The 53,618-nt window shown below is 38.7% G+C and overlaps 1 long non-coding RNA gene across 1 annotated transcript; it reads right to left on the bottom strand.

Moving 5' to 3' along the window:
* Positions 1-16,076: 16,076 nt before the first annotated feature.
* LOC138752567 (uncharacterized) lies at positions 16,077-52,981 on the bottom strand. The gene is made up of 3 exons (XR_011350740.1): positions 52,694-52,981; positions 25,916-26,004; positions 16,077-18,367 (listed from the first exon to the last, which is right to left on the bottom strand). It is a non-coding gene; the product is annotated as an uncharacterized lncRNA (long non-coding RNA).
* Positions 52,982-53,618: the final 637 nt, after the last annotated feature.

Genomic DNA, 53,618 nt, shown 5'->3' with positions numbered 1-53,618 from the left:
ATGAACTTAAAACATCACAAATCTTTGAGCATCAGAGATTAAAAACAAAGAATATTTACATTTTATGATAGGTAGGGCAGATGAATTCTTGGTTAGAAATGTAACCTGTTTTACTCTTTCATATTCTAACTTATTATTTCCAGCACTTTCTATTTTTATTTCTTTTACTAATGTTGTAAGGATTTTACTGTTTTAACATGAGCATTCTTTTTCATAATGGATCTAAAGTGTTTGTTATGTGCTTTTGGCTGGATCAGGAACATCTTGTACTTCAATGTCAAATGTAAATGAGTTTGAAAAAAGTTGCTCAACTGAGCAATTAGATCTGGTTCTGCTTTTCCATCTCTTCCAGCTACACAAGTTGCATTGACTTCCTTATCTAGTCTTTTCCATGTGTTCTTTTTGCTTGCATCCTGATTTTATTTTACTTCTGCTTCTCCTTTTTTGACTGATTGTTACCAAGGAACAGTTTCAATCATTTTAAAGCTTAATGTTTCCCTTCTGTTTCTTTAGCGCCTTTATTATCAAATATTAATTACGTCTTCCTTTTTTAAACATTCCTTTGCTCTCTTTTAGTGAATTTTCCTGTTTTTTTTTTAAATTATGCCTTTAAAAAAGCCACCTAATACCTTAAATTGTTTAAAATTCATAAGCTTAGTTTGTTGAAACTTTCATAACAGAGAACATATCAACACTAATTCTACTTGCTTCCTCAAGAAAGCTAATCTTTACCTTCTCATACTTGATTCATATTTGTCCAACCCTATTGTGAAACTTTAAACATTTACATGAATTATTTTATTCAACAAAGGGTTTGTGCTATTGTTTGAACCCAAGAAATCAAGTTGCATATTGTGCATTTTCTCAACTTTCTATGTGTGTAGGACAGTTAATTATTCTTATAAGGCGCAGAAGAGGTCTTTGATGCGAAGTGTTAACTTGACTTCTCTTTTTATAGCTGCTGCTTGAATTGTTGAGTGTTTCCTGCAATTTCTATTTTTATTTCAAGCTTCTAGCATCTGCAGATTTTTTACTTTTAGTTTTCAATTAAACTGCTAAATATATTTTTATTTTGTGTGTTTTATATTAATATAGCAATTTCTCAAACTACAGAAGGAAAACAGAAGTTTTAGTATTAATTGCAATGAACAAATGCTAATGTAATTTTTCTTTGCTGTTTGCTGCAGGGACAACTAAATTACCAATATTTAAGGTACTGCTAATGTAGACTTGCATGGGCTATCTATTAAAATTGTGCATTAATATGGGACATAATGTCACTAAATGTTTTTCAAATTAGGAACGAGGTTGGAATACAAATAAAATACTTCCCAATGATCTTTGAAACCATATTGCCTTGAAATTTATTATAATATATAATGTTAGAGTAAATTAAATTTTCACTTACACATTAATGCATCAATTTTCATATGGTAATTATGTGCAGGATGTGATATGCGACTAGTAGAGAAGGATGCATTCCTGCCATTGAGCCTCTATCTTACTAAAATTATTAGAAAATTAAGACGAATGAGTAAAATCAAAGGTTCTTCTGGTTAGCTAATGGAAAGCAATCATAGATAAGTTGCTGATAATATTGGAAGATGTAATAAGCATTTAATGACTAGTCATATAATCGGAAGCAGTCAATTACAGAGCACAAGAGGGCACAGATGAGTTTGATTCAAATGGGAAATAGAGCCTAATTCAAAGAAAGTTATTTTAAATACACAAAGGAGCTTAATAAATGCATAAAGTAGCTCAAAATGTCTACTCCAGTTATCTCTTAAATACGCATTTGGCTATTACTTATGTGAAAGTTATTAGCTTTAATGCTTTCACTGGGTTATACCTTTCAGAAAAAAAATAATGTGCAATATGATTGATAATGCCTGTTGTCTGGGTATTTTGGGTCTCCTCTGAAAACCAAAATGCCTTTGGATCTATGTGTGAACACTTCTCCCATGAATCAATTTGGATGCCAACATTGCAGGGAGTATGACAAGCAATGTTGGTGCCTGCTGTTAGTTGGCAGAATAGGCACATTATTACTTCAGTCACTTTGAAACGCTCGTTTGACACCATTTGTACATTTTGGAACCATGTTCCTGCAGATGCCCTCCTTAATATCATAGCTGATAGTTGCGTCAGGGTCCCTTCTGTCATTTAAGAGAAGGTTGGATGTGTACATGGAGGTGAGGGGGTTGGAGGGTTATTGGCAGTGAGTGGGAGGTTTGAGCTAGTGGAGTTGTTCAAGTGAACCGGTGGGGACTCGAAAGGCCGACATGGCCTGTTTCCGCTCCATAAATGGTTATATGGTTATAAGCTGGACATTATATAATAGGGAGAAGGATCCACCCCAATGAAGGTGCACAAGAAGCTGCAGATGCTGGAATCTGGAGCAACAATCTGCTGGTGAGTTGTTTGGGCCCAATTGTTCTGACCTGAAACATTGACAATTTTTTCTTTCACTGCTGCTGCTGCTCAATCCACTGAGTTCCTCCAGCAGATTTAGCAAACAATGAGCTGCTGAAGGAACTCAACGGGTCATTGGAAGAAATGGTCATTCAATGCTTTGGGTCAGGACTCTTCATTGCCAGCAGCTCACAGTTTACTCAAGCTGCCAACATCTGTTATCTTTGTGGTTAATATCTCCACTATTTCCATCTTGGGCATAATGTGCTCACTGGATTTAAGGTGGGAAGGGAAAGATTTAAAAAGTACCTGACGGACACCTTCACACAGGGTTATTTGGAATGAACTGCTGGACCAACTGGTAGGTGCTGGCACAGTTATAATATTGGAAGGGAATTTAGAAGATACATGGATAGGGAAGGTTTAGTGGAATATGGGCCAACTGCAGGCAAATGGAACCATCTTTGTTGGCATGGACAAATTGGGCAGAAGGGCCCATTGTTGGTGCTGTAAAACCTTGACTAATTCTGTTTCAAAGTATTCCATAAGTCACTCAAGTTATTTTAAAGGTGTATTTTCTATCATTTAGAAAACATAAGAGACTGCAAATGTTAGAATCTAGAGTTAATAACAAACTGCTGGAGGTCAGGTGGTATCCATGGAGGGAAATGGATGATCGCCGTTTTGGACCAAAACCCCGATTTAGGGCTGATGTTTTGTGAAGAATAAGATCAAAGCTAACAGAACCAGGAGTAGGCCATTCAGCTCCTTGTGCCTGTTCAGCCACACAACAAGGTCAACACTATTCTTTTATCTCAGTGCCAATGTCAGCAATACCAAAATAATCACATCCATATTAAATTTACTATATGGTCAAAAATAGGTTTCTTTGGCTTGGCTTCGCGGACGAAGATTTATGGAGGGGGTAAAAAGTCCACGTCAGCTGCAGGCTCGTTTGTGGCTGACAAGTCTGATGCGGGACAGGCAGACACGGTTGCAGCGGTTGCAGGGGAAAATTGGTTGGTTGGGGTTGGGTGTTGGGTTTTTCCTCCTTTGCCTTTTGTTAGTGAGGTGGGCTCTGCGGTCTTCTTCAAAGGAGGTTGCTGCCCGCCAAACTGTGAGGCGCCAAGATGCACGGTTTGAGGCGTTATCAGCCCACTGGCGGTGGTCAATGTGGCAGGCACCAAGAGATTTCTTTAGGCAGTCCTTGTACCTTTTCTTTGGTGCACCTCTGTCACGGTGGCCAGTGGAGAGCTCGCCATATAACACGATCTTGGGAAGGCGATGGTCCTCCATTCTGGAGACGTGACCCATCCAGCGCAGCTGGATCTTCAGCAGCGTGGACTCGATGCTGTCGACCTCTGCCATCTCGAGTACTTCGACGTTAGGGATGAAAGCGCTCCAATGGATGTTGAGGATGGAGCGGAGACAACGCTGGTGGAAGCGTTCTAGGAGCCGTAGGTGGTGCCGGTAGAGGACCCATGATTCGGAGCCGAACAGGAGTGTGGGTATGACAACGGCTCTGTATACGCTTATCTTTGTGAGGTTTTTCAGTTGGTTGTTTTTCCAGACTCTTTTGTGTAGTCTTCCAAAGGCGCTATTTGCCTTGGCGAGTCTGTTGTCTATCTCATTGTCGATCCTTGCATCTGATGAAATGGTGCAGCCGAGATAGGTAAACTGGTTGACCGTTTTGAGTTTTGTGTGCCCGATGGAGATGTGGGGGGGCTGGTAGTCATGGTGGGGAGCTGGCTGATGGAGGACCTCAGTTTTCTTCAGGCCAAAATAGGTTTACAACAATTAAAAATATACATGTTTAAGCAATTAACAGGCTTTCATTTTCTCTCATCCATCATAACTGTTCTAGTGTTGCTTATGTTGATCTCAGAGATTCCACAGATGGTGTTGGTTTATTCTTTGATTCAGTTATTCTTGAAACTACAATCTGTCCATGATCTCTTTGATATTCCATTTTCTCATCTCCAGGCCACCTGGTGGTATCAATGCATGAAGCTAATCTGAAATGCCACCCGTTATAGCATGTGTGGCGATATTGGCTTTGTTTCAACATTCTCTTCAACCTTCTACTCCAAATTCAGGTGATCGAGACTCAGATTGATTATCAATGTTCTCTGCATCATTTGTTTAATAGGTGGATGCCCTGTAATTAAGTGATGTGTTGATCTATAGTTCAGAAACAAAATCTGTGAATTGATGCTTCATGTTGAAACATGGTCTGCCTTGCATGACTCCCTTCTTTCATTGCTCTTTCACTAATTAACCAGATTCTCTTTTTGAGACTGGATGCTAAGGGGATAATTGATCCCAATTTGTTTCACTGGTTGGAATGAACTGTGTAAAGAGCATTGTTCTCCATCCACACCTCACATGAGGACCACTTTACAATCCCCACAAAGCAAAAAAATGTTTATTTTGGACCTCATAACAATGCATAATCACTCTGTTCAGTCCTGACTAGATCACCAGGAAACTCAAAGTGTCTTTAGTATCAGTTTTGATCTTCATTTCAGTGCTTTGGCATTGTAGTTAAACATGAATGTGGGTTTTGTGTGTGTGAATGCCAGTAAGTGAATTGTTCAACAAATTTGCATATCGCTCTAAAAGCTCAGCTCAACATAGTTGGAAAGTTCTCACACTAATTACATCCTTTTAGCCCACTTACAATTATGCACAATTCTGGGCACCCAGCTACAGAAGTACAGTGCCCTCCATAATGCTTGGGATAAAGACACTTTTTCCTTAATCTGCCCCTGTGCTCCAGTTTTAAATTTGTAATCAATCAATTCACATGTGATTAAGGTGTACATTCCAAATTTTATTCAAGGTTATTTATATACATTTTGGTTTGACCATGTGGAAATTACAGCATGTTTTATACATGATCCCTACATTTCAGGTCACCATCATTTGGGGACATAACAATGGTCTATGTATTAAAGTCGTCATGTTTAGGACTTTGTTGCATATCCCTTGCATGCAACCACTGATTGAAGTCTGTGATTCGTATAGGCCATTTCAGATAGGCCAGAAGTCAGGTTGTAAAGGCAGAGAACCTCCACCAAAATGCATAATCACCTACCTTTTTGAATGTGTGAAGGCCATCTCCGAGCCGCATATTTCATCCCCTCTCCAAGAGGGATTATCTCTGCAGCGAAGCCCTCCACTGATTGATTTGAATGGGCAGCTGTGCTAGGTGGCGGTTTGGGGGGAGGCTCTTGATGTCGCAGTGACGTCCTCAGCCTGAGATGCAGGAGCACGAATTTTAAAACCCCGACAGGGTGCACGGCAGCGAGGCACTCCAGGCGCGTTCAGATTTAGGAAGAGCATTCATGGATAATGACTCGTAATTGGGCAGATGGAGAAATCAAACTGCTTCTTGATCTCTCATTTGAGGAAGGCCAGTAAAAGGAGCTCACAGGGATAGTGAGGGATGGTCCTATCTTTCAACGACTGGCCAGTGCACTTTCAGCTTGTGGTCACAGCTGTAGTGAAGGCCAAGTAGTCACAAACCTTAAGAACCTCAGGAAGAAGTTCCACTCTGTGCTGGATCATAACAGGAGTGGCAGCAGACGTTTGGACTGGCCGTATTTTGAGCAATGCCACAACCTCTGGTGGACAAGATGCTCAGCAACACCACTGAATGTGATTAGTGCATTGGAAAGCCATGATTCCCCAGTGCTCATCCCTGAGTCATCTCAGGCAGCAACTAGCAGCGCTGATGGTGGAGAGCCACTGGGCGAGAAGTGGCCGGTCACCTCTGACATATCTACAGGTGCTGATATGGACGTCTCTGAACATGACGAGGTGGTGGACCAAATCAATGGCACTGAAAGGGCTGAGGCAGGAAGGACACCCGATAAGACAGGTATAGTATCAATAATGTTTCATGTGTGGAAAAGCACGTAATTTCCCTATTGTGATAGTACAGACCTATCACCAATGTAAATAGTTACAGTATCTAGAGTATGTAATGACTGTGCTTACAGCGATTGGCTGAGAGCTTAGCCACACCTACTGTCTGGGGCTTAAAGGGTTGTGTCCCTAGCCAGGTCGGATCATTCCAGACTGGTCGGCCACCTGTGGAGAGCTCCTGTCTTTTGCTAATAAAACCCTTGGTTTGGATCAACAAGTCTTTGGTTCTTTCGACGAGCTCTAGACCTATTGATCCCTTTTCCTGATATGATTCACAGTACCCTGTCCAAGACACAAGTGTAAGAGGTTGATGAAGGCACAGGTTCTCTCAAAGGAGTTGGAGGCCATGATGACATCACTGGACAAGATAGACAGAGAGGGTGATCACCTGCATGATGAGATGCAGCTGGAACAGGAGAGAACTATGCTTGCCAATCTTAGGGAGGAGGAGGATACAGCTTGCCAGGCTGAAGTTGACAGGCAGGCCCCAATGGCTTGGTCCTTTGAAAAGGCACCACTTTCACCCATGAGGTCGTCAGCTCCTAGTTGGGCCTGTTCGAGCGCTTTCGCCACCTCCAGGGTGCTGGCCAAGTCTTTCTTCCCCAACTCCAGCAGTCACAGTTTCATATACCTTGATCTCACTCCTGCCATGAGGGTGTCCCAGATTTGTTCCTCCTCTCTCACCCAGGCCATAACCGCTTCATAGTGGCATTTTCTGGTCAGGGCCCACAATTCAAGAACATAGTCATTCAGAGACTCATCTGGACACTGCCGACATTGAGAGAGCCAGTGCCTCGCCAGCACATCATTGTGAGGCCTCCTGTAGTGGGCCTTCAAGCCTTCTATGGCTGACTTCTAGGTAGCACAGACTCTGATGACAGCGTACCCTTTGTGGCCTAATCGAGAGAAAAATGCTGATCTCTGGAGACTATCCGAGTTGAAGACGTCTTTTGTGGCCATCAGGTAGGACTGGAAGCACTCCAGCCAGTAGGCGAATTCCTCCGGGGCCTCCAGGGACAGAGGGTCGACTTCGAGCATGCCTGGTTTCAACAGGGATTCCGTCCTGTTTCAAAGTTAAGCTATTAAAATTTTAAGGTGACTGATTACACTCTGAGTCAAGTTATGAGTTCAAATGCTTTTAATGGTTTACAATCAATGGCCAGTAGACACAATAGTTCTCAGGTGAAGCTGAGGTAAGGCAGGAAAACCAGGGTTTATATTGGGGTAGGTGAGGGTGGAGTCCAGAGAGGAGCCAACCATCTGAACAATACATAGACAGTGAATTCCAGTTCACTGAAGGTAGTAAAATCTAAAAATAGAGTAAAAAGATTTAAGGTGAGAAGGGAAAGATTGAAAAGTAACCTGTGGAGCTTATTTTTCACTCAGAGGATGGTGGATTTGTGGAAGAAACTGCTAGAGGAAGTGGTGAGGTCAAGATTCTTGTCATCTGATTGTAGAAGTACAACCTGGTGAAACAGCGTTCGCCAGTCCTCAGTGCAAAAACATGCAGACAAACAACCAGACATAACACACCTACAGACAAATAAAATACTTGTCCTGCATATGTATTTTCTATAAAAATAAATAAATATAAAGAATTGTTCTGTACAAATGAGAATCTTGGATGGTCAGTGTGAGCAGTTCAGCAGTCTAACTGCCCTCTTCAGAGTATGATCCTGGTCAATCACATCGATTGGTGAGGCGGGGGGGGGGGATGTGGGGAGGGAGCTTCAGTCTTCCTCTCTGCTACATTTCTGGTCCTGTGGATTGACCTCCAATCCATTTCTCTGCAGCAACCATACCACACTGTGATGCAGTGGCCAAGTAGGTACAACTGTAACATTTAGAGGACATTTAGACAGGTATACGGAAAGGAAAAGGTTTAGAATTGGTAATTGGGACTAATTTGGATAGACAAGTTTGGCCAAAGGGCCTGCTACAGAGTTGTAAAACATCTATGACTTAAAAACTCCAAATCTTGGTGTTAAGCATTTATAACAGAGGGAGAATTTTTGTGTGCTATATTTTGCCAAGATTAAATTTAAATTAAATTTTGACATACACCACAGTAACAGGGCCTTTTGGCCCTCAAGCCTTTGCAGTCCAATTACAACCAATTGAGTGACAACCCAGAAGGTTTTAAACGGTGGGAGGAAAGTTGAACACCCTGAGGAAACCCATGCAGACACAGGAAGCACATGCAAACTCCATACAGACAGCATTAAATTCAAACTGTAATAGTGTTGCGCTGTCTGCTGCTCCAATGAGAAACTACATTTTGCTAATAGCACTTATAAAAATTTTGATACATATATGTCTGTACAATTATCATCTGTCACATCAGTACATTGAAATTAATTTTTATCTTGTTTGAAATTTCTATGTTTAACATTGTTGCCACAAGTAACAAAATTACTGTTTCATTTTGGGCTTCTCAGCATTTTCAAAGTTACTGGAGCCTTTCTTTCTGACTCAGTTATCAGTGAAATTTCCTTACAGTGAAATTACTAAGCTGACATTATTCTAATCTTCCATCTTTACAGTAAAGAATTTTGCATTGTCTTTACCGTCAATCAACTTTACTGCTCCAAACTGGAGTACCTTTGATGGTGTTGTTTAGTATATTGGTAGTAGTTTTCCCAACTTTCACTCTTTTCATGCTGAACTTGTTAATATTACTTGGGCTTAACAATGAAGGTAGAAGGACTCAGTGGGGGAGGCAGCACCATTGGGTAGAAGTGGTTGGTCAATGTTCTGGGTTGGGATTTTTTTCTTTTCTCTGCATGATTGAATTAGTTTTTTTATTGGCATCTGTACATAAATCGATCAAAGCTGTACCTCTATTACAAGTCATGTATTTCAAATGCACACTAACCTGACTCTAAAGAATTAAAACAACAACATTTCAAAACTTTTGGAAATAAATGCAACAAGCACAGAGAGAAATAAACAATATTGCAAATGAAGACAGTACATTAATGAAATACACCTATTACTCTTTTAATGGAGTTTCAAGCAAAGAGAGTTCAAAATTTCAGTGCGATCATTACAGGGAGAGAATGGTTAAGAGGCAGGAGTAGTTAGGGTGGTGATGTAAATCATAATATAAGCAGCATTTTTGACTAATAAGATCATAGATAACCTAGCTTGGAATTGCAGCATAACTCATGGCTTGGACTTTCTAAAAATCAAAACTGATACAGTTTTGGTGTTTTTCTTTCATGTTGGAACTGTTCAGAACTCATGAATTTGGTGTTTTGTGGCAGCGTCAGTGCAAAAATTCATATTATGTTGGCTGTGTTGTTATTTGTATAATCACATTTCATTCACATGGATATTATGTTCTGGACAACATCTCATCATTTTTGAGAGGCATCTCCATGGAGGTAGCTGTTTTATGCAAATGCTTAAGTATTAAATATTAAATGTTGTACATTCAATCATTTAGATTGAATTAAACAATTCATGAACTTGCAGCATTCCGTTGAAGAAGGTGCCAAAATTGCAATATTGCAACATTTTTAACACCATATTAGCCACTTATCACTTTATATAGCTTTTAATGCCTAATCTGTATATTTCTATGTTCTCAGAGGGTCCGAAATTAAAGATATTTTGTTGCCATCATCTTGTGAGCCAAGACTTCTTTTGAGTAAATCTCTGGTAAGACCACACTTAGAGTATTGTATTCAGTTGTGGTCACCTCATTATAGGAAGGATGTGAAAGCTATGGAGAAGGTGCAGAGGAAATTTACCAGGATGTTGCCTGGAATGGAAAACAAGTCTTATGAGGCACAGTTAGCAGAACTGGGACTTTTCTCTTTGGAGTGTAGAAGGATGAGAGGAGACAAGAGAGGTCTATAAGAATGTGAGAGGCCTAGATAGGGTGGACAGCTAGCACCTGTTTTCCAGGACAGGATCAGCAAACACCAGAGGACACATGTACAAACTTAAGGGAGGGAAGTTTAGGGGAGACATAGAGAATTGTGGGTGCCTGGAATGCCTTGCCAGGGACAGTGGTGGAGGCTGAAACATTGGAGGTATTTAAAAGACTCTTAGACAGACACATGGATGAAAGAAAAATAGAGGGTTATGGGGTATAGAGGTTTTAGTACTTTTCTTAGGAAGAAATATATGGGTCAACACAACGTCAAGGGCCAAAGGACCTGTTCTGTGCTGTATTGTTCTATGTTCTTGGTGGACTCTACTGAAATTGAATTTATATTTTGAGGGAGAGTGGGCTTTTAGAGTGGGAAGGCTTTGGCTCAACAAGCTATGGCAAGGGAGATCTGAGAATGGCAATGATTTTGGATGCTAAAAAGGCATTTAATAAATTAGAATAGGATTTCCATTGTAAAGTTATAGAGAAATGTCGATTGGGTTCAATATTTATAGATTGGGTTAAAATGTTTTTTTTTAATTGCAAAAGTGGTGATTAATGGACAGATTTGAACATCTTTTGAATTAATTAGATCAAGTAGACAAGGTTGCCGATTGTCACCACCTTTATTTGTTTTAGCAATGGAACAATTAGCTAGATTAATAAGACAAAGATTCAAAGACTGTGGGTATTAAGGTGAAGCAAGAAGAACATAAATTTATTTGCAGTTGATGTTTTGATTTATTTAACAGATGCGTTAAATTCTTTGCAAAAACTTAAAATTAGAATAAAAGAATATGGAGACATATTGGGTTATAAAAATAATTGGGATAAAAGTTAAATTATGTCCTTAGTTAATAGGGATGATGAGAAATGTAAGAAAGTAATTGAATCTAGATTGCCAGATCTTGGAATTAAATATTTAGGTATTTGCATGCAAACAGACTTGACAAAATCATTTAAATTAAATTATTTATCTTTGTTAAAGAAAATTAAAGAGGATTTGAAAAGATGGAATATGTTATCTTTTACTCTGATGGGTAGAGTAAATAATATTAAGATGAATGTTTTTCCACGAAGACAATTTTTATTTCAATTGCTTCCAATTTCAATTCACAAATTTTTTTAAGGAATTAGTTGTCTGTGTTAGAAATTTTTTATGGAAAGGGAAAATGGCTAGGGTTTCTTTGGAAAAATTGATGTGGAAATAAGATTTAGGAAGTTTACTGCTCTCCAATTTTATGAACTATTTGAAGCAGCACAGTTGAGATTTATTAATGTAATGTAATGTAATGTATGGGTAAATATAGAACTTGATAAAATAGGAGAAATAGATTCACAGCTTTTTCTTTATAAATGGAATGCAAGATTGTTAACAGCAATTAGAGAAACACCCATACTGAAACATTTAATTGAACTTTGGAATAAATTTGATAAGAGAGTGGAGGAAGAGGCTTAATGTCTGGAAGAACACATTTATTTCAAAATAGACTTATTCCATTTCTATGGCAAATAATTTTTTAAAAATTCGGCAAAATTATGGTATTAAGAAAATTAGAGATTGTTTTGAAGCCAGAACATTTATTACTTCTAGCAGAATGAAGGAAATGTTAAAGATTTTGGAAAATATAAAATATTGTTGCTATCAAATTAAGAGATTTTTCTGTGAAATGTTTGGTCAAAATTTAGTATTACCACCTGAGACAGAAGTAGAATTATTATTATGTACTAGAGATGTAAAGACATTTATTTCAGAGATGTATAAATTATTACAAAAGAAGGCTCAAAAAGAAGGAATTCATAAATCAAGACATATATGGGAGGTAGATTTAAATAAGCAAAAAGATGAACATAAATGGATTCAGATATGTAGAGTATGAAAAGTACAATAAATGTGAGATGTCGGTTAGTCAATATAATTTTATTCATCAGTTATATTGAACACCACAAAAGTTACATTATATGAACTATACTTATTTTTTTTGCATTTAACTTGGCAGTGTTCCACAATTAAACCTTTTTGGCTTGAAATAGGTAATTTATTAGAACGAATAACTGGAGTAAGGTTCCCATAGGATCCAATGCTATTTTTACAGGGAGATGTTAGAGGAATTAAACCTAAATTAAAATTGAATATGTATCAAGTAAAATGTATTCAAAATGCTTTGGCAATAGCTAGAAAATGTATTGCTATAACTTGGAAGTCAGATATTGATTTGGGAATGGATAGATGGGATGCAGAAGTTCAGAGTTGTATTCTACTGTAGAAAATTATTTATAATTTATGAGATAAATATCATACATTTTGGAAAATATGGAGCCCATATTTTCTTGGTGTTAAAATTTAAATGAATATTGAACATTCCCTTTCTCTTATAGGTCTCTCTATATATTTATATGTTTAAAAGTATCAAAAGTGAAGTAGTCCTGTTGTGGTTTTCTTGTCCCTTTCCTTTTTCTTTTTCTTCTCTTTTTCTTTTGTTTTTACAGTTTGTAGGGCATTAGAGGGAGGGGTGGGGGATTAATAGGAGGGTCTTCTTTTTTAATTTCTTTAATCTCTTTTTTAATAAAATACCACATGTATTTTGATTAATTTTGAAATATTGTAATATGTTTGCTAAGTGGTTTTATTTTAAGTAAAGTTAGAAAAAAAAACAAGCTTTGGTGAGAATAGGTAAGAGGTGAGGATAGTTTAAGTTGAAGTTAGAAAGGGTCACCTTATTCAAGGAACACAAAAGATTCAGCAGGTAGGCACAAGTAAGGGCAGATTTTAGATTTCAGATTTTTTGTTCCTCATCATAAACAGTGGGATTGGCAGCCCAAGCAGTGTAATGCTCCATTTGCAGAATGCAGGTCATCAGGGAAGCCAGCAATATCCCTGAGGACTTTTTCTGTGAGAAGTGCATCCAGCTGCAGTTCCTGACAAGCCAAGTTAAGGAATTGGAACTGGAGTTGGATGAACTCCGGATCATTTGGGAGGCAGAGGAGGTGATAGACAGGAGTTACAGGGACACTGTCACACCTAGGAGGCAAGAGGAGAATAGATGGGTGGCAGTCAAGAGAGGAAAAGGAAAAAGACAGACAATGCAGGGTACCCTTGTGGCCATTCCCTCAATAACAAGTATATCATTTTTGATACTTTGTTGGGGGGGGGGTGGAAATGACCTACCAGGGACAAGCCACATTGATCAGGTCTCTGGTCCTGTGGTTAAGGAAAGAGAGAAGAAGTTAGCTGTAGTTTAGGGGATTCTGTAGTTAGGGGGACAGACAAGAGGTTCTGTGGAAGAGATCGAGTATCCCGAATGGAATGTTGCCTCCCTGGTGCCAGGGTCCAAGATATCTCAAATCAAGTTTGCAGCACTCTCAGGAGGGAGGGTCAGCAGCCAGAGGTCGTGGTCCATATGGGGACCAATGACATAGGTAGGAAGGGTGAGTAGGTCCTTCAGAGAGAGTTCAAGGAGTTAAGCGCTAGGGTGAAGGACAGAGTTGGGATCTCAGGATTGCTACCTGTGCCATATGCTAGTGAGGTTAGAAAGAGGAGAATAATGCAGCTTAATATGAGTTTAAAGAGATGGTGCAGGAGGAAGGGCTTCAGCTTTCAGGATCATGGAAGGTAGGACTTAGTTCTGATGGGATAGTTTGCATCTGAACTGAAAGGGAACTAATATTCTTGAAGGAAGGTTCACTAGTACAGCTCTGGTGGGTTTGTAGAGGGATGGGAACCAGAGTGCCAGAGAAAATAGAGGAGTAGAAGAGGGAAAAGATGATGTGAAAATTGCATGCACCATTAAGTTGGGTTGTACGTGGTGGACATGTTTTCAGGTGCATCTATTTCAATGCAAGGAGTATTATGGTAAAGGCAGACGAGCTTGGTTTGGCACATGGAATTATAACATTGTGGCCATTAGTGAAACTTGGTTACAGGAGGGGCAGAAATAGCAGGTCAATGCTCCAGGCTTCCATTACTTTAAAATTGTTGCTTTATATTCATGTGTTGATCTTAAATGTTACTATTTTATCTGCTTCCACCATTATTCCAGGCAGCCCATTCCAGGAACCCACCACTTTGTGTGCAAAATATTTGCCCACACATCTCTCTTAAACTTAATCTCCTTGAACCTTAAATATTTGCCCTACATGGCATGATACTTTGCTCCTGGGGAAAATATTCTGACTATCCATCCTATCAATGATGCTTATGACCTTATACACCTCAATCAGATCTCCCCTCAGATTCAATGCTGCATAGAAAACACCCCATATTTGCCCAATCTCTCTGTACCCAAGTGCACTGAATCAGTGCACTGAATACAGTTGGTCTATGATTTCCTGGGTTATCCTTTTTCCTCTTCTTGAACAAAATACAATGTGAGACATTCTCCAGACCTCTGGGATCTCACCATAGTGAAGATACAAGACTTCAGCAGTTTCTTCACTTGCCTCTTCCAGTTATCAGGGATATATCCCATTAGACCCAGGAAGGTTGTTCACCTTAATGTTCCACCAAAGACTGAATGCCCACCTCTATCTTGATCTCAAAGTACATCTCCACATTATATTCCTCCTTATATTCATACTCAATGCCCTGTTGTAGAGCTCGTCGAAAGAATCAAAGACTTGTTGATCCAAACCAAGGCTTTTATTAGCAAAAGACAGGAGCTCTTCACAGGTGGCCGACCAGTCCGGAATGATCTGACCTGGCTAGGGACACAACCCTTTAAGGCCCAGACAGTAGGCGTGGCTAAGCTCTATGCCAATCGCTGTAAGCACAGTCTAGATACTGTAACTATATACACTATATACATTGGTGATAGATCTGTACTATCACACCTGTCTAACGAAGCCAGGCATCCTGTACACCATTTTAACCACCCTGTCTACTGTCAACAAGCTGTGGATATGGATCACACAGATCAAGCTGCACATTAATACTTTTAAGCTCTGTACCATTAACCGTATGTATTCTCCTTACATTGGACCTCCCAAAGTATAACACCTCACTATCAACTCACCATGCATTGGATAGAGGATTATAATCCAGTGATAATTGTGGGATCAGAGGAGGAGAGGGTGAGCAAATTTAAGTTCTTGGGAGTCACTATCTCGGATGAACTTTCCTGGACCTATCACACCAATGGCATTGTGAGGAAAGCACGTCAGTGCCTCTACTTCCTCAGGAGTTTGCGGAGGTTTGGTATAACACCACAAACCCTGGCAAAGGAGTGGTGAAAAGTGTGCTGACTGGCGGCATCATGGTCTGGTATGGAAACACCAATACAACTGATCATAAAGCCCTCCAAATGGTAGTGGACACAGCCCAGGATATCACAGGCAAGACTCTCCCCCCTATTTCATACATCTATAGGGAATGCTGCTGTTGGAGGGCAGCAGCGATCATCAAAGACCCACATCACCAAGCTTCTGCCATCAGGAAAGAGATATAAGTACCACAAGACTCACACCACCAGGTTCAAGAACAGCTGCTTTCCACCATCAGACACCTCAATGACAAAGTCAATCAGGGACTCATTTAACGACTCTTAATTGTGCATTTTATTGATTTTCTTTGTTATCTCTTCTGCACAGTCAGTTTGTTTACATTTGTTATCTGTTTACAGTTTTTTATTTTTTTACATGTTTACGCTGTGTACAGTTTATTTTTTACACTACCATATAGTGGTAATTCTGCCTCGCCAGCAGGAGAAAGGGATCTCAGGGATGCATGTGATGTCATGTATGTATTCTGACAATAAATCTAAATCATCTGCACCTTCTGAATAAATCTACCATGAATTAGTTTATTAAATACCCAATCAAAGTCCATGTAGACAACATCCACTGTCTTACCCTCACCAACCAGTTGCAATCTCTAAAAACTCAATCAAAGTGGTAAGACATGACCTGCCGCTCACGAATCCATGTTGACTGTTCCTAAACTGAACATGATTTTCAAAATGTGCATACATGCCATCTATTAGCACCCTTTCCAGAAGTTTCTCTAACATTGATATGAGGCTCACTGATAGTAGTAAAAGCACAAAATGCTGGAAAAACTAATCAGGTTAAGCGATTACCTTTATGTAGCAAAGGCAGAGATACATAACTGACGTTTGGGCTTCAGCCAGGACACTCTTGACAGAGCTCCTATAGGAGGTTGGCATAATAGTGGTCGGTAGTCTTGCCCACTTCTGTCTTCTTGCACCTTCCTGAGAAGTGAGGAAATGTTGAATGCCCACAATAGGTCACTAGTTAAGTGAACTCCAAGGAATATGTACTCGCCGCTCTCTCTACTATACAGTTGTTGATGTGCAATCAAGCATGGTTGTTCCTGGTCCTCCTGAATCTATGATCATCTCCTTCATCCTGTCCACTTTGAGACTCAGGTTGTTACTCTCACACCATTTCACAAGGTTTTCCTCTTCTTTTCTGTAACTCATCATTGTTGCTCATGAGGCCAACTACTGTTGGGTCTTCTGCAAACTTGATGCTGCTGCTGGAGCTGGATCTGGTGGTGCAGTCATTCATCAGTAGTGTGAACAGGAGAGGGCTGAGCCCATAGCCCTGTGATGCTACCGACCAAGATAGACTGTGTTCTTTCTATTAGGAAGTCCAAGATACAGTTGTAGAGAGGGGTGTTGAGTCTCAGCTTCTCCAACAGCCTCTGTGAAATGCTGAGTTGAAATCAATGAACAGCAGCCTGGCATATGAGGTGAAATGATGAACTGCTGCAGTGAGGTGTTGAAAATTTCTGTGAAGACCTTCGTCAATTGGTCTATGCAATCCTTTAGTACTTGACCAGGTATATTGTCTGGTCCTGCTGCCTTGTGTGGATTCACCTTGAATAGGGTTCTCCTCACCTCAGCTGCAGCTATGCAGGAGGCCCGTTCATCGGGGAACACGGAGCTTTCTTTGGTGTCATCCTGTTCTTCTCATAAAACCATGCATAGAAGATGTTCAGGCTGTCTGGAAGAGAGGCATTGTTGTCCTTAACTCAAAAGACTGACTTGTGATCTGCTATAATCTTGATCCCTTGTCATATGTTCCTCATGTCACTGGTATCACACAGGTGTCTGTGGATCATCAGTGCGTATCCCCCGCTTTGCCTTCCAGAATGCACAGGAGAGTTCAGCCTGGCTGGTCTTAGTGCTATCCTACATCCTGTCCCAAAGGCAGCATCATGAGCGCTGAGAAGGTCCTGGATCTCTGGATCGAAGCATGATTTCTATCAGCCCTGGTTGTGAAGCAGCATTTGATCTTGGTGACACTTTAATGCATTTGCTGATGTTTACATGACCGTTGTAGGTGGTTGCATCCCCGAAGCAGCTCCAGTCCATGGGCTCAAAGTAGTCTTGCCATGGTGCTGTGGTCCCTCTTGGCCATGCCCTGATCTCCCTAGAAACTGACCTCGTTGCTTTGCCAATGGTCTATATTTGGGGTTAGGATATGTGATCTGAGTAACCAAGGTTGGGTGCCTTGTACGCACGAGGGACTTTGGTGTACACCTGATCTAGGGTGTTATCTCCCCTGGTGACAAAGTTCACATGCTATTGAAACGACAGTAAGACTTTTTTTCAGGTTGGCGTGATTGAAGTCGCCAACAACATCATGGCCCCATCATGGTATAAAGTCTGGGCTTCGCAGATGGCACCATTAGCTTCGCCCTCATTAGCTGAAGACAGAACGTAGACTGTGGCAATCAGCGTGGCGAGAATTCCCTGGTAAGGTAGAAGGGCCTGCATTTCATCAGGAGGTACTCTATCTCTGCTGAGCAGAAGGTCTTCACAACAGAGACATTGGTGCACCAGTTCCCCTCCTCAAGTCTTGCCAGAGACAGCAAACATCTCTGTCTGCCCTGAAGAACATAAGGTCATCCAGTAAAATAATAAAACTCAGGTGCATTGAGCTGTCAATCCTGTCCTTCTTTCAGCCACGACTCAGCAATGGCCACAACATTGTAATTCCAAATTCAAATCCAGGCTCTCATCTGCCTTACTCTATATACACTTTGCATTAAAATATGCACAGTTTGTCACATGAGTCTTGCTGTGACCATTCACTTTCCCCTTCTGGTCCTTCCTTTCAGGCTTGCTTATCCTACCATCTTCCTCTACTTGCTGCCCTACTGCTCAGATGCCTTCCACTCTGCAAAAAAAAAAGATCTTATTAATAGAGATTAATGCACTCAGAAATGTATTCAGTGTGTGTGGAGTAGTTTTCTGAGTACATAGAGAGCTCTCAAAAGATGTATGGTGTATTCAGCATATGCACCAGTTACAGCACATTTATCATTAAAATTGTAGTCTCCTCATCACGCTGTTTCATACCCAATCTGGATTTTCCCCCATACACGGAACAATCTGGTAACTGAGTTGAAATACCCGACAATCACAAGGGCACTTAACAATCAGATGCTTTTGTTTTATGTCAACTGTCATTTCAATGTGAAAATAAACATTTGATAACTTCAAATATGTTAACTTTTTTGTACTCTTTCATAGCTGTTGGATGGACTTGGCTTCCCTCAGGAATTGGTCCAGTTGCCCACAATAATGAATACAGTTCAAGGAAACCGAGGGCCCCTGGGGATCCAATTCCACAGGGTTCATGCAGACCATACACCTGTTCAGTTACTTACAATTCCATGGGACATTGCCACGAATACATGATTAAAGTATCATCCAGTGTCATATTGCTGTTTCTAAGAGGTTGACATATACAAATTGACTGCTGCATTTACTGTATTACATTAATTACTTCAGAAGTTCTTCTTTGGCTGTAATGTCTGAGATGTTTGAAGTCATGAAAGGCACTATATAAATACAAGTCTTCTCTCCATTGTGCTTTCCCAATGAGACTCTCACTCTGTAAATGAGTTTGAGCAGATGGAGGAGTCAGGACCAACAGGAGGGAGTCTGCACCCTGACAGGATTCTCCATACTCTATTCAGATGGTTGTAAATACTATGCCCTGACAGCTGTTGATGAAGAGAATACTTCTTGGCAGCATCAGCAAATGTTTAATTTATTGGCAGACATTCCAAGCACACTGCATGATTTCAGAGGTTGGAGGAGTTAATCTCAAGTTTGAGTGGTATGATGTTACAGGAGTTTATGGTGACCATTTCAATCAAACAAAATGCACAAATGTTCAGAAAATGAAACATTAACACCACAACAGAAACACCCCTGCTCTTCAGCCCCACTTTCCTTCACTAACCCATAATCACTTGATTTCCTTAATACATAAAGATCTAGTCTTCAATATATTCAGCAAGTGAACTTCCCTTTGTAGACAAATGCAAAATGGGAGAAGGGATTTGTTCTCATTTCTGTCCTGAATGACTCATCTCTTTCTTTCAGACTATGAAGCATATTCTTGGCATGCGAGATGGGAAGCATAATTCCCACATCAACCATGTTAGAAATGTGTGCTTCTCAGTGAGAATTTCTCTCATTCTGCTAAATCTAGAGTATTTGGCTGAGAAGATGTGTTTTCTTCCCTTCCCCCCATCCCCCCCCCCCCCCCCAACAATCCCACACCTCACCATAGGATACATCTACTTATCCCAGGAATCTAGCTGGTAAGTCTTTGTTGTACTTCTTCTTGCCAAGTATATTTTATTTAGATAGGGAGATTAGAAAATTTAGATAGGGAGAGATTTAACTTCATGGATGTGGTGTAATCAGAGACTTGAGGAAATGAAGCTGCATTGTAACACCTATATTCAAATTCTCTTGCAAAAAAGGCTAATATGTGTCCCCAGTTGCTCCTGGTCCTGCATACTGGCTTTCAGTGATTAGTATAAGAAGATATCCAACTTCCTCTGAACACTAGAACATAACATCATTTAAAAATACTCTACTTACATATTTTTTTAACCAAAATGGATGATCACACATTTCTCAAAGTGTAGTGTATATTGACCCCGTGAAAATATACTGCATTTCAAAGTCAACATGTTTGTGACTTGAAAAGACAATGGTGCTGTTCCAAAGCCCCGTCAGTCTTGGCAATAGCGGTCAATGGTTTTAGATTTCCTGCTCAGAAATTTTGTCATGTGGCTCCAGTGGGTGGAATATATTGCAGCCATGAGGGAAGGGAGTGAATGAGTAATATTGAAGATATGGTGCAAATCATCTGCAGCCTTAGTCCAGGCAAGTAAAAAGTATTTCATTACATCTGTATTTGCCTAGAGATGACGAAAGGCTTTGTGGACAATCAAGTTAATTTCCAGAGGCCTTTAATTAATTAAATTACCTTGCAACAATCTCATTCTAACCCTGCTTCCAATATGAGTCCAAGCCTCATTTGAATTCTTGTGTTCATTAATTCTGCACTTTCTGATTAAAGTGTCTTTCCATCCTTCTGCCTGACCTGGGTGTATTTCTATCATTCTCTATTTTTATTTTGGTTTTCTGAGACATTTTGTACCAATGTCATGCTTTAAGTGCTTAGATAAATTTTCAGCTTTTACTTTCAACTTGAAAGAGCTAAGAGAATAAGTTTAAATTCCAGGAATATGAAAATTAATATTATAGTAAAAGATCAGATCAATTCTGAAGTGAGTAATCAAAGAAATAATTTCTTGTCAATTTTAGTAACTTCATTTAACTGATTATTGACTGATAATTCAAAGTTGTTTATTTCAATTAAAAAATCTTAATTACTGAATTAAGTACCAAGGGGAATATGACAAGATATGAATTTAGTTGTAGGTATACCTAAGATCAGGCAATTCAAAGAGCACTTTTGATGAAGGGCTCAAGACCAAAACATTGGTGATGTATCTTTACCTTTGCTACATAAAGGCACTGTTTGACCTGCTGAGTTACTCCAGCATTTGTGTGTTTCTGCACTTTTTTAATGTCATTAGCGCACTATAACTGTAACCACTAAACAAAAGCAAAATTTACAATCATTATTGATAAAATAGAAAAAAAGCTATAAACTTAATATATGGCTGAAAGATTAAAAACATTTTCACAGAGTTGTAGGGCACAGAAACAGTCCCTTCAGCCCTTATGTCTACACTGAACTTTTCGCCCATCTAATATTAACCCCATTTGCCAAATAATGACCATATCCTTCTATGCTTTTGACTATTTAGGAGATAAGATAACTATGAATCAGCCATTCTCAACCTTTTTTCAGCTACGGCCCCTCTTGGACTCTGCTCAAAATTTTATGGGCCCCTTATGTTTTGATTTCTTCTGTACTTCTCTCCTACCAACTATATATAAAAAAAATTACATGAGGTGAAAAAATATAAGGCATTTATTTAAATGTGCTGTGGCCCTTAAGTGGGGGGTGGGTGGGGGGGGGGGAGGGTGTGTTCATATAGCCTGCATTGAGAACGGCTGGTCTAAATCACTATTGAACATGGTAATTTTATCTGATTCTGTTGCCTTCTGTAGCAGCATGTTCCAGCTATCAGCCACTCTTTGTGTAAAATAAACTTTTCCCTCAAATCCCCCAAAAACTCTTTCATTTCATTTTAAACCTACCCTGCCTTGCTTTTTGCATCCCTGTCATAGACATAAAAATAACTCATTCTCTTATAATTTTATATACTGAACTTCTATTAGATTAATATTAAGCCTCATTTGCTCCAAGGAAAACAAGCCCAGCCTATCCATCTCTCGCTATAATTAAAATCCTCCAATCCATGCAACCTACTGGGTAAACAGGGAGATCTTATGATTAACGAGATTTGTTGCCACCAAAAGGAAAATGTGATTGTTTACTGGTGGTGATGATGCTCCACTGATGGCCACACTAGAAAATAAAATTATAAATGGCACCAAGTACCACCTGTGTATAGAGTAATTAATTGAAGATCATAAAAAAAGCATCACTAAAAGTTATTGAGTTGAAAGAACAATTTTCTGGTCAGAAAACAAACAGATGTTATACGTGAGAAAACTACAGGGTTAATGGTGAAGTCAACATTTTTACCTTCACTTCTCTTTGAAGGGGACAATTATGTAATTACAAATGAGCCATTGTGATAATAATAACCAAAACTGCCAACTGTGTGACCCACTCTCACAGTAATAACAAAAACAATTGCTCTAGACAATTTTTCTATTAACTATCAAAACTTATGTATTTTCAAATGTGGGGACTCTAATAATGTAGTAAAAATCAGAATCAGAATTTTTTTGTCATGAACAAGTCATGAAATTCAGTGTTTTGTGGCAGCTTCATCACAGGGCAAACATTCATATTATAAACCATCTTGCAACAATAATATATACAAAATAGTAGGTCTACAAAGGTGTCTTTGGTTCATTGACAGCACCCAATATTTCCAAAGTAACGGTTTGAAAAGTAATGCTTTGACTTTATATTTGAGTCCAAAGAGCAGAAACATTCTGCAGATTGATATAGACAGAGGGTAGAGAAATGAAGGTGTAGCTGAAAAGGTTAGGCAGAGGATAGTACTCCAGAGCTTCAACTGCATTGCCAAGGAGTCAAGTGACCATAAGCAACTTCCTTTTCCTTCTGTCACTTGATTTCCAATGCCAGAGAGAAGTATTGAAAACTCGTTGTCTGGAAGTTGATATTCACTTGAAACATGCACATACTACCAATGGTGCTGGTGCAGGTCATGTAATGCTTGCATGATTCATGGGCTTTTGTACAGTTGTGAGCATTGGCTGCATGCAATTTACACAACCGCTCATGATCTGCAAGCAATTTTGTATCACACTTTGACTTAAAAGAAAGTTCCTCAACATCTAGATATTCTAGATGAAGCATTCTGGCTGTATAAAGATGACTTGGAGAACATGGTAACAGAAATCGGCTTCCGAAGAAAGCAATGGAATGCTTGAATTCTACCACCACTCCCCTATCCCAAGCACAAATCAAGAACTAAAGGGCTCCTCTGCCACAAGCAGAAATCTTATTTGTCAATGCAGTTAAGCTGACCCTTTTAACGTGTTGATGAAAAGCCATAGAGTTAACTCTATTGTTCTATCCCTACAGATGCAATGACATCTGCTAAATATTTTTAACATGTTCTATTTTATTTCAGATTTCAAGAACCTGCAGTATTTTGTTTTCTGCCCTAGTGGACATCTACTTCAATGGAGTAGATCTTATGATTAACGAGATTTGTTGCCACCAAAAGGAAAATGTGATTGTTTACTGGTGGTGATGATGCTCCACTGATGGTCACACTAGAAAATAAAATTATAAATGGCACCAAGTACCACCTGTGTATAGAGTAATTCATTGAAGATCATAAAAAAAAGCATCACTAAACAAAGCATCACTAAGCATAGAACAAAGAAGGAAGCAATGACAGATATATCTAGGGAGCAGGAGAAATGCTGCAACTGTGGCCCTGGGTATACTTTAGTGCTTGGCAGTGGACTTTATGTGGTCAGTTTGCTAATTGCTTTGGTTATTTTGCGTGCTTTATACAATTATGGATCCTGCTTTCCACTGTCAAGCACACACAGAATTTGAACACCACATCCAGTGGCAGTGGTCAATGTGGGCTCAACTTCAACACTGAAGAGAAATTTGGATAGGTATATGGATGGGCAAGGTATGGAGGGCTGTGGTCCGCATTCAGGTCGAAGCAGAATAATAGTTTGAACTTGATGGACAGAAGACCCTATTTCTGTTCTATAGTGTTCTATGACCATTTTGCCCATTTACACTAATCCTATTTGTCTGTAATAGAGGCATGTTTCTCTGCCTTGCCTACTAAAGTGTCTGATTCTATCTGACAGCACATTCCATTCAGCAACCACTCTCTGTGATGACACAGGAAGTCAGGGTGTGGAAGGAAGCAAATTGATGTGCTTGTCTTCATTGCTCAGGGCGCCACGTTTAGGAGCAGGGACATACAGTGTCCCTGTGAGACCACACTTGGAGTAGTACATGCAGTTTTGGTCATCCAGTTATAGGAAGGATATTGATAGGCTGGAGAAGGTTTAAAAAATATTCACTAGAATGTTGCCATGACTGGTTGGTCTGAATTACAAGGAGAGGCTGTATAGGCTGGGACTTTTCTCTCTGGAAGATAGGAGCTATAGGTGGACCTTACAGATGTTGATAAAACCAAAGTAGGTGAATCTAAAACTATGGGTGAGAGAGGAAAAATTTAAAAAGGACCTCTTGGACATCTTATTAAACACAGGGTGGAGGGTATAAGGAAGGAGTTGCCAGAAGAACTGATAGAACCAGGGAAACGATATTGAAAAAACCATTTGACTGAGTGCATAAATAGGAAAGGTTTAGAGGGCTATGGGCTGAAAGCAAGCAAATGGAACTTTCTTGTACAAGTTGGTCCGGATGACTATTTTCATGCTGTAGAACTTTAAAACTCTTTTAAAATACTTTCTCCTCAAATCAACTTCCTCTCACCTTAAACCTATGTTCTCTTGTCTTCACTCCCTCATTGGTGTAAAAATATGACTATTTACTTTCCACTCCTCTCATAATTTTTTTATTTTTCTATTAGTCACCCTTCAGCCTCCTTCACTCCCATGAAAACCAGTCCATTCTTGCACCATAACTAAAGTCCTCCAATCTAGGCCACATCCTGATATATCTCCTGAGGATTCTCTCCAGAACAACCACATCCTTACAGTTTGCCATCCAGAGCTACACACAATATTCCAACTGCAGCCTCACCACAGTTTTTGTAGTTGCAATGTTATGTCACAACTCTTGTATCCTCTGCTCTGACATGTGAAGAGAAGCATGCCATATGCCTTCTTGCTACCTTGTCAATCTATTGCCAATTTCAGGAAACCTTTTATTTATGCCCTTAATTTTCTCTGTTCATCAACATCCTTTCAATGTCTTACTGTCTTTTTGTTTGAATATTTTATTTAAAGTTTTTAATAAACAATCATAGAAAACAATAAAGGTTTAAATTTAAAAGATTTCAATCATTACATGATAGTTATTACCTTTCCCTTTCCCTCCCATTGCCTCCCTCCCTAAATCCCCACCCCAAGAAAATATATATATGAAACAATAAAGATATATAGTTATATAAAATAAAGAAAAGAAAAAGAAGAATAGCTTCATGGATTGCACGGAGGGTCGCTTCAAAACACAAGACTTCATCAAGGTTTAGATGACCAATTTAAGGGAAAAAGATTGATTCAGGCCTCAAGTGTCTGGAAGACCACCACAATATATTTACACCTAAAATTTTCATATATGGACTCCAAATTCACAAAAATATACCAGAATTATTTCTCAAATTGTATGTAATTTTCTCCAAGGGGAAACTGCTTTGAATTTCTGTTTTTCATCTTCCCATACCCAAATGTGAATCTGATTTCCAGGACATTTGAGTACACTTCCTTGCCACCACTAATGCTATTTTAACAAATTTCATTTGGTATTTTGACAGTTTTAATTTAGGTCTTGTTCCTTCTATATTTCCCAATAAAAATAAATCTGGGTTATGTGGAAATACAATACCTGTTACCTGCTCTAAAAATGTTCCTAAATCCACCCAAAAAGGCTTTACTTTGGGACATGACCAAGATGAATGCAAGAAAGTTCCTGTCTCTTCACCACACCTAAAACATTGATCTGATAAATCAGATTTCATTCTATTCAATTTTTGTGGCATCTGCTCCCATTTTTTAAATATATGTTAAGACTCTCTTGTCCATTAATATTCATATTTACAAATTTCATTGTATTACTCACCTTAATAACCATTACTTCCTCCACCTCTTCCTGTGAACCCTCCTCCCTCGATGTTGTTCCTCACTATCCAGTGTTTGCACGTATTTCCTCTAGCAATCCAGATAGAGAAAAGAAAACATATTTACAATTAAAGCATGCATATTACCACACTTACAACTATATATAAACAAAATAACACCTGCCCCCCATAAGTGTTTTTTAACACTACCTTCCTTTATTTTATAGGCTGCGACCAAGTTCACAATTACCAACATGATCCAGTAGGAGTCAGAACCTCATTTCCCCCCCCCCCCCCCACCAATCTCCCTGGTATATTTAATCTTTAATCCTTTAATTTATCCAAAAGAAAATCTAAAAACTAAATAAAAAAATAAGCAAGCAGTATTCTAAATTATTCAGTCCTACAGGAGATGCCAAATAAATTTAGTCCATCTAGGACGTAGTAACAACCACTGATCTTCTAATTCTTCGTTCCACCTGGAAGATTTTGCACAAATTCTTCTGCTTGTACAAAGCTCAAGAAGAACTTACTTCACCTCCAGACAAGAAAATCTTCGAAGTTGCAGAATGTCGCAATACAAATCAATATCCATTTTCCCAACGAATCTATTAACTGGGTTAAATTCTCTTCTTTTTCATAAATCTGCAGTTTTATCAGAGTAAAATAAAACTTTATCCCCTTCATACTCAAGCAGGCCTTTTCTTGCTCTTTCTCCTTCTGCCACCAGAGTCAAAATATTCTCTCTATCTTGGTATCCAAGAAACTTAATTAGGACAGAGTGTGAGTTGAAGTGGCTTTGCTCTAAGGGCTCCATGTGCTCTCCAATCTTAATAGGATGATCAAAATGCTCACCTCCCAATACTTCAGGAATCCATTTCATAAAAAAAGCTATTTGGATCTTGTTCCTCCACGCCTTTTTTAAGACCCATTATTTTACTATTATTTCTTCTGCTAAAATTTTCCAATATATACACTTTCTGCTGAAGTTTCTGATTTTCCATAGTTCAAACAGTGGTGGTGTCTTCCACTCTTGTTACCCTCTCATCCACATGTTACATTTCTTCCCGCATTTTATTTCATTTTCCCATGTAATTTATCAAATTTTCTCTGCATTTTATTAACTGAATCCAAGACTTTATTTATTTCTCCCTTCACTTCCCTTTTCATTCCATGAAATTATCTTATTAATAAATCAATATTGGTTATGACTTCTACTTTGCCTTTAATTTTTTTAAGTTTTAACTTCTTCTTCTAATTGCTGGTCTTCTTCAGCTCCTTCTTCCTCTTCACTGCTGATCTCTTGTGAGCCTGACTCTTCTTCTTCTTCTGACATTGTCTCTGAAGGCCTTGGCATTTTGTGCATGCACGATTCACTTCCGGGTTCTTCCCCGACGCCATCTCTCCATCACTGCGGGAGAGCAATGTCAGTAGAAGCTCACTCGACAGGTTCACTCACCCAAGGAACAGCTCGAATGCTAGCTCCATGTTTCAAGCTTGCTGAAGGCCTCAGGTCTCTTTTGGCCTTCTCTTCACGTTGGGCTCTAGGTAAGACTGCAGCAGTTGGTTTTTTTTTGGAGGCATTCTTGAAATTAATTGTGTTTAAATTTACCTCAAAAATTTTTATCAGTCTAAAACATTGCTTATTCAGAAATTTATTTCTAGTTTACCAGAAGGGTCAGGTTTCTATGTTCTAACTCTATGGCATTACATGATGGCCCTCCCCCCTCCCCATTTACTGTCCATTTGTTAGATATCTCTGGTGAGCATTGGCTGTATACATTTCCCAGAGTATCATTGTTAATATACTAGGCATCAGATGATGTACTCAAAGTTTGCATAACTGACCAACACAATTGTTTCAGTTTCTTACTCCAATGAGGCTATATTAGTGAGCTAGAAATAAACAAGTAAAAAATAAGAAATTGGTGACCTTGTCCCTAGATCTAAATTTATTGGGCCTCCTTTGCTGTGTTGCCTGTAGTTGCTGCATAGTTATACTCCTGGATGAGATGCATTAGCACTTTGAACAAGCATTCATACAAGGGGTCAAATCTCATGAGTATATTCAAACAGCACACAAGCAGATCTGCTTCCATCTGTTCTGAACTGTTTTCCTGTGTGTGGCCCACACAGTTTTTTTGTACCATATGTATGTGTCTGTGTCAGCTCCACGTCAAACATGTGCTACATGGTAAGTGATGCCAAATTAGTGATTATATTCAGCAGTGTTAAATTTTTATTGCTGTTTAAACCTATGAAAATGAACAGTATCACCAGTAAGTGCATTATAATTAGAGATTATGCTATGTATGCTTTGTATGCTATGATAAGTAGGTGGTAAAATGATTGCAATTTTTAACTATACTTCAAAGTGCTCAAAGCTGAACAGTTTGGAATGACATCCACTGAGGACAAAGATAATGGTAGAAGTAATACAAATATTTATTATTTTAAAATTAAAATGTAAATGAGCATGTCAAGACCTGACAGTACATACAATGCAGATTAGACATGTGTTTTTATGAGTGTTGATGTTACACAAATAGAAACATTTAGTCCAAAGTTTTAATCAGAACTATTTGTGGGCTTGTCAGAATTTCTGCAGCTTTCCAAGTACATAAAACAAACTAACAAAAATATAAGAATAATTAACACTTAAGACATGATGAAGAGAAAAAAATATTATAAATATAAAAGGAAGTGAATAAATATTCATAGTTGACTAGTAGGTGCAGAAAATTCTAAGTTTGAACTAAGTTTATGTTTATTTGTCAGAAAATACCTGGTACAGTGAGAAGGCGGGTGCATGATCCCTCAGTCTCCCTTCCCAAAGTCCACAATTAGCTCAGTCTTGCTGGTGTTGAGAGCAAGATTGTGTTCTGGCATCAAACTCTCAACATCTGTTCCATTATCTGTCTCATCAGTAGCCATTATTGGCCAGCAACGATAGTGTCATCAGTGAATTTGTAGATTATTTTGGAGCCGAACTTGACTACACAGTTTCGGTGGACTTGGCATGCAGTCTTGAAGTCCCCCTGTGATGGCAAGCAAGAAGGAAGTGATGTGGCCAATCTGCACTGATTGGGTTAGGGTTAGAGTTACTGACACAGAAGTTGAGGATCCAGTTGAAAATGAAGGTGAGAGACCCAGATCCCTGAATTTGATCATTAACTTTACTGATATAACACGGAACTATAGCCATTGAACAACAGCTTGATGTAAGTATTCTTGTGGCTCAATGCAGAGTGAAGAACCAGCCTGCTGTTGACCTGTTGAGGTGGTAGATGTATTTCAGTGAGTCCAGGACAATTTTGAGGCAGAATTTTCACCTTTCTCTTCTTAGAGACTCATATGATTGATGTCCTCTAGAAGCAGGTGAGGACCTCAGATCATAATGGGGAAGTTTGAAAATGTCTGTTAAAAACTCCACCCAGATGGACCACACAGGTTTTAAGGTTGTGGCAGGTACACTGTCAGAGGGTTGGACACCTTGCAAGAATTCACTCTCTGACATCAGACTCTGCCGAGGAGCACAGGACAGCTGGGGGCTATGGAGGGCACATCATCAATGTGAGCATCAAAGGTTTTGAGGTGTTCACTAATGCTATTCACATTCATACTGATGGGTTACAAACGCTCCTCCACAATCATACTCATCTCCAGAGTTCTTCAAAGATATGTACTCAATCCTCTACAATACTCCTGTACAACCAAATAGTATCCCAAGTCTATCTTCAAATATATTTATGCCACCACAGTAGTGGGCTCAGATTTAAATAATGATGAGACAAATCTTTGATGGAGATTGAAAGTCTAGTGACAATGTGCCAAGAAAATATCCTCTCCCTTAACATCAACATAACGAAGGAGACGATCATTGATGATCAGGGGAGAGGAAAGATCCCACACCATTGTCCACATCAATGGCACTGAAGTAGAAAGAGTGGGCAGTTTAAAGTTCTTAGGAATAAACATCAACAATGACCTGACCTTGGACCAACACATTGATGCAATAATCAAAATGTGCTCCAATGCCTCATCATTTATAGAAGACTAAGGAAGTTTGGCATATTCGACGACCCTCAATAATTTCTTCAGGCAAGCCATCAAAACATTCTTGCTGGATGCATCAGCTGCTCTGCTCAACATCGGAAGAGGTTACAGAAGGTAGTGAATGAAGCTCAGGACATTGCACAAACTTTCCTCCCTTCCATAGACCCCATTTACATCTCTCACTACCCATCATATTTACCTCTCCCCATTGACGATAAGGCACAAGTGTGAAAGCATGCACTGTGCCAAATGGTGGAGTAAAGGATAAGAAAAATGAAACATCCCCTTAATTCTCAATCCTTCTCTCAGTCTGACCTATCTGAGAATTCAAGCACTGTTATTACAAGGCTAAAGTAAGCTTATGGGACTACACTTCAACTTCCACTGGGCAGCTTCTGGATGCAAAATTGTGTTTCAGTAACCTACTTTCACAGCTTGTATCAAAATTGGGCAGTTCTCTGATGGATCATATATCTCTAATATTGGCACCTTTTTTTTCACTCTTCCTCCAAATGGCTTGATCTGGTGGGTATTTCCTGAAACACTGCATTTTGCACCTATTATTTATTTTCTTTTTCCCCATCTTCTTTCAACTATCATACATAAATAACACAATTTCTTATTACTGCCTCTGGTGGGTTTGTGTTCATCTGCTATAAAACCATACATCCCTTCAGCATGAAACAGGCCCTTTGGCCCAACACATTCATACTGACCAAGTTGGCATTCTTGGCTGACCATATCCTTCTATAACCTCCTTTCCATATATAGTATATATCCATATGTCTTTTGAATGTTAAAATCAGACCCAGAATAACTAAATCTTCAAAATCATAGGTTCAATAATCAGAAGGTCTAGAAATACATTTTCACATTGGCAAAATAATTATTGTTCCTAAACTACCTTGCCCAACTGGGTTCAAATAAAAAGGTCGACCAGATGGTGTTAAACAAAATCCAAACATTTTGAGATGATATCCCTGGAAGAGGAAAATGACCTCTCTTGATTCAAAAGTTATTGGCATTATTTTCCAATGTTGCACTTTTAGCCTGGGATCTTTGCCTATTGAAAAAGCACATTAGAATTAACATCTGTGTAATCATTTGACAACTTAATGGTCAGAAAATTGTACACACCAGGCAATTTCGATATATGCTTCCTGTGTGTGGAGAGCACAACATTGTTCTTTTAATTATCTTATCACCTATCTTCTGGTGCCAAATCAGAAAAATTATAGAAATAAGGCATTATTTTATTGTCATGGTATATTTGATGGCATATAACTAAAAAAAAACAATAGCCCATGAAAAAAAACCGTGCACCTATATTTTGGTTGCATTTGTTGAAGGATTGTTCAAATTACAAAGAGGACTGTTTTCTCAGAAATCACCATGAATTCACACAAAGTGTATGGAGAATTAAAGTGCATGTGATTGGGGGTAATATACTGACGTAGATTAAAAGTATTTTGATTAACTAGAAGCAGAGAGTGAGAATAAATTGTTCTTTCCTGGGCAGTTGGTGACTAACTGTGTGCCAACAGGACAGTGTGTGGGCCCCAAATATTCATTAGATAATTTGGATGAAGGAAGTGAATAAGGTTCTTTTTCTGAGTGGGGTTGTGATTTGTGAAGATAGAAAAAGGCTTCAAGTTCATTAGACAGGCTGAACATGGCAAAAGTGGAAATGTTTTGTACATTGGTAAGGAAAACAGAATGGAGGTGAATTGGAAATAATTGATATGCAAAAGAAACTGGATGTTCTTTGATATACAGTTGCAGCAAGAAATCAAAAAGCCAAATGATATGTTGACTTGTCATGCAAAAAAAAATCAAGTAACAGAAGTAATGATCTCCTGCTTCTTTGGTGAGGCCATAGCAGGACCATTGTCTGAAGCTTGAGCTCCTTACCTAAGGAAGGATACAATATACTTGCAAGAGATGGAATGCAATGAATTTCACCAGACCAATTCTTGGGGAATTCTCTACTATGATAGGCAGTGGAGGATGTTACTGAATATATTTAAGAAGGAGATTTCTAGATTTCTAGAAACAGAAACCATCATGAAACATGAAAAGGTTAAGGGAATATGGATTGGTGACCTGCTCCCATTTTTCTATATTTCTATGATTTTCTTCGAATGTCTTGATACCTTGCACTGTTTAACTATGCATTTCTCTTGAATACTATATCCTAAACTTTGGTTGTATTGTAGTACTATCATTCTGCACCTTTGTTTGTCTCTTTGCTCTGACTGTGGTACTATGCCTAGGTTGACTTACCCGCTAGCACACTAAAAATGTTTTGCACAGTATCCCAGTATACATGTAAACAAATCAATTTAAAAAAAATGTCGTTAACAGGCCAAGAGGGCATCTGTTTAATGTTTTCCCTGAAGTCTGATACTTCCAACATTAAGAATTCATTCAATTCTGCACAGAAATGTCAGCCTCCATAATGTGCTTAAATCCTCCACCTCGAAGACAGATTTAAAGGGAGAGGCCAAGTCCCACAGCCCTTGAAAGCAGGTGCACAGATTGCAATCTGCAGTTAACCCATCCCCAGAACTTCCTATGAAAGCAGCAACTAATTTTCGGCTGCCTGCTCCTATTGCTGAAACCAGCCACTGCTGTTGATAAGCTTGTTCCTTCAGCAGGGAGCCCACTGTAAGTGCCTGTCCTGCATTTCCTAAAGCACACGTGTTTTGTGGCTGTAGCAGGTGCCAAGCAGATAGTACAGAACTCATTCTGACATGGGAGATGTTCAAGAATGGTTCCGGATAAGAGAAAACAGGTTAATTTTTTTACAACAATGCAATGGAGGCTGTGAGGATCTTCCATCTGCACTGAGAATATAGTAAGCCAAAGAGCTAATGGAGCCAATTGCAGGAGTCAAGCTCAGAGAAATGGGATCCAGCCCTCAAGTAGTTCAATGATGTTACATGCAACATGTTAGATTCCAAGAGGTGAGAGCTGCATGTGGTGAGTCACCAATCATCAGAATAGGGGCAAAGAACAGCGTAACTGCTGAGTAAGTCACATACAAGTCCTACTGCAAAGGACATGGAAGAGCATTAGTGGGGTATTCTACAACAGAAGAACAGGGGGGTATGCAGATTTAAATACTCAATGCTTTGATCGTCCTGGCAGAATGCCAGAGTGCATTGGAATGTGGCTGTAGGAATATGTACCACTTTGTCTAATATTTTGTCCAGAGCCTGGAACTCATAGCATCAAGCGTGGAACCAGTGGGAAACTTCATTCCAACTATAACCAGTCTGCTGCCTCAAAGCAATGAACAGAAACAGAAGTCATTCCCTACTTTGTACTGCTGCTGCAGACATCCCTTTGTTTTCTTCTCCCCTTGAAGTCAGCAGTTATCCATGCGGTGAAATTGCTGGATACTGAAGGCATATATTGAATAAGTATGACAGGAAGGAATAAGGATGATTGTTTCATAAGTGTATGAAACTTAGAATATTTGATAGGTTAGGAGTGCTTTAGAATTTATTTTTACATTGTAACCAAATGTGGTGTTCATCTACAAGGAGAAGGTATAATGTCAGATTATTGATGAATGAAGAAATTAGGTGGAATTTTTTAGAGGGATACAAGTTATTAATTGGTAGACCAACCGACAAAAGTTGTCTATGTGATCTCCATTCTGTTTTTTATACTCCTCTCCTCCATTGCTGCTGTCATTTACCTGGGGGCCCAAGGTTGAGTCCTTGTCATGACAAGACTAATATTAGGCTAATAGGCTGATAACTTCCTCTGTTTTATCTCTCCCTTTTCTTGAAAATGATATAACAATTTCAATGATCTAATTCACATGATGCATTCCAGAAACTGTGGACATTTTGGAGAATTATGATGAATGTATCCACTTTGTTTGCTGCTACTAATCCCTAAAATGCAAGTCAGTGTCAGGAAATTTGTCAGCCTTTAGTTCTGTTTCTTTACCTAGTACATTTTCTCTTGGGATAACCTTAGTTTCAGTTTTCTCCCTGCCTTTTCCCTCATGATTTTCTATGATTAACAGAATGCTTCTAGTGTCTTGTGAAACACGGCCAAAATATTGGTTCAAAGTTTCTGCTATTTCCATATTTTCCATTATTAGTCTCATCATTACACTTTACAGAACCAATTTTCTCTTTAGCCATTTTATTTCTACACATTTGTGGACTTTACATTGCATTGTCCTAACCATAATACATTTAGTGAACTTGTTCTCAAATAGTCTTGAATAGAGTGTTCTAGGATTTAGATCCAATAATAATAATAATTAGTTTATTGCCTTAAACATTGTTCAATATACACATGAACCAAAATTTTTACTTGCTGCAGTCAAGCAGGTACTTAAATGAAAAAAACTACAATAGTATACATTAAGATAAATGAAAAAGTGATAACGTATATTAAAGATAAATAGGTCATTAATATTCACTCTTACCCTCGGCGCAAGAAATAATCACCAAATCAAATATACATTCATGTTTTAAATAGGGACATTGTTTACAAACTTATGTAAGTTGTATTTAATAGTACATTGATGTCTTTGGCTTGGCTTCGCGGACGAAGATTTATGGAGGGGTAAAATGTCCACGTCTGCTGCAGGCTTGTCTGTGGCTGACAAGTCCGATGCGGGACAGGCAGACACGGTTGCAGCGGTTGCAGGGGAAAATTGGTTGGTTGGGGTTGGGTGTTGGGTTTTTCCTCCTTTGTCTTTTGTCAGTGAGGTGGGCTCTGCGGTCTTCTTCAAAGGAGGCTGCTGCCCGCCAAACTGTGAGGCGCCAAGATGCACGGTTTGAGGCGATATCAGCCCACTGGCGGTGGTCAATGGGGCAGGCACCAAGAGATTTCTTTAGGCAGTCCTTGTACCTCTTCTTTGGTGCACCTCTGACACGATGGCCAGTGGAGAGCTCGCCATATAACACGATCTTGGGGAGATGATGGTCCTCCATTCTGGAGACGTGACCTACCCAGCGCAATTGGATCTTCAGCAGCGTGGATTCGATGCTGTCAGCCTCTGCCATCTCGAGTACTTCGATGTTAGGGATGAAGTCGCTCCAATGAATGTTGAGGATGGAGTGGAGACAACGCTGGTGGAAGCATTCTAGGAGCCGTAGGTGATGTAGACTACATTGATGTAGACTTTGGGTATCAGAGCAGAGTCGTGTACTGCTGCAGGATACTATAAGCTACAATAGCACAGCCAGTCCTTTTGTGGTGTCAGAGCAGTCCAAAATGAGTCCAACAAGGAGAGATTCAAGAGTCTTATAGCAATTATAAAATAGTCTTCTTGAACTGAGGAGTGCTACTCTTCAGGCATCTGTACCTTCTTGGTGTAGCGGTTAGTTACAGCACCAACATTCGGGACTGGACCTGGGTTTGAATCTCATGCTGACTGTAAGAAGTTTGTACATTCTCCCTGTATCTGTATGGGTTTCCTCCCACCATTCAAAAACATTCCGGGCTATAGGTTATTGGAATGTAATTTGGGCGGCATGACTCATAGGGCCCAATTGGCTGGCTATGGTGCTGTATGTCTAATTTAAACATTTAATTTTAAACACAGCAGTGAGAATAATGAACCAATAGATCAATAATTCCAGGTGAAGATGGTGTGCAGCTGGGAGTAAAGCTCAAGTTCTTGTTCCAATGTATCCATTGCCTCTTCCTACTTCGTGATGATATCATAGTTTCGGAGGTGCTCTCAGAGTAGCTTAAGCACACAATGCAACCACAATGGAGCACTGACAGAGAAAATGAACCCTGAAGCTGGTTTGTTTGGGAGATTATCAAGCTTCATGAATGTTGCTGGAGTTGCACTATTCCAATCAGTAGTGGAGAGGATTCAATCACATTTCTGAAAATGAAGATAAAATCATGATGTTGATGCTTGAGTGTATCCCGATGCCAGAAACTCATCTGCCAGTACATTTCAAGTTTACAAACCCACTTTGCAATGTATTATACCTTGTTGTATATGGATATACCCCACTTTATGAAACTAGAGCATTCCAAGAAAACCATTCGTAAGCCAAAAGAGCGTAAGGTGAAGACCCATTCACTACTATTGGAGGCTATTTTCATTAAAGCAAAAACCCATTCAAATCCTTACGTAAAAACGAACACGGCTTTCTTCATAAAAGTGAATTTTCGTAATTTGAGTATTCGTAAAGCAGGCTATATCTATATTTTGGCCCTTTTAAGGCCTCAACACCAACAATATCCATCACCAAATCAAACATATATTCATATTTTAAAGAGGAACAGTTGATTACAAAATTATGTAAATTGCATTCATTTACATTTGGGGTGATGTTGATTTTGGGTATCTGAGCAGAGTTTGTCCCTTTAGTACGGGTATGAGAAATTTGTATAACATTCCTACAATCCCTTCATTGTCCGTGTGGCCACCTTAGAAAGTGTTCTGTGTGATCAAGTCATTATGATTTCCCAATTGATGAAAGCCCAACTGATACTTGAAGAGATAATATTCCCACTCCACTTAGATTTGTTATTTGATTAAAGTGAGCTTCAGTGCTGGAATTCTTTGAAGAATATAGAATATGATGATTATCAAGACATAAGGTTAGAGAGTGTGCCACAGAAGAATAAGTTACCAATTAAAAACAAGTGGTTTTGAGTAGCAGAAAGGAAATTGACAGCTATCTGTTCATTGATAGAGATCAATTGCGATAATCTACCATTCATAATGAAAATTAGCTCACTGTTCATCTTCTGTCCTACATTATTCTTTCAGTCAACCATATGAGTCAATTTATATACACAATTCATTTGCTGGGCACCATTAAATTTTGAAGAAATTAGAATATCTCAGAAAAGAAGTAACCACATACACTCTAGAAATTTGCCTCCTTTAACTATAACTTTACTCGGGGTACAAAGATTCTGTGGATTTATTATTTTTGTGCCCAGTGCATAATTATTGGCAAAAGATATTACCACAAATGTATTTAAATAATTATAATAATTTTACAAAAATCTTTATGCGAACACTTGGTTAACAATAAACAAAAACAACTCGACAAATTTAAAATGATTTTATATATCCTAAATTTCATTGATAAATATTACAAATGTATCCCTCCTTGCTTGACACACCATTTCATCTCCAAGTACCATGGAGTATTGAATTTGTTCCTCTTACGCATTGAATTCAGAATTTTCATTTCATTCCGAAATCCTTCTTGCTACTTTTTAAAACACACTATCCAAATTAAAATATTTAAAAAACCCACTATTTTATTTAGTTTCTTTGAGTCTTCTGATTCTAGGCTCAAATTTTTTAAATATTTTCTAAAATTCATTTTTCTGACATACAGCATGGCAACAGACCCCACTGTCAGTCATACTGGAAATAAAAGTAAGAACATGGAATTTCATGACTTGTTCATGAGAATAAATTCTGATTCCGATTCTGAGGTAAGGAAGAAATGGGTACAGTGGAACCAGATAACTTAATGATTATTAACTATTTTCATTCTGAAAACTTCCTCTAACTGACTGAATCCACTAGTTTTTTTGCTCCTTTACATTTTCCATGATAACTGTCTCAATGTCTGCAGATGTGGAGAACAGATATCAGTGAGGGACTTGTGGCTAACTATGTCAAAACACTGCAATTGATGTAAATGCATGTGGCCACAATCAAAGAGGAAGATGTTTGTGAGTTTGATTATGAGTTTGTGGTGTCACAAGTGGGTGGAAACCTGAATGAACTTGTTAAAACAAAGTTATTGTTGAGATTTGCACAGATTTGGGAGATTACATATTGGTGAATTTTTATAAAAGAAAGAAAATTGAGAGAGAAAATGAAGTTTAGAGATAAAGGCAGTAGTTTTCAAGGACAGAACAAATATGTGTCTGTTTGAGATGAGAATGCTAACAATAGGCTGTAAGGGAGAACATTTTTATGTCATGAAACAGGATGATGTATTGTTACGTCTTTCTTGTTAAGGCTATGATATATTTGTAACTCCTTTCACCATGTGTCCGCAATTTTCATAACTCACGTCATGTGGCTATTTTACTAAAATACAGAGAAGTTTGGTGAGTGAGATTGCTTGTAATCAAGTTTGAAGATCACTGCGTATATCAGACTGCACCAACATGGAGAGAAAATTGTTCAACTGGAAACCAAGCACTGCTGGGAAAAGCTTTATGGAGTGGATGGATATATATTTTGAAGTTCCTCAGTGGTCAGTTCTAGGACCTCTATTGTTTTTACATATAGTAATGATCTGGTCTTGGGTGATTAGGAGATTGTGTCCAAATATAGAGCTGACATAGAAGTTAGAGGCAGGGTGAACATGCAGATAACAATTAGACATGAAACAGATCTAATTGGGTTGAAATTTCAAGCTGAGAAAAGTGACGAGTATTTTATTATTATTGTAATTCATTGAAAATGGCAGGATAGGTTAGCAAATGGTTAAATAACATATAAGACCCTGAGCTTTATAAACTAAATCATCAACTTCAGAGAAAGGCAGTAATGATGAAAGCACTGGTTAGGCCACAAATGGAGCTGTCCTCCATTGGGAAAGAGTTTTCCCCAAGAATGTGTGATTTTGGTTTTTTTTTAGAAAGACTGGAGTTGCTGTAATTGTTCTCTTTAGAAAAGAAATTTTGAGGACATCTGTTTTTTAAAATCATGAAAGGTATGGATAAAATGGACAGAAAGAAACTATTCCCATGGCCTGCATGGAACTAGAGTGCATACAATGAATGTGATTGGCAAGGCAGCATGGGGAATGTTTCTGAATATAATCAGTGGTTAATAATGGAAACAATTTAATTGTAGTGGTGAAAAGATTCAAACTGGAATGATCAAATAGCGGAAAGGAACTAACTTGCAGGGTTATGTGAAAAGCAAGGGGTATGGGACTACCTGAATTATTCTGACACGAAGCTGCTACAGACCTAATGGGACAAATAGCCTCTTTCTGCCATCTAACTATCTTGTGAGTTCTCCCTCATTTTTGACCAAGCATGTTGTGCAATAATGAAATTGTGAACATCATCATCTTTTTTAAACCATATAGCTATTTACAGCTCAGAAACAGGCCACTTTGGCCCTACTAGTCTATGCTGAACATCATCTCCCACCTAGTCCCACTGACCCGCATTTGGCCCATAACCCTCCACATCTCTCTTGTCCATATAACTATCCAACCTATCTTTGAATATTAACGTCGATCTTGTTTCTACCACCACTGCCAGAAGTTCATTCCATACCCCCACCACCCTCTGTGTGAAGAAGTTCCCCCTTATGTTTCCCTTAAACTTTTCCCCTTTTACTCTCAATCCATGCCCTCTTGTTTGAATCTCCCCCACTCTCAGTGGAAAAAGCCTATCTACATTGACTTATCCGTCCCCCTTATAATTTTGAATACCTCTATCAAATCACCCCTCAACTTTTTACACTCCAGAGAATAAAGTCCCAGCCTGCTTAACCTTTCTTTGTAACTCAAACTTCGAAACCCTGGCAACATTCTTGTAAACTTCCTCTGCACTCTCTCTATATTGTTTATATCCTTCCTGTAATTTGGTGACCAAAGCTGTACATAGTATTCCATATTTAGCCTTACCAATGCCTTATACAATTTCAACATAACATCCCAACTCCTGCATTCTATACTCTGATTTATGAAAGCCAACATACTAAATGCCTTCTTCACCACCCTATCCACATGTGATTCAACTTTCAGAGAATTATGTATCATGATTCCTCAATCCCTTCGTTCCACTCCACTCCTCAATTGTTTACCATTTAACCTGTATATTCTATTTTGATTAGTCCTACCAAAATGTAGCACCTCACATTTATCAGTATTAAACTCCATCTGTCATTTTTCAGTCCACTCTTCTAACTGTCCTACATCACCCTGTAAGTTCTGATAATCTTCCTCACTGTCCACAACACTGTCAACCTTTGTATCATCTGCAAATTTACTAATCCAATTTTCCACCCTATCATCCAGATCATTAATATGACAAACAGAAGTGGACCTAGTACCAATCCCTGAGGCACTCCACTCATCACTGACCTCCAATTCAACAAACAATTTTCCACCACTACTCTCTGGCATCTCCCATCTGACCATTGTTGAATCCATTTCACTACTTCATCATTAATACTTAATGCTTCCACTTTCCTTACTAACCTCTTATGGGGAACCTTATCAAAAGCCTTACTAAAGTCCAAACAGACAACATCCACCCCTTCCTTTCATCAACCTTTTTGTATCTCAGCGAAAAACTCTATTGTACAAAACCATGCTGACTACATTGAATCAATCCCTGCCTTTCCAAATAGTTATATATACCATCTCTAAGAGCACTTTCCATTAATTTACCCACCACCGATGTCAGACTTACATGTTGGTAAATCCACAATTTATTCCTGTTTTGTCAGTTACAGGAAGCTGCGAGAGTAAATGCTTTGACTCTCTCGCTTCATTTTTGAACAAAACAGGTGAAAATAATTGTGGACAATGGGATAAAAATGGATTCGGCTAATTATATCCCTTCAGACACCCTGACATATTTTGTTTCCTACCGAAGCCAGCAAAAAAGGAAATTGGATGGGTAAATCCTCAAAGATAAATTTCACTCCCAATATTTTGTACAGTACAAATAGTATCACAAAATTCTAATGTATTATGTTGTTTAAGATTTTATGACAACACTATCATTGAGATTGTACGCTGACTGTTTGGGATATTTTGCAGATTGCAACAAACTCCAATGGTAAAATGTTAAATGTATGAAAACCAGGATGAATTATTTCATCAGTCCAAACAATATGAATCTTTGATGTATGAAAAAAAAAGGCTGAAAATATTCCTCTGGTGAGGTAATATCAGTGGAGAGAGAGAAAAACATTGTTAATAATTCAGGTGAATGAGATATTTTCAAACTTGAAAGAAATTAGAGAAACACAAAAGCTACAGATGCTGGAATCTTGAGCAAACATTATACTGCTGGAGAAACTTGGTGGGTCAAGCTGGATCAATGGAGAAATATGGTCAGTCATCATTTTGGATCAGGGCTCTATTGAGACTTTACATGACAATTTTATACTTTAATGTCTAAGTTTATACATGAAGTGTCATTTGTGGACAAAAAGATAACTAAATCTTCATTGAAGTTTTGAGAAAAAAAGACTAAACAAATGGTGGAAGTTGTGCAAAAGAAGACTTAACGGAAGCAAAGCTGATTTATAGGAAAAAGCAGAGACTACATGGAAACTGATACTTGCAGTGTTAACCAGCATTTGTGGGTGTTGGCATGAAACCAGCTAAATTAGAAAAAATATGTTCAGTATTTTGCAGACAACAGTAAATAGGGATGGGAAATATTCTGAAGAAAATTTATTTCATGTAGTTTTTAAAAAACTAAATAAGTATATTTACAGAGAAATACATTTAAGCATATCAGTACACATCTGAAGATTAATATACACTGATCTTAAAACAAATTTAACTTCCAATTATAATGGCATAGAGAAGTTGCCACAACACCATCCCCCACAAATAAATGCTGCTCAAAATAGTATCAGCAGATACATCAAATCCATTATGTGAATAAATAAATAGAAAGTATTAGCATTCAATCATTCATCTAAAAATTGATTGAAACTCAAATAAACTGGATTCAATGTTATAACCTTGCACATTAGCAAAACCAAGGAGACGATTGTGGACCACATTGAGGGCTCAACAGTGGAGACGGTCAGAAACTTCAAATTTCCAAGTGTCACATCTCTGATGAGCCTGGAGCCTCCATGTCGATGCCATCATGAAGACATGCCAGCGGATGTCACCGAAGACCTCGAAAACTTATATAGGTGTATCATGGAGAGTATTCTCGCTGGTTGTATCACTGCCTGGTATGGAGGTGCCAACGCTCAGGACAAGAAAAAACTCCAAAGGTTTGTTAACTCAACCTACGACATCACATTCACTTCTGAGGACATCCACAAGAGACAGTGTCTTAAGAAAGCAGCCTCTATTCTCAGACCCCCATCAGCCAGGCTATACCCTCTTCACTCTGCTACCATCAGGAAAAAGGTACAGGAGCCTGAAGATGAGCACTCAGCAGCACAAGGACAGCTTCTTTCCCACCACCATCAGATTCCTGAATGATCATTAAACTAAAGACACTGCCTTCCTGTGACTTTTCGCACTCTAGTTTTATCTATTTTTGTAAGCTGGTTTATGTGTTGGCACTGTTGACCCTGCCGCAAAACAGTAAATTTTGTGTCTTCTTCATGACAATAAATTCAGATTTTGATTCAATATTTGTATAAATTTATAGAAAGACATGATTTCGAACCTGTTAATCAGCAGTTTTTATCTGCAATAACTGATTCAATGTAAAAATATATATAGAAAATGAAATGTTTTAATCATATTCTGTAAAGTGTAAAGAACAGCCTCAGCCTCAATAATATGCTCCTTGACTGAAGTAGCCTTTATCTCACAAAGTGTTCTCCATGAATAATTTTTGCAATATTGTGAATAAGAATAAAAATGTACAGAGCAACTTGGAGTTTCAATGTTTTTGGAATCTTCTCATTTCCCTTAAATGACAGAAATCTATCGGCTTTTTTCTCACAACCGGGAACTTCTAATGCTCATTTTCAGCCAAGAAAATTACTCAAACTTGAATAAAACCACACAGCAGCAAATGTCAGGGAAGTGGTTTCAACCTATCAGTGAACGACAGAGCCTTAATAAGTTGTTCAGTCAAAGGAGGCACCAGTCTCAAACAGCGACTACTGGGAAAGCAAACACTAAAGGTTTTTCACTTTGGCCTATTCATTAAATCATGTCCTTTTGAGTATTAAATACCTCCTATTCTTAAATATTAAATGTAAAAAATGTTATTAGTGCTGGGCTTATCTCATAATTTTTTACATAATGGATGAAACAATTGGCCTGAATTTGAACCTGACACAGTCTGTAAGGAATTTATACATTCTCCCCAAGACCTGTGTGAGTTGCCCAGTTTCATTGAACCCTGCAAAAAACATACAAGGTTGGTAGATTAATTGGGTGTAATTGGACAGCATGGGTTTTAATGGCTGGAGTGAGCTTCTACCATGTTGTCAATAAATTTAACTTGAAAAAATTTGGAAGAAAGTGGGGCCATACTCTTTGGTACACCTAATGTAATTGTTAAATGGTAAGAGAATGGATAATATAGGGACACAAATAACCGAAGGGTAGCAAATGATTTGGAGATCAAATGATATATGTTAGCCTTTGATGTGAGGGGGTTTGATGGGTGAGTTGGTAGTTAGTCAATTTAAATTGTCTCTAGTTGGTGGATGAGTGATAATCTTAAGGGATCTAATGGGAATATGGGGAGAATATATGGGATTAGTGTGAGACTGGAGAGAATGAATGGTTAACAGTTTGTGCAGATCGGTAGGATCTGTATGTTCGAGACATATGACTATGTCTTATTAAAATTGCATAGGTCCTCAGCAGTGTGCAGATTTTTGTCTCATTACCCAAGAAAATATGATCTTCCTCTTTTTACAAATGATGTGACAAATAAGTGGAAGGATATTTCAATAAGTTTGTAGATGACATGAAGGCTGGAGGTATGTAGATAGTGTAGAAGGTTGACAAAGGTTACAACAGGATATAGAGAAGATGAAGAGTTGGATGGAGAAGTGTCAGATGGAATTCATTGGAGATAAGTGTGAAGTGATGCATTTTGGAAGGTCAAATTTGAAAATGAAGAACTGTACGTGGTTAATGGCAGAATTCTTAACAATATGAAAATCAGGTGGGCCATGGAGTCTAACTTCATAGATCTCTCAAGGTTGCCATGCAGGTTGATAGGGTAGTTAAGAAGACTTATGGTATGCTGGCCTTCATTAGTTTGGGGATTGAGTTTGTGCATTAATTCATTTACCATTTTTATAATTTAAAATCAGTAATGCACAATAATCCTGCCACAAAACAATGAATTTTATGATGATACATTCTGATTCTGAAGATTTGTGTGGTAATGTTGCAGCTCTATAAAACTCTAGTTAGTCCACACTTGGAATATTGTGTTCTGTTCTCGTCGCCTCATTTCAGGAAGGATGTGGAAGCTATGGAGAGGGCGCAGAGGAGATTTACCAGGATGTTGCCTGGATTGGAAAATATATCTTATGAGGCAAGATTAACTAAGCTAGGGCTTTCTCTTTGGAGTGAAGAAGGATGAGAGGTGACTCAATAGAGATCTACAAGATGATGAGAAGCATAGAGAGGGGGGTCAACCAACACTTATTTCCCAGGGTGAGAATAGCAAAAAACCAGAGGACATCTGTACAAGGTGAGGGGAGGAAAGTTTAAGGGAGATGTCAGGATGTCTTTTTACACAGAAAGTAGTCAGTGATTTTGTGGTGGTCGAGGCTGGTACAATAGGGACATTTAAAAGACTCTCAGGCATATGGATGAAAGAAAAAGATGTTTATGAGACAGTGAAGGTTTAGTTTCTTGAGTAGGTATGTATAGTTCAGCAGATGCTTGATAGATTTCTGAACATCAAGAGAGTTGGGGTATGGATATTTTTTGTAATGTAGTGGTGAGGTAGAAGATTCGCCATGATCTTGAATGATCTATTCCTGCTTCCTTTTCTTTGTACTCTTATTCCTATGTTTGCAATATCATTAATTAATTAAAAAGTGGGCATATGTAGTTCATGAAACTCTTCGGCAATTTGCCACTTGTGGGAACCTGTTCTGGTAAGTGGAAGCAGATCAGAGATGTCATTGTGCAAACTGCCACAACTATACTCGGATTGAAGACCTGAGTGCTTCTTGTCCCCTTTGGAGGATTTATTTCGATCTCGCTGTATCGGGAAGGCAGCCAATATCCTTGAGGACTCTACTCACCCGGGCCATCATTTGTTTAATATATTCCACTCGGGTAGAAGATAAAGGACCATTTTATCATTTTATCAAAAACAGTTTCTATCCCAGAGCCATTCAAGAATTAAACTCTGCCAGTTAGTGTAGTTGTATTTTGTATTGTTTTAATGCTACTGTTTTTTTCTTGTTTTTCTTGGGTTTTTTATATGCTCTCTAATATTGTATTTGTGAGTACCGCAGGCTGCATTTTAAAAATTTCATAGCATTTTTTTTTGCAACAATAAAATACTTACTTAAATAAGGGAAGCAAATCAAACTGTGCAGAAACTACAGGGGTATCTCACTGCTGCCCATCACAGGCAAGATTTTCACCCACCTCCTCCTGAACACACTTATCACTGTCTCAGAAAGGGATATCCCAGAGGCGCAGTGCAGCTTTTGGCCAGAACGGAATACAGTGGACATGATATTTGCCATGAGACAAGTTCAGGTGAAGTACATCGAGTAGAACAAGCCTCTTTACTCTGTCTTCATTAACCTGACAAAGGCATTTAACACTGTAAGCAGGGAGGTTCTCTGGATCATCCTCGGATGCCCAAAAAATTTGTAAAGATGATTCATCTGCTGCACGACAGAATGATAGGACAGGTCCTCTGCACTGATGATACATCAGCTGCATTTGTCATTTCTAATGGGGTGAAGCAGGGCTGTGTACTAGTACAGTCTTGTTCAATCTGTTCTTCACTTGCACGTTGTCATGTGCTGTCCAAAGTCGGGAGGGGGGAGTATACATCAGGTACCAACTGGACAGCTCTCTCTTTGACCTTCGCCTCTTGAAAGCATGGGCACAGTCACTCAAGAAACACTTTTGCTGATGACTCTATGCTCTTGGCAGTTAATGCTAAATACATTCTCAGACACTGCTAAGCTCTTTGGCTTGAATACCAACCTGAACAAGACTGAAGTACTCCATCAGTCCATGCCAAACACCAACACCATAGAACCAAAAATCACTGTTAACAACCCCCATCTGGCAAAGGTAAACAGTTTCAAATAACTGATAAGCATCATCTTAAGTGATGGGTCTTTGGACAAAGAAATTGACTCCAGGATTAGTAAGGCCAGCCAGGCTCTGAAGGGGGGGGGGGGGTTGGGGGGTGGGGGGGAAGCTGTGTACCAGAGTGCTCAATCAACACAAAATCAGGATCTTTGCCAAGGTGAAAGTCTACAGAGCAATGGTCATCCCTTTTCTCCTATATGTATGTAAGACCTGGACTCTGTACCAACATCACATCAAACAACTGTGCCCACTTGTGCACTCTCAGTTCCATCCTTGGCATCTGTGGGTAAGATCGTGTCTTCAACCTGGGGGCCTTGGGTCAAGCGAAATCCACCAGCATCGAGTCCCTGATCGTCAGAGCCCAGATGTGGTGGGTGGAACACGTCATCAGAATGGACAATCACTGTATGCCTTTCCAGCTGCTCTATAGTGAACCAAAGACCAGAAGAAGACCTCAAGGTCATCCACACAAGCACTATAAAGATGCTGTGAAGAAAACCCTATGCAACTGTAACATTCAGCCAAAAGAACTAGAAGCTACAGCTGCTGACAGATCCCATTGGTGAGCCCTGTGCTATGAAGCCAACACCAGTTTTTAAAGAAAAAAACTGATAGATAACCATGTACAGATTCTTATGACCAATGTGTATATGTACAGATTGTAGTGTAGGATGACTGTGATGGGCTGAGAGCGTAGCCACACCTAGTGGGAGGTCTTAAAGGATTGCTCCTAGTCAGACAAGGTTATTCTGGACTGGTCGACCTACTTGTGATATGCTCCAGTCTTTTAGTTAATAAAAGCCTTGGTTTGGATCAACAAGTCTTTGGTTCTATCAACACATTCTACAATGTCACAAAGCAGTAGCCACAATTATACAAAATTGGACTTCCAATGCCCCCATTGTGCTAGAATCTGTGCTTTCAGACTGGAACTGGAAAGTTCACAGATGAATGGCACAATAACTTGTCTTCTTCGAACTGAAGGACTACCAGTAATTAATTAAAAGATGGGCAATGGGAAATCAGGCAACAACTTCTCTTTCTATGCAAACCACAATCACAATTAATCAGGATAAATTTTAAACCATAATCTATGTTACAAATGTTAATTCCAGATGAATGTAAAAAGAAAATGATTTCAGATTTCCAGAATAAAATAATTTAAAATGGAATACATATCTAGATTTGCTGAACCACATTCAAACACATTTAATGTAAAAGAAGTGTAACCTTGGAATAAGAAAGCAATATCTAGATTCCTTGAATTTAGTGGCACAAAATTCCCTTGCTTAACAAATGGACAAATCTGTCCAAATGATTATTATACCTTTCCTGATGCTTCTGATGTGTTTTAGAACCAAGGTATCATTAAAAGGCAGCTGTAAAATAAGAAATGTGTTCATATTTCTGAAGAGAATTACAAAGATTAACATTAGGAGTCAATGGATACAGTGAGAAAAATGTAGCTGTTAATTTATATGTTATTTAATAAAGTCATACATCATTTAATATCTTTGAATAAAGATTCTGTATTTAATTCAATTTTTAAATATTTCTGTGAAATGACTGGTCAAATACTAATACATAAGAGAAGAAGTTCAACATATGTTCATTGTAATTTGATAGAATTTTACTTCTTAATATTCAAGTAAGCTAAACCTGCCACAAGAGAAAACCACGTTTCTGTGCTGGAAGACTTAAATTACCTATATAAATGAAAGATTTAACTACATTATGAACTTATTTCAATTGTATATTTCTGTCTTTTAAATCAATTGTATTCAATTACTAGTAATTTTTCTCCGAAAATGTAGTTTATCCATAAAATATGCAGCTTTACAATTGGACATAGCGTCACATTCATTCACTATACCAAGCATAACATTATATTCACTTACAAAATGTCAACATGCCACTAATATTTCATCCCCAAATATTCCATCAATGAAATAATTAAGAAGCTATTATGTTGTACCTAGTCCCTCAGTTTGCAAGCCATTCCCCATAAGACCTTTGCAGTGGCTACATCAAGGTTCAGTGTGCCCCTGAGCATGTACTCCACATCTTGGAATATACCAGTTGGCAGCTATCAACTGTGGGCATTTCCTCACACTGGAAGACCAACAGGTTTTGAGAAGACCAAGTTGTATATTTCACTGCACTAATGATTCTCCAGCAGCAATTGATGTTTATCTCAGTATATATCCCTGCAAACAGCCGATAGAACAGTCCTGTTTTATGCAGCTGTTCTGGATAAATGGCAACAAGAACTGTTGCATCCCTTCTGGATCTTTACAACGCCACAAGGAGCTGGGTTACTATCTCATCTTCCTACTGCAGCCACCTCAGAGGCACTGACTAAGCAGGTTTTGGTTCTTTCTGGTGATGAGGTGTTCTGATGACTGAACTATCCCACATAATTCATCTTCCACTCCAAGTTGTTCCATGTTGACCGCAGTCTGATTGATGTGCGGTTAAAGATATTTATCTGCCGAAAATTTTCTACAAGAAACAAGTCTGAGGGCACAGTACAAATGAATAGGATGTTCCATTCTTCATTAAAGGGTGGACAGGTCGAACCTCAGCGCCTGGTGACACTTGGTATTTGTGTACATAGAGTCTCTGTGCAGCTTGATGAAGCCAGAAACAGCAAAGAGGCAATATTGGGAACGTTTTCCTACTCACTCCGGAGTTCCAGAGAGGATTCTCATTCAGGGTTCAATATAGATCCCCACATGAGATGGAGAATGGCATTGTCGGCAGATGCAGCACAGGAATGGTGTATGGGCCACAAATGTAGCAACTTGCTTACAATGACCAGGTCTCTACCTGTCATCAAGAAAGAACCCTACTCTTACATTCTTTGCTTCTGTTTCACATTGGCTTTTCACTCCAGTCAGTTCTTGTCAAATGCTCTGCTTCCTCTGAACCAGATCCCCAGTACTGTCAGATAATTGGACCTGATTTAGGCAGATTGGGAGAATAGGCAGAGAAATGCCAAATGGAAAATTTACGATCTTGTACTTTTGTAGAGAAAATAAATATGCAGATTATTTCAGGAATGAAAGGGTTATTATTTGAGGAGCGTTTGACAGATCTTGGTCTGTACTCTTTGGAATTTAGGAGAATTAGGGGAGATCTCAATGAAATATTTCAAGTATTGAAAGGTATGGATAGAGTACATGTAGAAAGATTGTTTCCCATGGTGGGAGAGTCCAGGACAAAGCACACAACTTCAGGAATGAAGAAAGTTTTCCACATCTCTGATTACTTAGAACAGAGATGTGGAAAAATTTCTTTAGCCAAAGGGTAGTAAATTTGTGGAATTTCTTGCCACAGGCAGCTGCAGAGGCCAAGTCACTGCGTGTATTTAAGGCAGAGATAGGAAGGTACTTGATTAACCAGGGCATCAAAGGTTATGGGGAGAAGGTCAGGCAATGGGGCAGAGTGGGAAAATGGATCAGCTCATGATTGAATGATGAGGCAGACTCGATGGGCTGAATAGCCTATATCTGCTCCTGGTCTTAAGGACTGTGAAGGGAATAAAGGATATTGTATTTCAGATTCATCTGAGGGGTAGGTTTCTCAGAGCATGGGGAGCACATGCAGCAAGCTCCCAGAAGAAATGGTAAGGCCAGCTGTATCACAATGTTTGAAAATAATTCAGATAGGTACATGGATGGGAAAGGATTTCAATTTTCAGATTTATTGTCAGAGTACATACATGCCATCACATAAAACCCTGATTCTTTTTTCTGTGGGCAAGGCAGAATTAGCAGCTTGTGCAAAAAAAAAACTACACACAGTGTACACATAAAGTAATATAGGCCAAATGCAGGAAAATAGGATTCACATTGATAGACATCTTGATTGACATGAACAAGTCAGACTGTTTCTGTGCTATACTGATCTGTAACTTTAATCATCACCTCACTTGCATTGATTACAGAGGATGATCAATTTGTGAACTCTCAGTGAGTCTAAGCAGATGGCAGCATTGTACAAAGCAATTTAAATGCAAGTAAGCAAAAAAGTCCTAAAGAGAAAGGATAGAATCAGGAAAGATGATGGCACGGTTGGCGTAGTGGTTAGTTCATCACCTTTACAGCGCCAGCGATCGGGACCAGACCAGAGTTTGAATCCTGCACTATCTGGAAGGAGTTTGTACGTTCTCCCTGTCTCCACGGATTTTCTCCAGGGGCTATGGTTTCCTTCCATCGTTCGTAATATACCGAGGGTATAGGTTAATGGGTTGTAAATTGGGCACCATGGACTCGTGGGGCAAAATGGCCCGTTAACATGCTGTATGCCTAAACTTTTTTTAAAAATGACTGAGAAAACTCTGCTTTATCATTAAAAAACATCTGGTTCTTTAGTAATCTTCTGAAGAGTCATCTTGCCACCCTCCTACAGTTTGACATATGTGTGGCTCCAGACTTCTGGATGTAGTTGATTATGAATTGCCCTCTGAAATCTGGAAAGGTCCATAATTGTTGGCTTGCCAGTGGAATCCAAGAATAAAGGATTAATATTTTATTAAAATAATAGAAAATGCTTACCTTGAAGAAAATGTGATCCACACGCAACCAAAACTAGGGACCATAAAATGAAAATTAGATATTATCAATGAAATATAAAATTAAATTAAAAAAGGAGCTGAAGGTGGTCCCATGATGGCATGAGTATCATTTTTGGATTTTCCTTGAATCTTCCCCATTGTTTGTCTATAGAGCTACACAGTCTTCGCTTCACTGGCCTCACACAAGCAAGCTGTGTGCCTAATATTCAGCATGCTTAAAGTCAACACCCTCTGGTACAAGAAATACTCCTTGCATCCATGATGCACCAGCTAATTCAAAGTAAACTAACTTCAAGGTCATGTTTTATATTCATTCCTGAAGAGGAAAGAATGTCGATGAGAAAGTACTTGTAATGTTTTAAATTTGCATTTGACTGTTTTCAAGTGAATGGATCTGGGAAGAAGAGAAAACCAGCCAAACTTTAAGGTACTTGATATTATCCCACTGAGACACAGATATCACACCACCTGAAGGTTTTCTTGTTTAATGACATTCACCTGCTATCTTTATTTTTGCTACATAAAGGGCACAGCATCACTTGTTAAGTTTCTCCAGCATTTTGGAGTAAACTAAAATCACTTAAGGCAGCTGTATTCACCACCATCAGACTGCACAACTCAAGATATTATTCGAATATTGTGCAGGAAAGCTGCTGTCACCAGATGGAGGGTGCACAGACCTTCTTGTGAAGAGAACTGAATGGGAAAAATACTTCTTAAATGAATGGGATGTTACTTATTAGTGCTGCACTGCACCCTTGAGGTCAGGGAAATTACTTTCTGTGCTCAAATGAATAAACACAGTGATGAAGTCAACCCCTCATCTCTGTTATTTAAATAGTTTGCAGATGATACAAAGGTAGGTTGAGGAGCAGGTAGTGTGGAGGAAACAGGGTCTTGGATAGATTAGGAGAATGGGGAGAGAAGTGACAAATAAAATGCAATGTCCAAAAGAGTATGGTTATGCACTTTAGTAAAAAAATAAACAGGCAGAATATTTTCTAAATGGGAAATGTTACAAACTAACAACCTTTTAAACAAAGGAACAGCTATGAAAAATTCATCAGACAGATAAATTGAAAAAGATTGTTTTTATTAACATTTCTTAATTAACTCTATCTTAAATGCCACTATGCGTGAATGTGTGTGTGTGTGTGTGTGTGTGTGTGTGTGTGTGTGTGTGGGGGGGGGGGGGGGGGCGGAAGTGGTGGGTGTGTGGGTGTGCTTGATTAAATTCAAACCATTACAGTTTAAGCTTGATTCTGAAAAAGTCAACTTTAAAGTCCAGTTTCAAACATCTTGTTGAACTTGAGGACCTTTTTAAAATGCAGTTCAGAAGTGATTATGAAGCACTTTTAAACATTATATCTTGAGATTTCTTTAAACTCGCAAGTCTTTTGATGAGTTGTCTTTCAGAGAGATATTCTTCACTCATGTGTTCTCCTCTCTTGTTTAAAGATTTTGGAATGTGTAGCTTAAGAGACAGTCGGAAATGGTCTTTCTTATTTTAAAGCCACTTATTTTTGCAATCCTCTTTTCCAGGAGTAACACACTTCCACACTTTTCTGGTTACTTTATTTTCAATTCTAAAACTATCCTCATTTTTCAAAGAGACAGTGAAGTGACTCTTCTTTATGGCCATTGATTTTGTGCATCTCCTATGATAAGAATAATACAATACAGAACAGCATCTTATTCTCTCTCTAGAGACTACTCTTTCACAGGAGGGTTAATTTCTCCTTCTGGTTTCAAAATGTCTTTCTGCCTTGATTTTATGGTTCTCTGACATCATGCGATATGGCATCACCATGGTTTTAGTTTCATTTCTGTCCAAAACATACTTGTCACTTCAAAACCACACCATTTCCATAACAACCTCTGACCTAATGTCTGTTCCAAGAGGCTTAAATGGTTTACGATACCGGAAAGTCTGATGACCACAAGCAAAAACTCATTTTTGTTTAAACATGTAGCCTCCAGGTGGCATGGCAAGATGGTCTCCCTGACTGGACTGTTTAAAACCCAAACTTATAGGACTGATTAAGAACTGAACGTTCTAAATAAGATTTTTTTTTTAATTTCTGAGAATGAAAGAAACAAAAAACAGGGAAAATACAATAATTTAAAAAAAATACATTTTAAACTACTGGAAAAAAAACAGAAGAATTTGGGCCTACCGAACAACTGAAGCCTCAGGAGTGATTTTTGATGGATCTGAAACTGCAGCATTCATCTATGGCAAGGTCAGATGAAGTATTGGTGCCCTCTGTGTGCGCAGCGACGCAAGATGGCACTGATGTTGATGTTAACGATAGAATGTCAGATTTATCTGGTGAAATTGGTTCAATTAAATTGGACATTAATAGATGCCTGTCAACTGCTGATGTGGTTCCAGACAGAGTGAAGAATGTTGAAGATAGAGTTGATCAGATTGAAGAATCGATTACTGGATGGCAAATTGAGAAAATGGATGCACTGGAAAATCAAAGTCATCGGAATAATGTTAAAATAGTGGGTTTACCTGAGGGTATTGAGGGCGCAAATCGTTTAAGATTTTTTAAGGATTGGATACTGGATGTTTTGGGATCTGAATATTTTTCAGAAGATCTGGAATTAGATAGGGCCCATCGTGTTTTAAGAAAGAAGCCATTTACCAGGTCAACCACCATGAGCAATATTACTTAGATGTCTTGGGTATCAGGATCGGGAAATGATTTTACGTGCTGCAATCCAACAAGCTCGTATGAATCAAGGCCCATTGATGATACAGGGTAATAAGGTCTTCTCTTATCCCGATTTAACCCCCAAAGTTATTCAGAGACTAAAGGAATTTAATCCAGCTAAAGCAGTGCTGTGGAAGAAAGGATATAGATCTGTTTTTAGATAAGGTGTTCTCTGGACAATATCAGTCACAATTTTTTCAAAGGGCACAAGATGCATTAACCTTTGTTAATTCTTTACCAGATTCCAAGTTGACCCAAGATTTTTGTCCAAAGCCCTTGGTGAGCTTAAAAGATGGAAATAGATAAGATGGAAAGGTGGAAACTGAACAATTGATGGATTTGGAGGTGGATCTTCCTGCTAGATTAGAATCTTGAATGA

The sequence above is a fragment of the Narcine bancroftii genome, chromosome 1 (genome assembly GCF_036971445.1).
Source record: "Narcine bancroftii isolate sNarBan1 chromosome 1, sNarBan1.hap1, whole genome shotgun sequence".
NCBI lineage: Eukaryota > Metazoa > Chordata > Chondrichthyes > Torpediniformes > Narcinidae > Narcine > Narcine bancroftii.
Note: the sequence above shows the minus strand (reverse complement) of the source record. Positions and strands in the feature narration are given on the sequence as shown.